The sequence below is a fragment of the Arachis stenosperma genome, chromosome 5 (genome assembly GCF_014773155.1).
Source record: "Arachis stenosperma cultivar V10309 chromosome 5, arast.V10309.gnm1.PFL2, whole genome shotgun sequence".
Taxonomy (NCBI): Eukaryota; Viridiplantae; Streptophyta; class Magnoliopsida; order Fabales; family Fabaceae; genus Arachis; species Arachis stenosperma.
The window spans coordinates 78,188,353-78,260,441 of record NC_080381.1 but is presented as its reverse complement, the minus strand read 5'-3'; the positions used below and the strand labels follow the sequence as shown (position 1 = coordinate 78,260,441).

The 72,089-nt window shown below is 39.3% G+C and overlaps 1 protein-coding gene and 1 non-coding gene across 2 annotated transcripts; both read right to left on the bottom strand.

The window, feature by feature from the left end:
- Positions 1–4,531: 4,531 nt before the first annotated feature.
- On the bottom strand, positions 4,532–4,930 carry LOC130980919 (uncharacterized). Its single transcript, XM_057904561.1, has one exon. The coding sequence runs from the start codon at positions 4,928–4,930 to the stop codon at positions 4,532–4,534; it is 399 nt and encodes a 132-aa protein (XP_057760544.1).
- Positions 4,931–56,948: 52,018 nt separating this feature from the next.
- Positions 56,949–57,056, bottom strand: LOC130984250 (small nucleolar RNA R71). The gene has a single exon (XR_009088196.1). It is a non-coding gene; the product is annotated as a small nucleolar RNA R71 (small nucleolar RNA).
- Between the last annotated feature and the right edge of the window lie 15,033 nt (positions 57,057–72,089).

Below are 72,089 nucleotides of genomic sequence, written 5' to 3'. Positions count from 1 at the left end.
GTGCGGCCGTGTCAGGCACGCGGGCGCGTCACTTTGATTTCTTCCATCTCACGCGGTCGCGTCAACCATGCGACCGCGTGACTTCTCGCTGGTCATCTCCTCAACTCCTTCAGTTCCTTATATTTTTGCATGCTTCATCCTCTTTCCTTACGCCATTCCTGCTCTATGAAGCCTGAAAAACTTAACACACATATCACGGCATCGAATGGTACGAAGGAAGATAAAAATATACAACAAAGAGGTCTAAGGAAGCAAGTTTTTAATCCTAGAATATTTTCAGGAAGGAATTGTAAATACATACAAATCATATGAATAAGTGGGTGAAGACTTGATAAAACCACACAATTAAACACAATATGAATCATAAAATAGTGGTTCATCAACCTCCCCACACTTAAACATTAGCATGTCCTCATGCTAAGTTGAAGGAGATAAATATGAATGAATAGGAACATGTAAGACTCATGTTATGCAATGAAACCTATACACATATGAATACAACTATATGAGTTTTGTCTACATGATGAAAAAAATAGATAAGTTCCCTAAGACAAAACATGGGGCAGATTTCACTAATTCAAATCACATAGTAAAAGCAGATAAATTTGTAAGAATATAGCTTGTGAAAGTAGGGAATATAAGACTGAGCATTGAATCCTTACTGTTGGTGCGTGTGCACTCTAATCGACTCTAGTATATGGGGTAGTCACTCTATCCTTCTCTAATCATGCTTTCAAAAATTTTGTTTTTCACCTAATCAATCAACAATTTTAAAATGCCAATGGAAACATCATGAGGTCTTTTCATGGTTGTAATGGGACTAAGGTAAGGGTGAGGATACACATATTGCTAAGTGAGCTTATACATTGAATCTTTAATTAACATAAGCTCTCACCTAACATACATATATTCTTTATAAATTTAATATTCATCTTAGCTACCCAAAATCTCCTTTTCACATTCCATATTCATGTATCAACCTTTATTGTAAATTTTATCACATGTGCATTGATTATTAACTTTGATTTATCATTGGGGTGATTTTGTCCCCTTATTCACTAAAGTAAAGGAGAATTAAATTTTTTTTTTGATGCACATAGGTTTGTAATTTTTCTTCTATGGTTTCACATGAATAGGTACCCAAATTCCCTTTATTTTATCATGACACATTTTCCTATTACTCTTTATTCCCACAATTTTCCCATACTTAGCTAACATACAAATTCTATCTTAAGCTAACCAAAGATTCAATTAGGATTTTTCATTGTTTTTTTTTTTTTTTGCTTAAGGCTAGTAATGTGGTAAAATATAGAACGAATGGGATTAAAATGGCTCAAAGTGGTTAACAAAGGTAATTAAAAGGTAGGCTTATTTGGGATATGTGAGCTAAACAAAAAATGGCCTCAATCATATGCATGCATATAACACATTAATATTGGACATATAGGATAAAACAAACTTCAGATTACAATCATAGAGAAGTAAACACACAAGAAACAAAAATGTTTATGGTTAAATAGTGTAACCATGTATTTAGGCTCAAAGTCTCATGGGTTGTGTGTTCTTTTAGCTCAAAAATCCTATTCCAATTTCAACTTCAAACAAATTTAACATAAATATTTTGATTTAAATTAGTGAAATTTTCAAAAAATATATGGTCTTAAAATAAACTTATTGTCTTTTTAATCATGTAGAGCATGCATGCAAATAACTTACTAATATGCAATATATCCTATACTAAAGAAGAAGAAATTGGTGTTAGGGGAAAAGAATTACCTCCAGAAGTCAGGTACTGACCGACCTCCCCACACTTAAGGCTTTGCACCGTCCTCAGTGCCATCTGTCAGGAACAATGGTGGGCTAGTGGCAGTATCTCCACAGTCGGGATTGTTATGGCTCCCTGTGCTGGTAAGGGAAGTGAAGTCCGGAGTGCCTAGGTCCTCTTCAGGTCTATGGTTGCCTATGAGTAGCTCCTTGAGGTATTTGAATCAGCGGTGGTTGTGGCGCTCTCGGAGCTTTGCTTTCTGGTCTTGTTGGTCCAACCTCTTCATTATTTGATGCAGCAGCTGACTCGTAGATGGTGGAGAAACTGCAGCATCTTCTTTGGACTGGCTGGTAGTGGCGAGTGGTGGCCTGAGATATCTCCCGTTAGGGACGTACTGATCATCCCGTGGAAATATGGCTTTGGTGTCCCCAGCTCTGTAGGATACTCTGGCTGCTGAGACAAGATCTGAGACCAATGCGGGGAAAGAAAGGTTGCCCGTGATTTGCACGTGTCCCATAGCATTCCGGATGTGTCTCGATAAATTCAGAGGCTGGTTTGTGAGGATGCACCATAGTAGAACAGCCATGTCTGCGGTGAAGGAGGATTCATGAGTGTTCGGGAAGACTTAATGGAACATAATCTGTGCCCTTAGGATGGGAACGATGGTATCCGAAGATCCATTTACTGCCAGGTTGTGCGATAACTCTGAGAACAGCATCCCAGTCAAATTTGTACGCCTGGCGCTTGAGGGCGGCCTCTTAAAATGCGTCCAATCCTTCTGGAGCAGGGGGAAGATCGAAGGCATGCTGAATGGCCTCTTCTGTAATGGGGACTTACTTCTGACGGATGTAAACAGACTACAGGGTCTGCAGGTGGAAGTTGGAGTAGAACTCAACTACCCAAGAAAGATTAACCTGTCGTGGCTGTCTCTGTAGGAATCCCCAATGTCTTTGTGCAATTTGCAGCTCAACAAATTCAGTAATACACGGTGGAAGGATAAGAAGGTGTTCATTATTGTAATTCTGAGCTGCCAGAATGGGGAACATCTGCTCAAAGTAACGATTGGGAAATCGTACAGTGTCCTTTGATAGGAAGGCTCTCTCCTTTTCATCAACCTTTATAATCCTTTTAATTCTTCTTGTTGAGGGCTTGACTGCAGTTGAAGAAGGATCTGCCACTAATGCTCTTTTTGTTTCTTTCCTTGCTGTGGATTTGGGGGTAGCTTTCTCTTTGCCTTTCTTGGTGGCCATCCTGAAATGAAATGAGGAAAGACATTAGTATTTCAAGGGTTATAGCAAGGAAAAGAATAGGAAAGGTGGTAATCAAAGCACAGGAATGGATAATGATGTGAACACATGGCCATGACTACATGTGGCAGATCAACAATGGAAATATAGCAAGTGCATGTGGTGACAATTAAATGCAAGGTGTTTATTGGCATGCCGGCAAGGGCATGAGTAGCAAAGATCAAGCATTCAATGTCCAATTTAGATTACCAAGTCTTTCAAACTAATAATATGTTTGTAATAACAATTATATATAATTAATAAAATATAAAAAGGGTTTTGTGAAAAGCAGGTATTTAGAGTAGTAGATTTAAAAGGAATCTAAAATTAGTGCAAAATGCCATATGGGTGTTTTCACAAACACATAGCATGCATGTTAAATAAGGTATGGTAAATATTAAGTTGAACATGCAAGTAACCCTTAGAAAATAATATATAATTGTTAAACAAGTCCTAAACAATCCATAAGCAACATTAAAAAAAATAATGACCCAAATAAAATTCCAACACCAATAGAAGGGAAAAGAAAAGAAACATAGATAGGGAAAGTAAAAGAGAAAGAAAAAGAAAACATGAAAATAAAAAGAAGAATGAAAAAGTAAAGAGGGAAGAAGAGATAAGAAAAACCTTGATAATGGTGGTAGGAAAGAGGGGGTAGAGGAGAGAATGAAGGGGGGAAGAAGGAAGGGGGAATTAAAATAGGAATGGGATAAGAAAAGAAAAGATAATCTGGCAGATTTGAATAGGTTGGGCGGCGCAATCGACACGGACGCGTGGGGCACGCGGTCACGTGGAAAACCCTTAAGTGAGGTGACGCGGACGCGTCGATCACACGGACGCGTGACATAATTTGTGCTAGGGGCGCGAGGGCAGCTTCACGCTCACACAACTCTCTGTTTAATTTATGTTTTGCCAAAATTTAGGGTGACATGATCGCGTGGTCGATGCGATCGCGTGAATGGCCAGCTTGAGAAAATTGTGCGGACGCGTAGGGGACGCGGTCGCATGGAAAGGCTAGTGCGATTAGCACAAGTGCAGCCCAGCTCCAGCTCAACTTTCGGCCATACACCCTAATGACGTCAAATTATAGGGCACGCGTTTGCGTGGGTGACGCGGACGCGAGGGAGGCCTATTTTCTACTTGACGCAGACGCGTCAGCAACGCGGTTGCGTGGATTGATTTGTGCCAAAGGCACGCCTCCAGCCACACTTTCGCGTGACTCTCTGTTTCTTTTCTTTTCGTACCCAAGCACCATGACGCGGATGCGTCATCGACGCTGTCGTGTCGGGTGCTCTCTCTTCTTTTTTTAAAGAAAAATGCAAATGTAGTATGCAGATGAGATGCAAGATATAGGTAGTAGTACGGAGAAGAGTTATAGCTGAGGGAAGATAAGGAGAGGAAGAGGAACGATCATACCATGGTGGGTTGTCTCCCACCTAGCACTTTGCTTTAACGTCCTTAAGTTGGACGCTCCATTAGCTCAGTTTTCTGCTGTGAGTGGATCCTCCAAGAGGAAGATATCTAACTCCTTATTTTTCGTCACCTTCTTGCCATAGTAGAGCTTCAAACGATGTCCATTAACCTTGATAAGTTTAGAGCTTGAAGGGTGACTTAGGTGAAAAACTCCGTACGGCTCAACCTTCTTGACTCTATATGGACCTTCCCACCTAGATCGCAGCTTGCCTAGCATGAGTCTCAGTCTAGAGTTGTAAAGGAGGACTAAATCCCCAGGTTGGAACTCTTTCCTCTTGATGTGCTGATCATGTACAGCCTTCACCTTTTCCTTGTACAACCTTGAGTTCTCATAAGCATCGAGGCAAAGGCTCCCCAATTCTTGCAATTGCAACTTCCTTTCAGCTCTGGCTTGCTCAAATCCCATGTTGCACTCCTTTACTACCCAAAAGGCTTTGTGCTCTACTTCAACTGGAAGATGACAGGATTTTCCATAAACTAAGCAAAAAGGACTCATCCCAACAGGTGTCTTGTATGCTGTTTTGTATGCCCATAGTGTATCTTGTATCCTGGTGCTCCAGTCTCTTCTATGGGGTTTGACTATCTTCTGCAATATGCGTTTTATCTCTCTGTTAGACACCTCGGCTTGCCCATTAGTCTGAGGATGGTAGGCTATTGCTACTTTATGAACGATCTCATGCTTCTTCAGTAATTCTGTTAGTATCCTGTTACAAAAATGGGTGCCTTGATCACTCATGATTGCTCGTGGTGATCCAAAGCGACAAATAATGTGGTTTATAACAAAGGAAACAACGGTGTTAGCATCATCAGTGCAGGCAGGAATTGCTTCCACCCATTTGAAAACATAGTCTACAGCTAACAGTATATAAAGATGGCCATTAGAATTTGGAAATGGACCCATGAAGTCAATGCCCCAAAGATAAAAAATTTCAGAGAAAAGCATAATTTGTTGAGGCATTTCGTCCTTCTGGGATATATTACCAAACCTTTGGCATGGGGGAAAAGATTTACAAAATTCAGTAGTGTCTTTAAAAAGAGTAAGCCACCAAAATCCACAGTCTAAGATTTTTCTAGCTGTTCTTTGAGGGCCAAAATGTCCTCCACTCTCAGATGAGTGACAGGCCTCTAAAATAGATTAGAATTCTGATTGAGGCACACACCTTCTAATTACCTGGTCAGTGCCACATCTCGATAAATATGGGTCATCCCATATATAATATTTAGACTCTCTTTTCAACTTGTCTCTTTGATGCTTAGTAAAGTTTGGAGGAAAAGTGCGGCTAACTAGATAATTAGCGACAAGTGTATACCAAGGGACTACCTCAGATACTGCTTGTAGGTTATCAACCGGGAAATTATCAGCTATAGGAATGGAATCATCTTTAATGTGCTCAAGGCGACTCAAGTGGTCTGCCACTAGATTCTGGTTACCACTCCTATTCTTTATTTCTAAATCATATTCTTGTAGTAGCAGTATCTAACGTATAAGCCTTGGTTTGGATTCCTTTTTAGCTAATAAATACTTTAGAGCTGTGTGGTATGAATACACTACTACTTTAGTGCCAAGTAAATAGGCTTGAAATTTATCCAGAGCAAAAACAATAGCAAGAAGCTCTTTTTCAGTAGTGGTGTAGTTAGACTGAGCAGTGTCTAAAGTCTTAGACGCATAAGGAATAACAAAAGGATCTTTACCTTCATGTTGAGCCAGCGCTGCTCCTACTGCATGGCTGGAAGCATCGCACATGATTTCGAATGGCTGGCTCCAGTCAGGTCCTCTCACAATTGGAGCATGAGTCAGGGCGGTCTTCAGCTTATCAAACGCTTGTTTGCAATCTTCACTGAACTCAAACTTGATATCTTTCTGTAGTAACCTGGATAGGGGAAGTGCTACCTTACTAAAGTCCTTAATGAATCTCGGGTAAAAACCTTCACGGCCAAGGAATGAACGGACTTCCCTCACAGAGGAGGGGTAAGGCAAACTAAAAATAACATCCACCTTTGCTGGATCTACAGAAATACCAGTATTAGATACAACATATCCTAGTACAATCCCTTGTCTTACCATAAGGTGACATTTTTCAAAATTCAATACGAGGTTTGTACTGACACATCTATCTAGTACTCTAGATAAACTATCCAAGCAAAGGCTAAAGGTATCACCATAAATGCTAAAATCATCCATAAAAACCTCCATACAATCCTCAAGAAGGTCAAAGAAAAGACTCATCATGCACCTTTGGAAAGTAGCTGGTGCATTGCACAAGCCAAAGGGCATTCACTTATAGGCATAAGTCCCAAAAGGACATGTAAAAGTAGACTTTTCCTCATTTTCAGGGGCTATATGAATCTGGAAATAGCCTGTGTAACCATCTAAAAAGCAATAATGTGATTTACCTGACAGGCGATCCAGCATTTGATCAATGAATGGAAGAGGGTAGTGATCCTTACGAGTGGCTTGGTTGAGACGCCTGTAATCAATGCAGACCCTCCAGGCATTCTGTACTCTGGTTGCTATGAGTTCTCCATGCTCACTCTTCACTGTAGTGACTCTAGACTTCTTGGGCACCACTTGTACTGGGCTCACCCATTCACTGTCTGAGATAGGGTAGATGATATCTGCCTCTAGTAGTCTGGTCACTTCCTTCTTGACAACCTCCAAGATAGTGGGGTTTAGTCTTCTTTGGGGTTGACAAACGGGTCTTGCTCCTTCTTCTAAAAATATTCTGTACTCAGAAACTTGAGGGTTGATGCCTACTATGTCTGCCAAACTCCACCCAATTGCCTTCTTGTGCCTCCTCAGCACAATAAGTAACTGCTCTTCCTGTTGAGAAGTGAGGTCCCGTGCAATGATAACTGGAATCTTCTGCTCGTCCTCCAGGTAAGCATATTTAAGGTATGGAGGGAGGGGTTTCAATTCTAATTTCTGCTGATGGTCAGACTCTGGATTGTCTAGAGCTGGTGGTAGTGGTAAAGTACTTTCATTGTCCTCAGAAAGTGTCTCCACACTCGGACCTTGTCCTATGTACTTCTCTTCAAACTCTTCCTGGTGAACTTCAGCTACGGTTTCATTTATGATGTCACACTGGAGGAAGAATGATCTTCTGGAGGGTGCTTCATAACTCCATTCATATTGAAGCTTACTACTCGGCCGTCTATTTCAAAAGAGTATGTTCCTGAAAAAGTATCCAATTTGAACTTCGAGGTCTTCAAGAAAGATCTTCCGAGTAGGATTGATGATGGCTTCTCTGAGTCATTCTGGGGCATCTCCAGGATGTAAAAATCAATGGGGAATGTGAGCCCTTTAATACCCACTAATACATCTTCAGCAACTCCAGCCACTGTAATAATGCTTTTATCTGCTAACACAAAATGAGCTGCCAACCTTTTGAAGGGAGGGAGCCTCAAAACGTCATATATAGACAAAGGCATTATACTAACACATGCTCCTAAATCACACATGTAGTCAGAAAATATCACACCTCCAATGGTACAGTTAACCATGCATGGGCCTGGGTCACTACATTTTTCAGGTATATTTCCCATTAAAGCAGATATAGAACTACCTAAAGGAATAGTTTCTAATTTATTAATTTTGTCTTTATGTATGCATAAGTCCTTTAAAAACTTTGTGTATTTAGGTACCTGTTGAATAACATCAAAAAGGGGAATAATTACCTCAACCTTTTTGAATATTTCTACCATTTTGGGATCAGGTTCCAACTGCTTCCTGGGCTTCCTTGCAAGTTGTGGAAATGGAATAGGAATGGTGTTTTCTACAGTGTCTGCGCCCTTTGGTGCTTCTTCCTGTGATTTAGCGTCTTCTTCCTCAGCCATGTCCTGTATATCATTTTCCTCTTCAACATCTTCTATTTCCACTACCTCTTCAGCTGAGGCGTGTTCTGGTAGGTTTGGCTCTTCCTGATTCCTCTCTTGCAATGTGGTTCCGGACCTTAGGGTGATGGCATTAATGCTACCCTTTGGATTGGGTAATGATTGAGAGGGGAGTCCACCAGAGCTTGAAGACTGGTTGTTAGAGTTGGTCAGTGATCCAATCTGTGAGACAAGGGCTTGCATAGTAGAGTTTAGACCATTTAGAGTAGCAGTAAGGTTGTTTTCCATGGCTTGTTGTCTCCGATCAATAGATTGCAGTAACTCATCATTAGGAGATGAAGAGGGATAAGTGATTTGAGAGGTTTGCTGAGATGCTTGAGGCTGTCTTAGATGAGGTGCTCTGTAGGCCTGATTCTGATTCTGCTGCCTGAAGTTGTTATTGTTATTCCACATCTGGTTTCCATTGTTTTCTCTGCCTCCTCTGTTATGATTGTCCCTCCAACCTTGGTTGGAGTTATCCTGCCATCCATGGTTGTAGCTACCACCTTGATTGTACCCTTGGTTGGGGCGGTCATAGAAGTTGTGAGTGGCTACCACAGTGTGGTCTTCCGGTTAGAGTTGCGGACACTCATCAGCATAATGACTGTAATCTGCACAGGTTCTGCATACTCTTTGTAGAACCAACTGTTGGCTGTGCTGTGATGGAGAAGGCTGAATTTGCTGAGCTTGTTGTTGACTTAGTTGCATCTGCTTCAGTAAGTTGGTCATTTCACATAAGCTCTGAGTTATAGCAGCAGTCTCTTTGCTAGTGGATACCTCTGTAATGGCTCTTGACCGACTTTGTTTCTGCCTGTGATTCCTAGTAGATTCAGCTAAGTCGCTGATCAATTGCCATGCTTCTTCCGTAGTCTTGTACTTTTTCATAGACCCATTAATAGCACCTTCCAATGTGGTCCTATCTTGAGATTTCATGTCCTGTGTAAAGTAGCCGAGCAACACTATCTTGTCAATCATATGGTGGGGACATACTTCTAGAAGATTATTGAAGCATTCCAAGTATTCATAGAGAGCCTCAGATTCATCTTGAACGATCATGGACATGTCTTTCCTCAGTTTATCGGCAACCTCAGCTAGAAAGAATTTCTCCAAAAATTCTATTATAAGCATATCCCAGTTGGAAACAGTTGTTTCGGGTCGAGTGTAGTACCATTCTCTTGCCTTCCCCTTAAGAGAGAATGGGAAAGCTTTTAGCAGAATAGAAGTTTCGTCAGTACCATCACGCTTAACAGTAGAGCAAGCTGTCTGCAAATTCCTAAGGTGCTTGATAGGCTCTTGAGCAGGTAAGCCATGAAACTTGGGCATCAAATTGAGTAGTGAAGACTTTATTTCAAAATCCACAGCCACTGCTGAGTGGTGTGCCTGGAATGGTTGTAGTGTAAAATTAGGGGCTCCTTCCTCCTGGATAGTGACTCTCCTAGGTGCTGCCATGTCACCTACACGTAAATCAACTAGATCAGTAGAGGGGGAGCTTGTTTCTTTTTTTGATGACGTTTTAGGTTTGTCCTCAGAGTGGACTTTCCGACGCCGAGCTTGCCTTATACGTGAAATAGTTCTTTCAATCTCAGAGTCAAATACTGGCAAGCTTGTTTTAGGAAGTGAATGCGTCATTTAACGAAAGAAACATGCAGCTCATGGTAACAAAATAAAAAGAAAAAATTGCAATTAAATAAATTCCAATCAATAAATTAGCATACTATTGCAACTCCTTGGCAACGGCGCCAAAAATTAACGTGGCGGAAATTGGCGAGTTATGAAATTATTATAAGAGATACGTTGCAAGTACAGTCCTTAACCAGCCAAAAATCCACTTATCAATTTAGAAGGGTTGTCACAATATTGAAATCAAAATACTGGGAGTATGAATCCCAGGTCGTCTCCCAACGAGTTGCAGAAAGATGTGCTATTTTATTAATCAGGTGTTTTCAAAAATGATTTAGTTGATAAACAGGAAATTAAATCAGAGAAGTTAGATAATTTAAATAAAAGCCTTGACTGGGAGTAGATTAGTTGGAAGCCCTATTCTTGTTGAAACATTCTCAAGATTAATTGATAATTGAAGGTTGCTCTGCTTAGTTATCCCTTACTAGGTAAAGGAAAGTCAAGCAAGTTGGAAAGCTATTTCTAGTCACAAGTCCTGATCCTCTCCTTGAGAAGCACTAGTGTCAATGACAGGAAGGTGATCCAACAATAAACCCAATTATAATTTTTCTCTTGAGTAATCCAACTCAAGGTTTCCTTTCAATCATCTCCCAATCAAGTTATGGAACTACTCACTCATCATGTTTGTAAAATACATGAAATAAGAAAAAGAAATATTGGAGAACATGATAAATAATAATCAAAGGAACCAATTAAAAATAAAAATAGTTCTTGTATTAATAAATTCTAAAAGTAATCCAATGTCAACTTCTGGAAAAATCAGGGATATGGAAGAGTAAAATGAAAAATAAATAACAAGCTATAATGACTAGTACCGGAGGTAGACTCTTCTCAAAAGCTGAAGCCAAAAGTCTTCAAATCCTAATTTATGAATGTAGAAAAGAAAAACCTAGGGGATAAGTAAATTCAGATCTAAAAAACTAAAAATTATGCGGGATGAATTATTGTTGTTGTCTCTGCATGTTCCCTGGTTCTAATATGTGTTTCTGGGCCGAAAACTGGGTTGAAATCCGGCCCAGAAACTCTGCCATCGACTTTTGTAATTCTATAGATCGCGCTCGTCACGCGGCCGCGTCATCCATGTGATCGCGTCACTCAGCGTTTCTCGTACCATGCGTGCACGTCATCCACGCATTCGCGTCGTCGTGCAGCTTCCAATCTGTGCGGCCGCGTCAGGCACTGGTGCACGAAATTGTGATCATCAATGGCGCCATCAACATGGTACGCTCAATTGCAATCTCAACTCTTTATCATAACTTCGCACAACTAACCAGCAAGTGCACTGGGTCGTCCAAGTAATAAACCTTACGCGAGTAAGGGTCGATCCCACGGAGATTGTTGGTATGAAGAAAACTATGGTCATCTTGTAAATCTCAGTCAGGCGGATTCAAATGGTTATGGAGGATTGATAATTAAAACATAAAATAAAGATAGAGATACTTATGTAATTCATTGGTGAGAATTTCAGATAAGCGTATGGAGATGCTTTGTCCCTTCTGTCTCTCTGTTTTCCTACTATCTTCATCCAATCCTTCTTACTCCTTTCCATGGCAAGCTGTATGTTGGGCATCACCATTGTCAATGGCTACAGTCCCGTCCTCTCAGTGAAATTGTTCAACGTGCTCTGTCACAGCACGACAATTCAGCTGTCGATTCTCGATCATATCGGAATAGAATCTAGTGGTTCTTTTGCGTCTGTCACTAACGCCCCACAATCGCGAGTTTGAAGCTCGTCACAGTCATTCAATCCTTGAATCCTACTCAGAATACCACAGACAAGGTTTAGACCTTCCGGATTCTCTTGAATGCCGCCATCAATTCTAGCTTATACCACGAAGATTCTGATTAAGGAATCCAAGAGATAAACATTCAAGCCTTGTTTGCTTGTAGAACGGAAGTGGTTGTCAGGCACGCGTTCATAAGTGAGAATGATGATGAGCGTCACATAATCATCACATTCATCATGTTCTTGGGTGCGAATGAATATCTTAGAACAAGAATAATCTGAATTGAATAGAAGAACAATAGTAATTGCATTAATACTCGAGGTACAGCAGAGCTCCACACCTTAATCTATGGTGTGTAGAAACTCCACCGTTAAAAATACATAAAAATAAGGTCTAGGCATGGCCGAATGGCCAGCCTCCCAAAGAGGGTTCAATCATAAAAACATGATCAAAAGATCCTACCATACAATAGCAAAAAGGTCCTATTTGTAGAGAACTAGTAGCTTAGGGTTTACAAAGATGAGTAAATGTCATAAAAATCTACTTCCGGGCCCACATGGTGTGTGCTTGGGTTGAGCATTGAAGCTTTCATGTGTAGAGACTTTTCTTGGAGTTAAACGCCAGCTTTTGTGCCAGTTTGGGCGTTTAACTCCCATTCTTGTGCCAGTTCCGGCGTTTAATGCCAGAATTCTTGAGCTGACTTGGAACGCCTATTTGGGCCATCAAATCTCGGGCAAAGTATGGACTATTATACATTGCTGGAAAGCCCAGGATGTCTAATTTCCAACGAAATTGAGGGCGCGCCGATTGGGCTTCTGCAGCTCCATAAAATCTACTTCGAGTGCAGGGAGGTCAGAATCCAACAGCATCTGCAGTCCTTTTCAGCCTCTGAATCAGATTTTTGCTCAGGTCCCTCAATTTCAGCCAGAAAATACCTGAAATCACAAAAAAACACACAAACTCATAGTAAAGTCCAGAAAAGTGAATTTTAACTAAAAACTAATAAAAATATAATAAAACTAACTAAAACATACTAAAAACAATGCCAAAAAGCGTATAAATTATCCGCTCATCACAACACCAAACTTAAATTGTTGCTTATCCCCAAGCAACTGAAAATCAAATAGGATAAAAAGAAGAGAATATACTATAAACTCCAAAAACATCTATGAAGATCAGTATTAATTAGATGAGCGGGGCTTTTAGCTTTTTGCCTCTGAACAGTTTTGGCATCTCACTCAATCCTTTGAAATTCAAAATGATTGGCTTCTATAGGAACTCATAATCCAGATAGTGTTATTGATTCTCCTAGTTAAGTATGATGATTCTTGAACACATCTACTTTATGAGTCTTGGCTGTGGCCCAAAGCACTCTGTCTTCCAGTATTACCACCGGATACATACATGCCACAGACACATAACTGGGTGAACCTTTTCAGATTGTGACTCAGCTTTGCTAGAGTCCCCAATTAGAGGTGTCCAGGGTTCTTAAGCACACTCTCTTTTTTTTTTGTATTCACTGCTTTTTTCTTGCTTCAAGAATCATTTCTATGATTTTTCAGGTAACATGTCTCCTTTTTTCATCATTCTTTCAAGAGCCAACATTCATGAACAACAAATTCAAAAGACATATGCACTGTTCAAGCATACATTCAGAAGTCAAAGTATTGCCACCACATCAAAATAATTAATCTGTTATAAAATTCAAAATTCATGCAATTCTTCTCTCTTTTAATTAAGAACATTTTTCATTTAAGAAAGGTGATGGATTCATAGGACATTCATAACTTTAAGGCATAGACACTAAGACACTAATGATCATAAGACACAAACATAAATAAAACATAAAGCATAATTTTCGAAAAACAAAAAAATAAAGAACAAGGATATTCAAGAACGGGTCCACCTTAGTGATGGCGGCTTGTTCTTCCTCTTGAAGATCTTATGGAGTGCTTGAGCTCCATAATGTCTCTTCCTTGCCTTTGTTGCTCCTCTCTCATGATTCTTTGATCTTTTCTAATCTCATGGAGGAGGATGGAATGTTCTTGGTACTCCACCCTTAATTGTCCCATGTTGGAACTCAATTCTCCTAGGGAGGTGTTGATTTGCTCCGAATAGTTTTGTGGAGGAAAGTGCATCCCTTGAGGCATCTCAAGGATTTCATGATGAGGAATTTCCTCATGTCCATGAGTGGGATCTCTTGTTTGCTCCATCCTCTTCTTAGTGATGGGCTTGTCCTCATTAATGAGGATGTCTCCCTCTATGTTAATTCCAATTGAATTACAGAGGTGACAAATGAGATGAGGGAAGGCTAACCTTGCCAAGGTAGAGGACTTGTTCGCCACCTTATAAAGTTCATGGGATATAACCTCATGAACTTCTACTTCCTCTCCAATCATGATGCTATGAATCATGATAGCCCGGTCTATAGTAACTTTGGACCGGTTGCTAGTGGGAATGATTGAGCGTTGGATAAACTCCAACTATCCCCTAGCCTTGAGGTCATGCCTTCTCAATTGAATCGGCTTCCCTCTTGAATCTCTCTTCCATTGAGCGCCCTCTTCACAAATGTCTATGAGGACTTGGTCCAACCTTTTATCAAAGTTGACCCTTTTTGAGTTTGAAAGGGACCTCAGGGATCACCTTCTTCATGGCCACAACTTCATAGAAGTGGTCTTGATGCACCCTTGAGATGAATCTCTCCATCTCCCATGACTCAGAGGTGGAAGCTTTTGCCTTCCCTTTCCTCTTTCTAGAGGTTTCTCCGGCCTTAGATGCCATAAATGGTTATGGAAAAACAAAAAGCAATGCTTTTACCACACCAAACTTAGAAGGTTTGCTCGTCCTTGAGCAAAAGAAGAAAGAAGAGAGTAGAAGAAGAAGAAATAGAGGAGATGGAGGTGGCTTTATTTTTCGGCCAAGGGGGAGAAGTAGTGTGTAGGTTGTGTGAAAATGAAGGAGTGAAGATGGGTTTATATAGGGGAGGAGAGAGGGGTAAGGTTCGGCCATTATGGGTGGGTTTGGGAGGAAAAGTGGTTTGAATTTGAATGGTGAGGTAGGTGGGGTTTTATGAAGGATGAATGTGAGTGGTAAAGAGAATGGTGGGATTTGATAGGTGAGGGGTTTTTGGGAAAGAGGTCGAGGTGATTGGTGAATGGGTGAAGAAGAGAGAGAGTGGTGGGGTAGGAAGGGATCCTGTGGGGTCCACAGATCTTGAGGTGTCAAGGATAATTCATCCCTGCACCAAGTGGTGAGCAAAAATGCTCCTTCTGCCAATCCTGGCGTTAAACGCCGGGCTGGTGCCCATTTCTGGCGTTTAACGCCAGCTCCTTGCCCATTCCTGGCATTAAACACCAGTCTGGTGCCCTTTTCTGGCGTTAACCGCCCAGAATTGTGCCAGACTGGGCGTTAAACGCCCATTTGCTGCCCTTACTGGCGTTTAAACGCCAGCAAGATTTTCCTCCAGGGTGTGCTATTTTTTTTTCTGTTTTTAATTCTATTTTTGCTTTTTCAATTATTTTTGTGACTTCCCATGATCATCAACCTACAGAAAACATAAAATAACAAGGAAAAATAGATAAATATAACATTGGGTTGCCTCCCAACAAGCGCTTCTTTAATGTCAGTAGCTTCACTGTGGGCCCTCATGGAGTCTCACAGATATTCAGAGCAATGTTGGAACCTCCCAACACCAAACTTAGAGTTTGAATGTGGGGGTTCAACACCAAACTTAGAAGTTGGTTGTGGCCTGGTGCACGAAATTGCAATCACACTTTGCAATCCCGCACAACTAACCAGCAAGTGCACTGGGTCGTCCAAGTAATACCTTACGTGAGTAAGGGTCGATCCCACAGAGATTGTCGGCTTGAAGCAAGCTATGGTTACCTTGTAACTCTTAGTCAGGATATCAAAGATTATCAGAATTGATTGTAAAAAGCAAAAGAACATAAAACAGGTACTTGAATTGCAGTGATGGAGAATGGGTTGAGGTTTTGGAGATGCTCTGTCTTCTGAACCTCTGCTTTCCTACTGTCTTCTTCTTCAAACACGCAAGGCTCCTTCCATGGCAAGCTGTATGTAGGGTTTCACCGTTGTCAATGGCTACCTCCCATCCTCTCAGTGGAAATGTTCAACGCACCCTGTCACGGCATGGCTATCCAGCTGTCGGTTCTCGATCATGTCGGAATAGAATCCAGTGATTCTTTTGCGTCTGTCAATAACGCCCCACAATCGCGAGTTTGAAGCTCGTCACTGTCATTCAATCATTGAATCCTACTCAGAATACCACAGACAAGGTTTAGACCTTCCGGATTCTCTTGAATGCCGCCATCAATTCTAGCTTATACCACGAAGATTCTGAGTAAGGAATCCAAGAGATATCTACTCAATCTAAGGTAGAACAGAGGTGGTTGTCAGGCACGCGTTCATAGTTGAGAATATGATGAGTGTCACGGGTCATCACATTCATCCGGGTTAAGAACAAGTGCTATCTTAGAACGGAAGCAAGCATGATTGAATAAGAAACAGTAGTAATTGCATTAATCCATCAAGACACAGCAGAGCTCCTCACCCCCAACCATGGAGTTTAGAGACTCATGTTGTAGAAGATACAATGAGAAACGTGTAAAGTGTCATGAGATACAGATACAATTTCAAAAGATCCTATTAATAGTGAACTAGTAACCTAGGGTTTACAGAAATGAGTAAATGACAGAAAAATCTACTTCCGGGCCCACTTGGTGTGTGCTTGGGCTGAGCATTGAAGCATTTTCGTGTAGAGGCTCTTTCTGGAGTTAAACGCCAGCTTTTATGCCAGTTTGGGCGTTTAACTCCAATTTTTATGCCAGTTCCAGCGTTAAACGCTGGGAATTCTGAAGCTGATTTGCAACGCCAGTTTGGGTCATCAAATCTCGGGCAAAGTATGGACTATTATACATTGCTGGAAAGCCCAGGATGTCTACTTTCCAACGCCGTTGAGAGCGCGCCAATTGGGCTTCTGTAGCTCCAGAAAATCTACTTCGAATGCAGGGAGGTCAGAATCCAACAGCATCTGCAGTCCTTTTCAGCCTCTAAATCAGATTTTTGCTCAGGACCCTCAATTTCAGCCAGAAAATATCTGAAATCATAGAAAAACACACAAACTCATAGTAAAGTCCAGAAAAGTGAATTTTAACTAAAAACTAATAAAAATATACTAAAAACTAACTAAATCATACTAAAAACATACTAAAAACAATGCCAAAAAGCGTATAAATTATCCGCTCATCACAACACCAAACTTAAATTGTTGCTTGTCCCCAAGCAACTGAAAATCAAAATAGAATAAAAAGAAGAGAATATACTATAGACTCCAAAATATCAAAGAAACTTAATTCCAATTAGATGAGCGGGACTAGTAGCTTTTTGCTTCCGAACAGTTTTGGCATCTCGCTTTATCCTTTGAGGTTCAGAATGATTGGCATCTAAAGGAACTCAGAATTCAGATAGTGTTATTGATTCTCCTAGTTAGGTATGATGATTCTTGAACACAGATACTTTATGAGTCTTGGCCGTGGCCCAAAGCACTCTGTCTTCCAGTATTACCACCGGATACATACATGCCACAGACACATGAATGGGTGAACCTTTTCAGATTGTGACTCAGCTTTGCTAGAGTCCCCAATTAGAGGTGTCCAGGGTTCTTAAGCACACTCTTTTGCCTTGGATCACAACTTTATTTCTACCCTTGCCTTTTGGTTTAAAGGGCTATTGGCTTTTTCTGCTTGCTTTTTTCTTTTTTTTTTCTCTTCTATTTTTTTGTTTTTTTCTTTTTCTTTTCTTTTTTTTTGAATCACTGCTTTTTCTTGCTTCAAGAATCAATTGATGATTTTTCAGATCCTCAATAACAGTTCTCCTTTTCCATCATTCTTTCAAGAGCCAACAATTTTAACATTCTTAAAACAACAAATTCAAAAGACATATGCACTGTTCAAGCATTCATTCAGAAAATAAAAAGTATTGTCACCACATCAAACTAATTCAACTAGTTTCAGAGATAAATTCGAAATCCTGTACTTCTTGTTCTTTTGTAATTAAAGCATTTTTCATTTAAGAGAGGTGATGGATTCATAGGACATTCATAACTTTAAGGCATAGACACTAAGACACTAATGATCACAAGACACAAACATGGATAAACATAAGCATGAAATTCGAAAAACAAGAAAATAAAGAACAAGGAAATTAAAGAACGGGTCCACCTTAATGATGGCGGCTTGTTCTTCCTCTTGAAGATCTTATGGAGTGCTTGAGCTCCTCAATGTCTCTTCCTTGCTTTTGTTGCTCCTCTCTCATGATTCTATGATCTTCTTTAATTTCACGGAGGGGGATGGAATGTTCTTGGTTCTCCACCTTTAGTTGTCCCATGTTGGAACTCAATTCTCCTAGGGAGGTGTTAATTTGCTCCCAATAGTTTTGTGGATGAAAGTGCATCCCTTGAGATGAATTTCTCCCTCTCCCATGGCTCGGAGGTGGAAGCTTTTGGCTTCCCTTTCCTCTTTCTAGAGGTTTCTCCGGCCTTAGGTGCCATAAATGGTTATGGAGAAACAAAAAGCAACGCTTTTACCACACCAAACTTAGAAGGTTTGCTCGTCCTCGAGCAAAAGAGGAATGAAGAGAGAGAGTGGTGGGGTAGGTGGGGATCCTGTGGGATCCACAGATCCTGAGGTGTCAAGGATAATTCATCCCTGCACCAAGTGGCGAGCAAAAATGCTCTTTCTGCCAATTCTGGCATTAAACGCAGGGCTGGTGCCCATTTCTGGCGTTTAACGCCAGCTTGGTGCCCATTCCTGGTGTTTAACGCCAGTCTGGTGCCCCTTTCTGGCGTTAAACGCCCAGAATGGTGCCAGACTGGGCGTTAAACGCCCATTTGCTGTCCTTACTGGCGTTTAAACGCCAGCAAGTTTTCCTCCAGGGTGTGCTATTTTTCTTTTTGTTTTTCATTCTGTTTCTGCTTTTTCAATTGAATTTGTGACTTCCCATGATCATCAACCTATAGAAAACATAAAATAACAAAGGAAAATAATAAATATAACATTGGGTTGCCTCCCAACAAGCGCTTCTTTAATGTCAGTAGCTTGACAGTGGGCTCTCATGGAGCCTCACAGATGTTCAGAGCAATGTTGGAACCTCCCAACATCAAACTTAGAGTTTGAATGTGGGGGTTCAACACCAAACTTAGAAGTTGGTGGTGGCCTCCCAACACCAAACTTAGAGTTTGACTGTGGGGGCTCTGTTTGACTCTGATTTGAGAGAAGTTCTTCATGCTTCCTCTCCCTGGTTACAGAAGGAGAACCTTGAGTCTTATAGTTTGCACTGTCTGCAAGCCACGGAGCTTCCTGAATAGCAAACAATTGCTCATCCGGAAAGGTTTCAGAGATCTCAGTAGGAGGGAAGGATGCTCCTTCTACTGGTTCTGTCCGGGACAGGTGATCAGCCACTTGATTCTCTGTCCCTTTTCTGTCTCTTATTTCTATATCAAACTCTTGCAGAAGTAACACCCATCTTATGAGCCTGGGTTTTGAATCCTGCTTTGTGAGTAGATATTTAAGAGCAGCATGGTCAGTGTACACAATCACTTTTGATCCTACTAAATAAGATCTGAACTTGTCAATGGCATAAACCACTGCAAGTAACTCCTTTTCTGTGGTTGTGTAGTTCTTCTGTGCATCATTTAGAATACGGCTGCCATAATAAATGACGTGCAGAAGCTTACCATGCCTTTGTCCCAGTACTGCACCAATGGCATGGTCACTGGCATCACACATTAGTTCAAATGGTAATGTCCAGTCTGGTGCAGAGATGACTGGTGCTGTGACCAGCTTAGCTTTCAGAGTTTCAAACGCCTGCAGACACTCATTATCAAAAATAAATGGAGTGTCAGTAGCTAGCAAATTACTCAGAGGTTTGGCAATTTTTGAAAAATCCTTTATAAACCTTCTGTAGAATCCTGCATGCCTAAGAAAGCTTCTGATTGCCTTAACATTGGCAGGTGGTGGTAATTTTTCAATTACCTCCACCTTAGCTTGATCCACCTCTATTCCTTTGTTTGAAATTTTATGCCCAAGGACAATTCCTTCAGTCACCATGAAGTGACATTTTTCCCAGTTTAAAACTAGGTTGGTCTCTTGGCATCTTTTCAGCACAAGTGCTAGATGGTTAAGGCAGGAGCTGAATGAGTCTCCAAATACTGAAAAGTCATCCATGAAGACTTCCAGGAACTTCTCTACCATATCAGAGAAGATAGAGAGCATGCACCTCTGAAAGGTTGCAGGTGCATTGCACAGACCAAAAGGCATCCTTCTATAGGCAAATACTCCAGAAGGACATGTAAATGCTGTTTTCTCTTGGTCCTGAAGATCTACTGCAATTTGGTTGTAACCTGAGTAGCCGTCCAAAAAGCAGTAGTATTCATGACCTGCTAGTCTCTCTAGCATCTGGTCTATGAATGGTAAAGGAAAATGATCCTTTCTGGTGACTGTATTGAGCCTTCTGTAGTCAATACACATGCGCCACCCTGTAACTGTTCTTGTAGGAACTAGTTCATTTTTTTCATTATGAACCACTGTCATGCCTCCCTTCTTAGGGACAATGTGGACAGGACTCACCCAGGGGCTATCAGAAATAGGATAAATAATCCCAGCCTCTAGTAACTTAGTGACCTCTTTCTGCACCACCTCCTTCATGGCTGGATTTAGCCGCCTTTGTGGTTGAACCACTGGCTTAGCATCATCCTCGAGTAGGATCTTGTGCATGCATCTTGCTGGGCTAATGCCCTTAAGATCACTTATGGACCACCCAAGAGCTGTCTTGTGTGTCCTTAGCACTTGAATTAGTGCTTCCTCTTCCTGTGGATTTAGAGCAGAGCTTATGATCACTGGAAAAGTGTCACCTTCTCCCAGAAATACATATTTCAGGGATGGTGGTAGTGGCTTGAGCTCTGGTTTAGGAGGCTTATCTTCTTCCTGAGGAATTTTCAGAATTTCTTTTATTTCCTTTAGTTCCTCCAGATCAGGCTGAACATCTTTAAAGATGTCACCTAGCTCTGATTCAAGACTTTCAGTCATATTGACCTCCTTCACCAAAGAGTCAATAATATCAGTGCTCATGCAGTCATTTGATGTGTCTGGATGCTACATAGCTTTGACAACATTCAACCTGAACTCATCCTCATTGACTCTCAGGGTTATTTCCCCTTTTTGTACATCAATGAGAGTTCGTCCAGTTGCTAGGAAAGGTCTTCCTAGAATAAGAGTTGCACTCTTGTGCTCCTCCATTTCCAGCACTACAAAGTCAGTTGGAAAGGCAAATGGCCCAACCTTGACAATCATGTCCTCAATTATGCTTGATGGATATTTAATGGAGCCATCAGCAAGTTGGAGGCATATCCGGGTTGGTTTGACTTCTTCAGTCAACCCAAGCTTTCTGATAGTGGATGCAGGTATTAGATTGATGCTTGCTCCAAGGTCACACAGGGCTGTCTTGGTGCAAGCAACTTCTAATGTGCATGGTATCATAAAGCTTCCTGGATCTTGAAGCTTTTCTGGTAAGCTTTTCAGAATGACTGCACTGCATTCTTCAGTGAGAAACACTTTTTCAGTTTCTCTCCAATCCTTCTTATGACTTAAGATCTCTTTCATGAACTTAGCATAAGAAGGTATTTGCTCAAGTGCCTCTGCAAACGGAATCTTGATTTCAAGAGTCCTTAGATAGTCTGCAAAGCGGGCAAATTGCTTATCCTGTTCCGCTTGGCGGAGTTTCTGAGGATAAGGCATCCTGGCTTTATATTCTTCAACCTTAGTTGCTGCAGGTTTATTCCTTACAGAGGTGGTTGGAGAAGCCTTTTTAGAGGGGTTACTATCAGCACTCTCAGGTGTCTGGTTCCCCTTTGGCGTTTGAACGCCAGAATTGGGTGGGAAATGGGCGTTTAACGCCAATTTTTCCCCCTTTTCTGGCGTTTGAACGCCAGAACTGGGCAGGGAATGGGCGTTTAATGCCAGCTTCCCCCCCTTTTCTGGCGTTTGAACGCCAATAGTATTCCTCTCTGTGCTCTTACTGTCCTCAGAGGGATTTTGGATAGTGGTTTGGCTATCCTCTGTCAATTGTTCCTTTATTGGCTTTTTGCTACTTTGAGCAGTGTTATTCAATGTCTTCCCACTCCTCAGTTGAACTGCTTGGCATTCTTCTGTTATCTGTTTAGATAGCTGTTGTTTTGTCTGATTCAACTGTGATTCTATGTTCTTGTTAGCAATTTTAGTTTCTTGGAGCATCTCTTTAAATTCTGCTAACTGTTTTGTCATCAGGTGTAGTTGCTGATTAAGCTCAACCATCTGTTCTTGAGGATTAGGATCAGTGGCTACTGCCATAACTTCTTCTTTTATAGAGAACTCATTGCTAGAGTACAAATGTTGATTTCTAGCAACAGTATCTATAAGCTCTTGAGCCTCCTCAATCGTCTTCTTCATATGTATAGATCCACCAGCTGAGTGGTCTAGAGACATTTGAGCTTTTTCTGTAAGCCCATAGTAGAAGATGTCTAACTGTACCCACTCTGAAAACATTTCAGAGGGGCATTTTCTTAGCATACCTCTATACCTCTCCCAGGCATTATAAAGGGATTCATTATCCTCTTGTTTAAAGCCTTGGATGTCCAGCCTTAGCTGTGTCATCCTTTTTGGAGGGTAAAAGTGATTCAGGAATTTGTCTGACAACTGTTTCCATGTCTTTATGCTTGCTGCAGGTTGGTTATTCAACCACTTCTTAGCTTGATCTTTTACAACAAATGGAAACAGTAATAATCTGTAGACATCCTGATCCACCTCTTTATCACGTACTGTGTCAGCAATTTGTAAGAATTCTGCCAGAAACTCAGTAGGTTCTTCCTGTGGAAGACCGGAATACTGGCAATTTTGCTGCACCATGATAATGAGTTGAGGGTTTAGCTCAAAGCTGCTTGCTTTGATGGGAGGTATACAGATGCTACTCCCATATGCAGCTGTAATGGGGTTAGCATATGACCCCAAAGTCCTTCTGGACTGCTCAATTCCACTTAGGTCCATGATGGAGAAAGGGAAATGATATGGATTGCAAGTAGATTATTTATTTATTTATTTATTTATTATTATTTTTTTTAAATGACCGAAAAAAAATATAAAATAAAATAAATAGAAAATAAAATAAAATTTTGAAAATTAAAAAAAAATAAGATCAAAGCAAATTGAAAACTGAATCAATTAGTTAATTAGAAAGATTTTGAAATCAGCAATTGAAAAGATATGATTGAAAATTATTTTGAAAAAGATTTGATTTTTTTGAAATAAGGAAAGAGAAAAACAACAAAATGACACCAAACTTAAAATTTTTAGAAAACCAAACACAAATTTTCGAAAATTTTAAAGGAAAAACACAAGGAGGACACCAAACTTAGAATTTTTAAAGAACAAGAAAGGACTAAAAACATGCAAATTCGAAAAATTAAAAGAAAACAAAGGCATGCAATTGACACCAAACTTAAAATATGAAACTAGACTCAAATAAAATACTCTAAACCAACAAAAATAAAACAGTCCTAATCTAAGCAACAAGATAAGCCGTCAGTTGTCCAAACTCGAACAATCCCCGGCAACGGCGCCAAAAACTTGGTGCACGAAATTGCAATCACACTTTGCAATCCCGCACAACTAACCAGCAAGTGCACTGGGTCGTCCAAGTAATACCTTACGTGAGTAAGGGTCGATCCCACGGAGATTGTCGGCTTGAAGCAAGCTATGGTTACCTTGTAACTCTTAGTCAGGATATCAAAGATTATCAGGATTGATTGTAAAAAGCAAAAGAACATAAAACAGGTACTTGAATTGCAGTGATGGAGAATAGGTTGAGGTTTTGGAGATGCTCTGTCTTCTGAACCTCTGCTTTTCTACTGTCTTCTTCTTCAAACACGCAAGGCTCCTTCCATGGCAAGCTGTATGTAGGGTTTCACTGTTGTCAATGGCTACCTCCCATCCTCTCAGTGGAAATGTTCAACGCACCCTGTCATGGCACGGCTATCCAGCTGTCGGTTCTCGATCATGTCGGAATAGAAACCAGTGATTCTTTTGCGTCTGTCACTAACGCCCCACAATCGCAAGTTTGAAGCTCATCACAGTCATTCAATCATTGAATCCTACTCAGAATACCACAGACAAGGTTTAGACCTTCCGGATTCTCTTGAATGCCGCCATCAATTCTAGCTTATACCACAAAGATTCTGAGTAAGGAATCCAAGAGATATCTACTCAATCTAAGGTAGAACAGAGGTGGTTGTCAGGCACGCGTTCATAGTTGAGAATATGATGAGTGTCACGGGTCATCACATTCATCCGGGTTAAGAACAAGTGATATCTTAGAACGGAAGCAAGCATGATTGAATAAGAAACAGTAGTAATTGCATTAATCCATCAAGACACAGCAGAGCTCCTCACCCCCAACCATGGAGTTTAGAGACTCATGCTGTAGAAGATACAATGAGAAACGTGTAAAGTGTCATGAGGTACAGATACAATGTCAAAAGATCCTATTAATAGTGAACTAGTAACCTAGGGTTTACAGAAATGAGTAAATGACAGAAAAATCCACTCCCGGGCCCACTTGGTGTGTGCTTGGGCTGAGCATTGAAGCATTTTCGTGTAGAGGCTCTTTCTGGAGTTAAACGCCAGCTTTTATGCCAGTTTGGGCGTTTAACTCCAATTTTTATGCCAGTTCCAGCGTTAAACGCTGGGAATTCTGAAGCTGATTTGCAACGCCAGTTTGGGTCATCAAATCTCGGGCAAAGTATGAACTATTATACATTGCTGGAAAGCCCAGGATGTCTACTTTCCAACACCGTTGAGAGCGCGCCAATTGGGCTTCTGTAGCTCCAGAAAATCCACTTCGAATGCAGGGAGGTCAGAATCCAACAGCATCTGCAGTCCTTTTCAGCCTCTAAATCAGATTTTTGCTCAGGACCCTCAATTTCAGCCAGAAAATACCTGAAATCACAGAAAAACACACAAACTCATAGTAAAGTCCAGAAAAGTGAATTTTAACTAAAAACTAATAAAAATATACTAAAAACTAACTAAATCATACTAAAAACATACTAAAAACAATGCCAAAAAGCGTATAAATTATCCGCTCATCATGGCCTCCAACACCAAACTTAGAGTTTGACTGTGGGGGCTCTGTTTGACTCCGTCTTGAGGGAAGCTCTTCATGCTTCCTTTCCATGGTTGCAGAGGGGTATCCTTGAGTCTTAAACACAAAGGATTCTTCATTCACTTGAATGATCAATTCTCCTATGTCAACATCAATCACAGCCTTTACTGTGGCTAGGAAGGGTCTGCCAAGGATGATGGATTCATCCATGCACTTCCCAGTCTCTAAGACTATGAAATCAGCAGGGATGTAATGGTCTTCAACCTTTACCAGAACATCCTCTACAAGTCCATAAGCTTGTTTTCTTGAATTGTCTACCATCTCTAGTGAGATTCTTGCAGCTTGCACCTCAAAGATCCCTAGCTTCTCCATTACAGAGAGAGGCGTGAGGTTTATGCTTGACCCTAGGTCACACAGAGCTTTCTCAAAGGTCATGGTGCCTATGGTACAAGGTATTGAGAACTTCCCAGGATCCTCTCTCTTTTGAGGTAATCTCTGCCTAGTCAAGTCATCCAGTTCTTTGGTGAGAAAAGGGGGTTCATCCTCCCAAGTCTCATTACCAAATAACTTGTCATTTAGCTTCATGATTGCTCCAAGGTACATAGCAACTTGCTCTTCAGTGACATCTTCGTCCTCTTCAGAGGAAGAATACTCATCAGAGCTCATGAATGGCAGAAGTAAATCCAATGAAATCTCTATGGTCTCAGTGTGAGCCTCAGATTCCCATGGTTCCTCATTAGGGAACTCATTGGAGGCCAGTGGACGTCCATTGAGGTCTTCCTCAGTGGCGCTCACTGCCTCTTTCTCCTCTCTAAATTCGTCCATGTTGATGGCCTTGCACTCTACTTTTGGATTCTCTTCTGTATTGCTTGGAAGAGAACTAGGAGGGAGTTCATTAACTTTCTTACTCAGCTGACCCACTTGTGCCTCCAAGTTTCTAATAGAGGACCTTGTTTCAGTCATGAAACTTTGTGTGGTTTTGATTAGATTAGAGACCATGGTTGCTAAGTCAGAGTGGCTCTGCTTAAAATTCTCTGTCTGTTGCTGAGAAGATGATGGAAAATGCTTGCCATTGCCAAACCTGTTTCTTCCACAATTATTGTTGTTGAAACCTTGTTGAGGTCTCTGTTGATCCTTCCCTGAGAGATTTAGATGATTTCTCCATGAAGGATTATAGGTGTTTCCATAGGGTTCTCCCATGTAATTCACCTCTTCCATTGAAAGGTTCTCAGGATCATAAGCTTCTTCTTCAGATGAAGCGTCCTTAGTACTGCCTGGTGCAGCTTGCATTCTAAACAGACTTTGAGAAATCATATTGACTTGCTGAGTCAATATTTTGTTCTAAGCCAATATGGCATTCAGAGTATCAATCTCAAGAACTCCTTTCTTCTGATTCGTCCCATTGTTCACAGGATTCCTTTCAGAAGTGTACATGAATTGGTTATTTGCAACCATTTCAATGAGTTCTTGAACTTCTGCAGGCGTCTTCTTCAGATGAAGAGATCCTCCAGCAGAGCTGTCCAATGACATCTCGGACAGTTCAGACAGACCATCATAGAAGATACCTATGATGCTCCATTCAGAAAGCATGTCAGAAGGACACTTTCTGATCAATTGTTTGTATCTTTCCCAAGCTTCGTAGAGGGATTCACCTTCCTTCTGTCTGAAGGTTTGGAATTCCACTCTAAGCTTACTCAATTTTTGAGGTGGAAAGAACTTTGTCAAGAAGGCATTGACTAGCTTTTCCCAAGAGTTCAGGCTTTCTTTAGGTTGTGAGTCCAACCATATCCTAGCTCTGTTTCTTACAGCAAAAGGGAATAGCATGAGTTTGTAGACTTCAGGGTCAACCCCATTGGTCTTGACAGTGTCACATATTTGTAAGAATTCAACTAAAAACAGATGAGGATCTTCCAATGGAAGTCCATGGAACTTGCAATTCTGTTGCATTAGAGAAACTAATTGAGGCTTAAGCTCAAAGTTGTTTGCTCCAATGGTAGGGATAGAGATGCTTCTCACATAGAAGTCAGGAGTAGGTGCAGTAAAGTCACCCAGCACCTTCCTTGCATTGTTGGCATTGTTGTTGTTTTCGGCTGCCATGTCTTCTTCTTGTTTAAAGATTTCTATTAGGTCCTCTACAGAGAATAGTTCTTTAGCTTCTCTTAGCTTTCGCTTCAAGGTCCTTTCAGGTTCAGGGTCAGCCTCAACAAGAATGCTTTTGTCTTTGCTCTTTCTCATATGAAAGAGAAGAGAACAAGAAAGTATGGAATCCTCAATGTCACAGTATAGAGATTCCTTGAGGTGTCAGAGGAAAAGAAGAATAGAAGAAGAGGGTAGAAGAAGAATTCGAACTTATCTAGGAAGATAGAATTCGAATTATTGATAATGGAGGAGTGTTAGTCCTTAAATAGAGGGATGTGAGAAGAGGGGAAGAATTTTCGAAAATAATGTAAGAGATTTTTGAAATAATTAAAAGAAATTTTGAAAAATTGATTTGTGATTTTCGAAAACTAAGATTGAGAAAGTAATTAAGTGATTTTTGAAAAAAATTTTGAAATTAGAAATCAAAAAGATATGATTGAAGACTATTTTGAAAAAGATGTGATAAAAAGATATGATTGAAAAGATATAGTTTTAAAATGATATGATTGAGAAGATATGATTTGAAAAACAAGATTTGATTTTGAAAATTAATGACTTGGCTAACAAGAAATTTAAAAGATATGATTCAGACATTAAACCTTTCTCAACAGAAAAGGCAACATACTTGAAATGTTGAATCAAATCATAAATTGTTAGCAAGTATTTTTGAAAAATGGAAAGAAATCGATTTTGAAAATATATGATTGAAAAGATATGATTTGAAAAAGATTTGATTTTGAAAAATTATGAAAACTTGAAAAAAATTTGAATTAAAAACAAAATCTTCCCTCTTGTGCCATCCTGGCGTTAAACGCCCAGAATGGTATACATTCTGGCGTTTAACGCCCAAAATGCTACCCTTTTGGGTGTTAAACGCCCAGCTGGCTGGCGTTTAAACGCCAGTTTTCCTTCTTCATTGGGCGTTTTGAACACCCAGCTTTTTCTGTGTAATTCCTCTGCTGTATGGTCTGAATCTTCAATTCTCTGTATTATTGACTTGAAAAGACACAAATTAAAAAAAAAATTTTTGAATTTTTAATGATGAGGAATAATCAAAATGCCACTAAGATCAAATAAACCATGCATGCAAGACACCAAACTTAGAAGTTTGTATACTACTGACACTAACAAATTGAGAATGCATATGAGAAACAACAAAACACTCAAGACAAGAGAATTTAAAGATCAGAACAAGGAAATCATCAAGAACAACTTGAAGATCAATGAAGTACATAATGCATGTAATTTTGGAAAATTAAGACATGCAATTGACACCAAACTTAAAATTAGACACTAGACTCAAACAAGAAACATAAAATATTTTTTATTTTAAGATTTTATAAACTTTTTTTGTGCTTTTTCGAAAATTATATGGAAAAGAAAATAAAGAGATTCAAAGTTTTTAATGAGAATTCCAGGAATCATTGCAATGTTAGTCTAAAACTCCAGTCCAGGAATTAGACATGGCTTACTAGCCAGCCAAGCTTTCAGTGAAAGCTCCAGTCCAAAACACTAGACATGGCCAATGGCCAGCCAAGTTTTAGCAGATCATTACTTTCAATAGCAAAATTGATAGAAATCAACAAGCTCTTGTGATGATAAGTTGAAACCTCGGTCCAAAAGATTAGACATGGTTTCACAACCAGCCAGACTTCAACAAATCATCATGAAGAACAAATAATTTTTTTTGAAATTTTTCAAAAATAAAAAGTAAAAAGGCTTAAACATAAAATAAAATTACCTAATCTGAGCAACAAGATGAACCGTCAGTTGTCCAAACTCGAACAATCCCCGGCAACGGCGCCAAAAACTTGGTGCTGTTGCCGGATCAAAACTTGGCACTGTTATTACAGGGAACAAATGCGAAATTGTAGTTAGGACATTTAATTCCCCGGCAACGGCGCCAAAAACTTGATGCACAAAATTGTGATCATCAATGGCGCCATCAACATGGTACGCTCAATTGCAATCTCAACTCTTTATCACAACTTCGCACAACTAACCAGCAAGTGCACTGGGTCGTCCAAGTAATAAACCTTACGCAAGTAAGGGTCGATCCCACGGAGATTGCTGGTATGAAGCAAGCTATGGTCATCTTGTAAATCTCAGTCAGGCGGATTCAAATGGTTATGGAGGATTGATAATTAAAACATAAAATAAAGATAGAGATACTTATGTAATTCATTCGTGAGAATTTTAGATAAGCGTATGGAGATGCTTTGTCCCTTCCGTCTCTCTGCTTTCCTACTGTCTTCATCCAATCCTTCTTACTCCTTTCCATGGCAAGCTGTATGTTGGGCATCACCGTTGTCAATGGCTACAGTCCCGTCCTCTAAGTGAAATTGTTCAACGTGCTCTGTCACAGCACGGCTATTCAGCTGTCGGTTCTCGATCATGTCAGAATAGAATCCAGTGATTCTTTTGGGTCTGTCACTAACGCCCCACAATCGCGAGTTTGAAGCTGTCACAGTCATTCAATCCTTGAATCCTACTCAGAATACCACAGACAAGGTTTAGACCTTCCGGATTCTCTTGAATGCCGCCATCAATTCTAGCTTATACCATGAAGATTCTGATTAAAGAATCCAAGAGATAAACATTCAAGCCTTGTTTGCTTGTAGAACGGAAGTGGTTGTCAGGCACGCGTTCATAAGTGAAAATGATGATGAGTGTCACATAATCATCACATTCATCATGTTCTTGGGTGCGAATGAATATCTTAGAACAAGAATAATCTGAATTGAATAGAAGAACAATAGTAATTGCATTAATACTCGAGGTACAGCAGAGCTCTACACCTTAATCTTTGGTGTGTAGAAACTCCACCGTTGAAAATACATAAGAACAAGGTCTAGGCATGGCCGAATGGCCAGTCTCCCAAAGAGGGTTCAATCATAAAAACATGATCAAAAGATCCTACCATACAATAGCAAAAAGGTCCTATTTGTAGAGAACTAGTAGCTTAGGGTTTACAAAGATGAGTAAATGTCATAAAAATCCAATTCCAGGCCCACTTGGTGTGTGCTTGGGCTGAGCATTGAAGCTTTCATGTGTAGAGACTTTTCTTGGAGTTAAACACCTGCTTTTGTGCCAGTTTGGGCGTTTAACTCCCATTCTTGTGCCAGTTCCGGCGTTTAACGCCAGAATTCTTGAGCTGACTTGGAACGCCTGTTTGGGCCATCAAATCTCGGGCGACTATTATACATTGCTAGAAAGCCCAGGATGTCTACTTTTCAACGCAATTGAGAGCGCGCCAATTTGGCTTCTGTAGCTCCAGAAAATCCACTTCGAGTGCAGGGAGGTCAGAATCCAACAACATCTGTAGTCCTTTTCAGCCTCTGAATCAGATTTTTGCTCAGGTCCCTCAATTTCAGCCAGAAAATACCTGAAATCATAGAAAAACACACAAACTCATAGTAAAGTCCAGAAAAGTGAATTTTAACTAAAAACTAATAAAAATATAATAAAAACTAACTAAAACATACTAAAAACATACTAAAAACAATGCCAAAAAGCGTATAAATTATCCGCTCATCAGTCACGCAGGCGCGTCACTTTGATTTCTTCCATCTCGCGCGGTCGCGTCAGCCATGCGACCACGTGACTTCTCGCTGGTCATCTCCTCAACTCCTTGAGTTCCTTCCATTTTTGCATGCCTCATCCTCTTTCCTTACGCCATTCCTGCTCTATGAAGCCTGAAACACTTAACACACATATCATGGCATTGAATGGTACGAAGGAAGATAAAAATATACAACAAAGAGGTCTAAGGAAGCAAGTTTTTAATCATAGAATATTTTCAGAGAGGAATTCTAAATACATACAAATCATATGAATAAGTGGGTGAAGACTTGATAAAACCACACAATTAAACACAATATGAATCACAAAATAGTGGTTCATCAAGAAGCGACGCGGATGCGCACTTGGTGCGCACGCGCACATTACCGCACTTACACATTGACGCGCACGCGCACTTGGCGCATACGCGCAACAGGCAAAGAGGACAATCGACACGCCCGCGCACCTAGTTCGCACGCGTGACATGCACGACGTACAGCAGTTGCAGAAAAATGCTGGGGGCGATTTCGGGCCGAGTTTGGTCCCAGTTTTCGGCCCAGAAACACAGACTAGAGCCAGGGAACAGTAGAGACTCAGGACACATTCTCATTATGTATAGTTTTAGTTCTAGTTTTGAATCTTAGAGAGAATTCTACTACTTCCTCTATGTTTTCTTCACATTCATAGTCTTTGGAGTTTTGTTGCTTTTGCTTTCGCTTTGGATATTGAGAAGAGTCATTACCTCCACTGAAGCTTCATTATTCTAGTTTGTTTCCCTATTCCTTTACTCTTTTATTTGCCCATTAACCCTGTTTGGACATGTATGTTTTTTATTTTGGAATTTATTAATGCAAAGAACCAATTTTACTTTTAGTTAATTTTCAATTATTGTTTATTCACTACAAGAAAATAAGCTTTTTGCCACGCTTTTAAAACGTGCCGAAAAGGGCGAAAAAACGTACCGATAGCTTTTCGCCACGCTTTTTGAGCTATCGGCACGCTTTTAAAAGGGTCACATCTGCGAGCGTGCCGATAGCTCTATCGCCACGCTTTTTTCGATCTACTAGCACGCTTTGTTTTTTGCCACGCTTTGATCTATTGGCACGCTTAAAAGCGTGGCGATATGTATAACCCTGTAGCCACGCTTTTAAAGTGTGCCTAAAATAGACATACAGCCACGTTTTTAAAGCGTGCCTAAAAATAGACATACAGCCACGCTTTTAAAACGTGCCAAAAAATAGATATACAGCCACACATTAAAAGCGTGCCAGAAAATGAAAACTTATCGTTACACTTTCAAAGCGTGGCCTAATCCTTTTCAAATAAAAAAAAAAGAAAAAATAGAAAATAAAATAAAAATATTAATAAGTTAATCTTTAAAATAAAATAAAATACTAAAAAATTAATCTTCCATTGATTTATATGAATTATGTACATAATAAGATATAAATGAAACAATTAAGAAAAAATAAATTCAACTTCCAAAATAAACATTTAAAAGAATTAACAACTTTATACTAAAAAAAATCTAATCTAACTCCTAAACAACATCCAGCCTTTTCAGCAATCTTCGACGCTGACACCAGGGCTAAGGAACTTCGCACTTGGCAAGAATCTGAAGAGAGAAAAGCAAGTATGTGAACTGAATTGAAAGCCAAAGTAACCAGTGACTTAATGCACGTTGATCAGCACTTTCAGCATATAGATAAATGCATAAATCAATTAAAGTTATATATACTTACAGCAATAACAAAATCTCTAGCGGCAACAGCAAGAATATCAGCACAAAAACACAACACCAGGGCACAAGCTCTCTACTTGGGATTTTATGGTATCTATGACTTCAAAACCTCTAATAGAATTAGCATTAGGACCTGCTGTCATTTCTCCGGTAAAAGTTGATGTATCATCTAATAGCACTGATGCATCACATCCCCAAAACAAGAAATTATTAACAAAGAACTAAAATTAATTATTTCCTAAAACTAAGATTGAAATATTGTACGTATGGAATTCATTTATTTGCTACCTAAGAAATATAAGCTTCACTGTCAAGTTCTTCTTAAGTAAATTTAACATGGTTTTAAACTAGACTTGGTTTTAGTTTGTTATTAAGCAATTGAATCAAATGTTTGTTAGTGAAAATTAAAAGTCCTCTGCCTTTTGTCAGTTTATTATTTGATTACATAATAAGCTACTAATAACAGACATTTCAGTTTACTGTCTTGAGAAGCTCCAAATGCTGTGCCATTTGTCATTGTTTAACCGAATCAAGAAAACACAAAAACCAAACTAGTTTAGAGAAATCAATGTATCTAACTGCAAACAAATAGAAGGAATAAGTAATAAACTAAACTAGTATTAGAGAAATCAATCATGCAAGACATGAAAATTAACACCTACCATCATGTTTCTAAAGGACAGTTTAGAAAGCGACTTTCACCTCGAAGTTGGCGTCTCTGGACTTGGCGGCCTTCTTTTCTCAGCAGCAATGGCAAGAGTTGATCAGCACTTTAATATGTAGATAAATGCATAAATCGAACGACATAAGATGCACAACACAAATTAATAGCAAAAGCAAATCTTATTCTATATTAATCAATACTTCAGCAGAAGAACAAAAGTACAATCTTAATTACACGTAGCAGATTCACAAGAATCAATATATTTAAGAGGAAATCACAGGAATGTTCAGCAATCTTTATGGAATATCCAACGTGCAGGTGGGAACAAAACATATCAATATATTTAAGAGTTTTCCCCTTGAATAACAATAAGATCAAGTAGAAAGGGTTCTGGTAATAACAATAAGATCAAGTAACTATAAGATACCGTGAACGTCATTAATTGTGACATACCTTGAATACCATATCAAAGTGTTGCTGCTGCCCAACATCTGTGACATATATAATCCATTCAGCTTTCTCTTCATTCGGCTACTGATTTAGTACACTTTAGAAAAACAGCAAGCAGTAACAAATTTAGAAAAATCATATAAAATCCATCTTTGGTTGGATTTTCCTGAATTTTGGTGTGGTTGAACTAGACTTAAACATCTTTCACCCAGTTCAAATCCCAGAGCATTTTCACTTCTCTAGAAAAAGTTATGCCTCTCGAAATATGGTTTTGTTTTAAGAAAAGGGAGCTGTCACAGCAGTGAACAGCCCTGCTTCCAGAAGGCACAACTTTCTCTACAAAATTTGAATTGTCCTAAATTTTGGACATAAAATACTAGACATCATAATATTTCACCTCTTTTTGGTTTCACCTCCAAAGAGTTTCAGAGTATTGAGATATGTGGTTTTGAAGTTGCTGTTCCAGAATTCAGACAGCATTCTTTCTGCAGAAAATGACCATTTTCTAAAAATCATATCTCCCAAACCACACATCAGAAAATTCTGAAATTTTAGGACAACAATCTAGACATCTTAAGGTTTCATAGAAAAATAATTTTACTCATTTTGAGTGGCTAGATTGCTCCCAGTTTTGTTCACAAAGTGCTGCCCGAAACTGCACAATTCTGCAACATGTAACCTTGGGTTTTGAGAGGTCAAAAATTGATTCCTAGCTTTTCACTCACTCTAACCTTGCATTCTAACTTTATTTTACCTATTGTGACTTGTTAGAAAGATTAAATCAGCCCCATGTGCTCAATAAGATCATCAACCAGCTCAAGGTTTTCAAAACTGAAATAACTTGTACTATATATATATATATATATATATATATATATATATACAATGGATCCTCATTCATTTTTCAGCAATCTATTTAACTCTGACCAAGTAAGGAGGATCTGCCACTACTATTTTGAAGGAATGCTTCAACTCCAGCGGCAACTCCTCAGGCCTCAGGGTGATTGTTGTTATAAAATGTGTAATCACATCCGTACTGCTCAAAACGTTTATCATACTCAAAAAGTTGTGCAGGAACATTAGAATCCATGTTCTGAAGATTCAAGAAAGGAAATTTTAAATATCTTACAAAGCAAAAATAGGAACTCAGAAATGGCATCAAACAAATTAAAACAACTCAACAAACCACATCAACATATATTTTATCATTATTACAACTGAGGCATTGCTAATTAATTTCTTCACTCAAAAGGGGTTTAAAGTTGTAACTATCATCTTCAATTCTTCACCAAGAGAATCAATCCTCTAAACTACACTTACACTAATATTAATATTGAGGATAAAACAATGCAGAACTTGAAGCTTAACACATCGCATATTTCCAAACTATTTCCCAATGAAAGTAACTAATAATAATAAACATCTATATTCACCGAAAGTATTAAACATTTGATTAAAAACATTAGCCTTGCACTTTTATCACAAATCAGTAACATTTGAACCCAATTGAACATTGAGAAAAAAATTAATTGAAATTCCAAAATTCAAAATAAAAAAGGATAACAAGAGGAATAATGAATTACCTTGAGATAAGCATATAGGTTAGGGCAAGCAATGCAGGCAATGGGAGAAATGACGCTGCCATTGCAGAGCTTGAGGACCTCTTCAGCTACGGTCACCCTTTCTGCAAATAACAAAGCAAAAACAATGAAATAACTCAGATTCAACTTTGTTCATATACTTTTTAGTCATATATGTAGCCACTATCAATACCTGAAGTTCAAAGAGAAACTACTTTTTATCCCTGCCATCAAGTGTGTGCGCTACACAAATCAGTTGCAAGTTGTAACACTCTTTTTAATAAAATCCTATGTTTAAATTTTAACAGAATTTGCACTTTATCTTTAATTTGCTACACTATATGTTTAATTTGCAGAACAATATAACATATTTTGGAGTTACCATCGGCAGGGTTGCTAACAGAATTGGAGGAGCTCAGTTTACATTAAATGGAATACACTACAAATTGATTGCTAATGAAGGAAACTGCATCTATCAAACAGTTCTAAGTTCTACTGCAACCAGTTCACTTGTATTGACCATACTTTAAGTTGTACTGCAACCAGTTCAAATAGTTATGGCTATCCACTATTGTCATTGAGGCTATTGAAACAAAGTTACTCTGATACCATAAACAAAATACAATTTCAAACACAAAGCAGTGAAAAACGTTAAGAAGGTAATAAACCTGAAATTCTCAGCGGTCCAAAATAGAGGAACAGAGTAACAGAAAATCAGAGGAAAGAAAGACTTACAATGAGTGTTTGTGAGAAAGAGCGCGCGCTGCGCTGAGGGAGTAGGAGGGCCAACGAGGGTTAGATAGAGTGAAGCAGAGGATGCTCCACGAAATAGCGAGGGTGAAGCAGAAGATGCTCCGCCAAACAGTGTCGTCGCAGCAGAGGGTTTTGCCCCAAACGGTGTCGTGGCAGATGAAGTTCCACCAAAAGACGGTGTGGAGAACAAGGAGGAGCCTGAACTCGCGGCACCGAAAATGGAAGAACCCGAACTCGAAGCTGCCGCAGTGGAAGCCAAAGAAGCAGATCCGAACAGAGACGGAGCTGGAGCAGGAGCCAAGCAGATGCGGTCGCGGACCCAAAACCGAAGGAAAATGACGGCGCACAGGCTGCAGAGGAGGAAGGTAGTAGTGGCGCCGCCGCTTCCTCCTGCGGTGGAGGATGAAGAAGCGAATGAAAAAGAGAATGGACGAGAAGAAGCAGCGGAGCTAGGGTTTGCGGTGGCAGTAGTGGACGAGAAGAGGGAAGAGGGTTGCGTTCATGGGTACCAGGGTTAGATGAAGGCGATGAACGGTCTCGGACGATGAAGGCATGAGGAAAAGGCATGGCTGCGAAGAACGATGAACAATGAAGATGGAGGCGCGGGCAACTTGGGGTTTTCTTTGGTGGCTGGGTCTAAAACTAGTGTTCTGTTGTTTGAGGGTTAATTAAAATTGAAAACTAAGGGAAAAAAGCTTAAGTGTTGAAAAAAATTGGGTGGGAAAATAAATTTGGGGGGAGGGAACTCTATGGGTACATTTTTTTGTGGGGTGCCAAAATAAATAGAATATGGGCACGCTTTTCAAGCGTGCCAGTTAAAGCGTGCCAAAAAAAAAGGGTGGTCAAATTTTTAATAAGTGGCCACCCTCGTAAAAGCGTGGCAATTTTCCTCTATCGCCACGCTTTTCAAGCGTGGCAGTAAAAAAGCGTGGCCAAATTTGAAGTAAGTGGGCACCCTCGTAAAAGCGTGCCGATTTCTCTCTATGGCCACGCTTTTCAAGCGTGGCAAAAAAAAGCGTGGCCAAATCACAAATAAGTGGCCACTCTCGCAAAAGCGTGCCCATAGACCACTTTTGGGCACGCTTTTAAAGCGTGGCAAGAAAAAAGGGTGCCGACAGGCCTTTTTTCTTGTAGTGATTATGTTTTCCTTCTATTCCCTTTTTAATTCTGTGAAAGTTATATTCATGTTAATAGAGTAGTTTCCTAACTTGATTGGGAGTTGATTAAGAGGAGAACCTTGAGTTGAGATAATCAAGTGTTAATTTTAATTGGGAGTTGTTGGCTGACTCTCTAGTCTCTGACTCTAATCCTTTCTTAGGAAAGGATTAGGACGCGAGCGATAGGGTTAGTTGGTTATTTACTTGACTTTCCCTTATTTTATAAGGGATGACCAAGTAGAACAACAACATTTTATTATTACACTTGGGAAAATTCAACAAGGATAGAACTTCAAATTAATCTCCTCCCGATCAAGGCTTTTATTTGAATTATATAAATTCTCTCGTTAATTTCCGTTACTTAATTTCGCTATTATTTATTTTTCTGTTCTCAACTCAAAAATTTCTCGGAAAACTTCTGATTAATAAATTAGCACTCTTTTGTCAACTCGTTGGGAGACGACATGGGACTCATACTCCCAGTATTTTAATTCTTAATTTTGTGACAACTCTTTTCTAAATTGATAAGCAGATTTTAGTCGGTTAAGAACTGTACTTGCAATGCTGTTTTCTCAATAAATTCTTAATCGACCAATTTAGGTTAATTAAGGATTCAGATTTTAGTCCACTTGACCAAATACAATCTTACCTTGACCCTAACCCGATTACAACCCTTGAAAGACCACTTGATATGTGTATTTATGCGTTAATTCTTTGTTGATTGGTAGAAGAATAGCAAGCCTTAGAAAATAATATTTGTAGAGATTTGAGAGAATCGAACCTTAAACACTTGAGCGAATAGAGTGTATACATTTCCAGTGAGGGTTTGATGCTCGATTCTTTGTTCCCAGCTTTCATGAGCTATCTTCTTCTTGCAAGTTATTTGTACTTTATTTTTATGATTTGAATTAGTGGAATCCAGTTAATTTTAGTTCCTGAAGATTTATTTACTTTTAATCAAGTAGGTAGAAGCATTTCACATTTAGTTGCATTCATATAGATAGGTTGCATTTCATACATTCTACCATTTCTCTTCACTCTCTTATAGTCTCTCTTGAGCTTAGCATGAGGACATGCTAATGTTTAAGTGTGGGGAGATTTGATGCACCACTATTTCGTGGCACATCTTGTGCTTAATTGAGTGGATTTTATCCACGAATCTCACACTTATTCATTGAATTTGCATGTTTTACATTTTCCTTCCTGATTTTGTGCTATGATTGAAAACATGTTTCTTTGGCATTAATTAAGCTAATTTTAATCCTCTCTCATTACCATTCGATGCCTTGATATGTGTGTTAAGTGTTTTCAGAGATTACAAGGCAGGAATGGCGTAGAGGATGGAAAGAAAGCATGCAAAAGTGGAAGTAATACAATAAGCTGAAGGAACTGCAAAGCTGTCAGCTGATGTGTGGAAAGCGATTCAACACGAAACTCACCGGCAAGTGTACCGGGTCACATCAAGTAATAATAACTCACATGAGTGAGGTCGATCCCACAAGGATTGAAGGATTGAGCAATTTTAGTTTAGTGGTTGATTTAGTCAAGCGAATCAAGTATTGGTTGAGTGATTTGTAGCAGACAGAAGGTAAATTGCAAGAAATGTAAAGGGAGAGGGATGAATTGTAGAAATTAAAGAGAACTGAAAGTAAAGGTGCTGAATCTTAAAGAACAAGAAATTAAATGACTGAAACTTAAAGTGCAAGAAATGTAAATTGCGGTAACTTAGAGTGCAAGAAATATAAATTGCTTGAATGATAAAGGGATTGAGGGACTGGGATTGCAGAATTTAAACAAGCAGAAGTAAATTGCATTAAACAGAAGAGTAGAGGATGAATTGAATTGAAGTAGATCTCAAATAGTAAAGGTAGAATTCTTTGAAATGTAAAAACAGAAAATGACTTGTGCTTAATTACAGCAAAATAAAAGATGATTAAAGATCTCAGGAGTGGAAGAGACTAGAAAACAAGTCTAGATCTCAAATCCTTCCTTGATCCAACAAGAACAATTGCAAAAGAAATAAAGAAAAGTAAATTGCAGAAGAATAGAAGATGAAGCAGTAAACAGAAATTTAAATTCAATCATGCAGAAAGAGTAAACAAGAGATCTCAAGGTGAGATTGAAACAGAAGTTCTTCAATTCTCCACCCAAGATCCAAAGCAAGAAAAATAAAAAGTGCCCAAGCAAGAACAAGGAAGAAGAGAGATCAATTCTCCTTCCCAATTCTCTAAGATCTAGATTCAAAAGTAAAAGCTCCCAATGAAAGTTTGTGAAAGAAAATTCTTAAGTAAAGTCTAGAGGTGTCTAAAGAGAAGGCCCCCCTCCTAACTAAATCAAACTAGCCTATGTTTATACACTTTCTATTCTTGGATTTTAGAATTTGGATGGGCTTTCAATTTGGTGAAGATTTTAATTTAATTGGATTTTTGATTGAATTTCAGCCCAAGTTGCTCCCAGGAGGATGCTCTGCTCTTGTGGAGAGCGGAGCAGTGGCTTATGATGGAGATCCTTGTTGCGTGCCAAGGCTTGGAGAGGCATCAGGATAATGCTTCGCTCTTGTGGAGAGCGGAGCAGTGTGTGTTTTGTGCACTCCTTGCTTCCCTGGACCGTGTCATGATCATGCTTGTGTGTGCCAAGGAGTAGCGCTCTCTCCTCCTTTCCTTGAGGTGCTTGGTTCGAACCTTGGAGGATGCTTTTGGCCAATTTTTGGCTTATTTTCCTTGTGAGTAGCGCTCCCCACTCCCCCTTAGGTGCTTGGTTCGATCCTTGGGGAAGGCATTTGGCAAACAATTTCCCTTGATTTATTTTGATGGAAGCCCGATAATGCTCTCAAGGAGAGCAGAGCAATGTTTTTGCTCTTCCTTGTTTCTTGGCTTAAATTTGTGCTCCGTGATGAGCGGATAATTTATACGCTTTTTGGCATTATTTTTTAGTATATTTTTAGTATGTTTTAGTTAGTTTTTATTATATTTTTATTAGTTTTTAGTTAAAATTCACTTTTCTGGACTTTACTATGAGTTTGTGTGTTTTTCTGTGATTTCAGGTATTTTCTGGCTGAAATTGAGGGACCTGAGCAAAAATCTGATTCAGAGGCTGAAAAGGACTGCAGATGCTGTTGGATTCTGACCTCCCTACACTCAAAGTGGATTTTCTGGAGCTACAGAAGCCCAATTGGCGCGCTCTCAAATGGGTTTGAAAGTAGACATTCTGGGCTTTCCAGCAATGTATAATAGTCCATACTTTGCCTGAGATTTAATGGCCCAAACAGGCGTTCCAAGTCAGCTCAAGAATTCTGGCGTTTAACGCCGGAACTGGCACAAGAATGGGAGTTAAACGCCCAAACTGGCACAAAAGCTCGCGTTTAACTCCAAGAAAAGTCTCTACACATGAAAGCTTCAATGCTCAGCCCAAGCACACACCAAGTGGGCCCGGAAGTGGATTTTTATGTAATTTACTCATATTTGTAAACCCTAAGCTACTAGTTATCTACAAATAGGACCTTTTGCTATTGTATTAGAGAGCCTTTTGATCATGTTTTTATGATTGAACCCTCTTTGGAAGGCTGGCCATTCGGCCATGCCTAGACCTTGTACTTATATATTTTCAACAGTGGAGTTTCTACACACCATAGATTAAGGTGTGGAGCTCTGCTGTACCTCGAGTATTAATGCAATTACTATTGTTCTTCTATTCAATTCGGCTTATTCTTGTTCTAAGATATCACTTGTTCCTCAACTTGATGAATGTGATGATCCGTGACACTCATCATCATTCTCACCTATGAACGTGTGCCTGACAACCACCTCCGTTCTACCTTAGATTGAGTGGATATCTCTTGGATCCCTTAATCGGAATCTTCGTGGTATAAGCTAGAATTGATGGCGGCATTCAAGAGAATCCGGAAGGTCTAAACCTTGTCTGTGGTATTCTGAGTAGGATTCAAGGATTGAATGACTGTGACGAGCTTCAAACTAACGATTGTGGGGCGTTAGTGACAGACGCAAAAGAATCACTGGATTCTATTCCGACATGATCGAGAACTGACAACTGATTAGCCGTGCTGTGACAGAGCACGTTGAACATTTTCACTGAGAGGACGGGACTGTAGCCATTGACAACGGTGATGCCTAACATACAGCTTGCCATGGAAAGGAGTAAGAAGGATTGGATGAAGACAGTACGAAAGCAGAGAGACGGAAGGGACAAAGCATCTCCATACGCTTATCTGAAATTCTAACCAATGAATTACATAAGTATCTCTATCTTTATTTTATGTTTTATTTATCTTTTAATCATTAATCCTCCATAACCATTTGAATCTGCCTGACTGAGATTTACAAGATGACCATAGCTTGCTTCATACCAACAATCTCCGTGGGATCGACCCTTACTCGCGTAAGGTTTATTACTTGGACAACCCAGTGCACTTGCTGGTTAGTTGTGCGAAGTTGTGATAAAGAGTTGAGATTCCAATTGAGCATACCATGTTGATGGCACCATTGATGATCACAATTTCGCTCACCACTCTGCTCTCAAGGGGGGGCAGAGCATTGAAGCTTTGTATGCTTAGTTCATTGTTGTGCTCCCTTGGAGAGCATTGTGCTCTTGGGGAGAGCAGTATGGCTTTCCTTTATTGTTGCGCCACACTCTCTTCTTCTTTTGCCACACTATTTTCTTCCTTGGGCCACACTTCTTAAGCCACGCTTTCTTGTTTTCTTCTTTTCTTCACCTACAAATAATCAAAACAACCAATCAAAGTATCACCAAATTCACAAGGTTTATAAATCATTAAAAATCAACTGAATTTAGCTTTAAACTTCATGATTTAGCATCAATTAAATGGTGGTTGTTTGATTCAAAGAAACCATGCATTTCCACTCTAAATTACTTACTTATAATGCAAGAAAGTACATAAAAACAAGTGAAACAAGTGAAATTAGTTTGAAAAATAGGTACATGATGACTTGTCACCACAACACCAAACTTAAATCTTGCTTGTTCCCAAGCAAGCATCAAACATAAGAGGGAATGAAATGAAAAAGAGAAGGATGCATATCCTTATTAAGCATATAGTTGAACTTGGTTTATGGAGTTTTTATGCAAACAATGAAAGCTCACTTATTGTTTGCTGTTACATAATCGGTATTCCCTTAAAGGCTTACTAAATTCACTGCTACAAGGCTTCATTTATGCTTGTTCCCTTGCTAACTTTTCTTTCTTTGTTTTGCTTAAAAGCTTATTATTCATTGAAGGCTTGGTGGCAAATGTTGCAGCAGCCTTTGGCTTTATTTTTGCCCAACATTTCTTCACCACAGACACATGGCTCACCTTTTTTCTCCTAGGACCATTGATGCCCAGCATCTCTTTGGATAACTAAATGCTTTGTAACTAGGTTGCTCTTTATTATGGGCTTTCAGTTGGCAATCCTAAATCAGTTGATCTAAGTGGCCAAGTTTTGAAATACTCCTCAGAACCTACTTGCCCAAGCATATCCTAGCACAAAAGCACCACAAGCAGGTGTCCTAGGGTCCAAGCTATTGGTGCCTAGCCTTATTTTTTTCTTTTTCTTTGCCACTTTTGGCTTTTTCTTCTTCCTTTTCTTTCTGTTTTATTTTGTTCTCAAGGGATCATGACTTATATAAGCCTTTATGACAGCAAGCTAGCTCACACTTCAATAAAAATGACATTATGCAGCATTTATTTCATGAGCTATGCATTTAATCAAACACATACCACCACTAACTTCCATTCTAACTTATGCAACATTGGATATTTACTTTCTAATTCAAACATTTCTCTTTTATTCCGGCATATGGGAAACAAAACAAAATTTAAAGCTAAGTAATGAATGACAAACATTATGTAGATCAGCATACTTAATCAAACAACTTCACTTGCAACTAGATGAACACTTTAGCAAGACATACATGAATTCCTAAATTAAAACATTTCACAATGATGAGCGGATAATTTATACGCTTTTTGGCATTGTTTTTAGGTAGTTTTTAGTAAGTTCAAGCTACTTTTAGGGATGTTTTCATTAGTTTTTATGTTAAATTCACATTTCTGGACTTTACTATGAGTTTGTGTATTTTTCTGTGATTTCAGGTAATTTCTGGCTGAAATTGAGGGACTTGAGCAAAACTCTGAAAGAGGCTGACAAAAGGACTGCTGATGCTGTTGGAATCTGACCTCCCTGCACTCGAAATGGATTTTCTGGAGGTACAGAACTCCAAATGGTGCGCTCTCAACGGCATTAGAAAGTAGACAACCAGAGCTTTCCAGAAATATATAATAGTCCATACTTTATTCGGAAATTGACGATGTAACTTGGCGTTGAACGCCAAGTACATGCTGCTGTCTGCAGTTAAACGCCAGAAAAACGTCATGATCCGGAGTTGAACGCCCAAAACACGTTATAACTCGGCGTTCAACTCCAAGAAAAGCCTCAGCTCGTGGATAGATCAAGCTCAGCCCAAGCATACACCAAGTGGGCCCCGGAAGTGGATTTATGCATCAATTACTTACTCATATAAACCCTAGTAGCTAGTCAAGTATAAATAGGATGATTTACTATTGTATTAGACATCTTTTGACAGTTTAATCTTTTGACTGTTTAGCCTTTGATTATTCGGTCTCTTGATCATTCAGGGGGCTGGCCATTCGGCCATGCCTGAACCTTTCACTTATGTATTTTCAACGGTGGAGTTTCTGCACACCATAGATTAAGGGTGTGGAGCTCTGCTGTACCTCAAGTTTCAATACAATTATTATTACTTTCTATTCAATTTTCTTTTATTCTTATTCCAAGATATACGTTGCACAAAACTTGATGAATGTGATGATCAGTGACACTCATCATCATTCTCACCAATGAACGCGCGTGATTGACAACCACTTCCGTTCTACTTTAGGCCGGGTGCATATCTCTTAGATTCTCCAACAGAATCTTCGTGGTATAAGCTAGATAGATGGCGGCATTCATGGGAATCCGGAAAGTCTAACCTTGTCTGTGGTATTCCGAGTAGGATTTTGGGATTGAATGACTGTGACGAGCTTCAAACTCCTGAAGGCTGGGCGTGATGACAAACGAAAAAGAATCAAGGGATTCTATTCCAACCTGATTGAGAACCGACAGATGATTAGCCGTGCTGTGACAGAGCATAGGAACGTTTTCACTGAGAGGATGGGATGTAGCCATTGACAACGGTAATGCCCTACATACAGCTTGCCATGGAAAGGAGTAAGAAGGATTGGATGAAAGCAATAAGAAAGTAGAGATTCGAAAGGATTCTAGCATCTCCACACGCCTATCTGAAATTCCCACTATTGATTTACATAAGTATTTCTATCCCTTTTTATTTTCTTTTTATTATTAATTTTCGAAACCCATAACCATTTAATCTGCCTAACTGAGATTTACAAGGTGACCATAGCTTGCTTCATACCAACAATCTCTGTGGGATCGACCCTTACTCACGTAAGGTATTACTTGGATGACCCAGTACACTTGCTGGTTAAGTTGAACGGAGTTGTGTCCACACATAGCCAATAGCCATTAAATAAATCTCATGCAAATACAAAGAGGATCACAATTTCGTCCACCAAGTTTTTGGCGCCGTTGCCGGGGATTGTTCAAGTATGGACAACTGACGGTTCATCTTGTTGCTCAGATTAGGTAATTTTATTTTCAAAAATCTTTTTCAAAATTTTTCTTTTCTTTTTTGTTTTTTCCAAAAATATTTTCGAAAAAATCAATAAAAATCCAAAAAAAATTAGAAAATCATAAAAACCAAAAATATTTTGTGTTTCTTGTTTGAGTCTTGAATCAATTTTTAAGTTTGGTGTCAAGTGCATGCTTTAAAAAATTTTTCTTGCATTTTTCGAAAATTCCATGCATTCATAGTGTTCTTCATGATCTTCAAGTTGTTCTTGATAAGTCCTCTTGTTTGATTTTGATGTTTTCTTGTTTTGTGTTGTTTGTTGTTTTTCATATGCATTTTTTGTTTGTTAGAATCCATGCATTAAAGATTTCTAAGTTTGATGTCTTGCATGTTTTCTTTGCATCAAAAAATTTTTCAAAAATATGTTCTTGATGTTCATTATGATCTTCAAGGTGTTCTTGGTGTTCATCTTGACATTCATAGTGTTCTTGCATGCATTAAGTGTTTGATCCAAAATTTTCATGTTTTGGGTCATGTTTGTGTTTTTCTCTCTCATAATTAAAAAATTCAAAAATCAAAAATTATCTCTTCCTTATTTCCCTCCAAATTTTCGAAATTTTGGGTTGACTTGGTCAAAAATTTTATAAATTAGTTGTTTCTTACAAGTCAAGTCAAAATTTTAAAAAATTTTAAAAATCTTATCTTTTAAAAATCTTTTTCAAAAATCATATCTCTTCCATTTTTTCTTATTTTCGAAAATTCTAAAAATTATTTTTCAAAATCTTTTTCTTATCTTTATATCATATTTTCGAAAATATGCTAACAATTAATGTGATTGATTCAAAAATTTGAAGTTTGTTACTTTCTTGTTAAGAAAGGTTCAATCTTTAAATTCTAGAATCTTATCTTGTAGTTTCTTGTTAGTTAAGTCATTTTTAAAAATTAAATCTTTTTCAAAATATCTTTTTCTTAAAATTTTTATCTTATATTTTTATCATATCTTTTTCAAAAATTTTTATCTTTTTCAAAATTTGATTTCAAAATATCTTATCTAACTTCTTATCTTCTTATCTTTTTCAAATTTGATTTTAATATCTTTTTCAACTAACTATTTGACTTTTTGTTTGTTTCTTATCTTTTTCAAAACCACCTAACTACTTTTCCCTCTTCAATTTTCGAAAATACCTCTTTCTTTTTCAAAAATTCTTTTTAATTAATTAATTGTTTTAAATTTTAATTTCAATTTCATCTTATCTCTAATTTTCGAAAATTGCTAATCCCTTTTTCAAAATTATTTTTGAAATTCCCCCTCTCTTTTCTTATTCTATTTAATTATTTAATTACTAACACTTCTCTTCACCTCTCTTCATCTAAAAATCCGAACCATTCTCCTTTTCTTATCCCCTTTATTCTTCTACTAACATAAAAGAATCTCTATACTGTGACATAGAGGATTCCTCTTTCTTTTCTTGTTTTCTTCTCCTTCATATGAGCAGGGACAAGGATAAAGGCACTCTTGTTGAAATTGATCCAGAACCTGAAAGGACCCTGAAGAGAAAATTAAGAGAAGCTAAGTTACAACAATCTAAAGGTAACCTTTCAGAAACATTAGAACAAGAGAAGGAGATGGCAGCCGAAAATAATAATAATGCAAGGAGAATGCTTGGTGACTTCACAAAGCCAACGTCCAAGTTTGATGGAAGAAGCATCTCCATTCCTGCCATTGGAGCCAATAATTTTGAGCTTAAGCCTCAACTAGTTGCTTTAATGCAACAAAACTGCAAGTTTTATGGACTTCCATCTGAAGATCCTTATCAGTTTTTAACTGAGTTCTTGCAGATCTGTGAGACTGTAAAGACGAATGGAGTTGATCCTGAAGTCTACAGACTCATGCTTTTCCCTTTTGCTGTAAGAGACAGAGCTAGAATATGGTTGGATTCATAACATAAGGATAGCCTGGACTCCTGGGATAAGCTAGTCACAGCCTTCTTGGATAAATTCTTTCCTCCTCAAAAGCTGAGCAAGCTGAGAGTGGATGTTCAAACCTTCACGCAAAAAGATGGTGAATCCCTCTATGAAGCTTGGGAAAGATACAAGCAGCTGACCAAAAGGTGTCCATCTGACATGTTTTCAGAATGGACCATATTAGATATATTCTATTATGGTCTATTTGAGTTTTCAAAAATGTCATTGGACCATTCTGTAGGTGGATCTATTCACCTAAAGAAAACACCTGCAGAAGCTCAAGAACTCATTGACATTGTTGCAAATAACCAATTCATGTACACTTCTGAGAGGAATTTCGTGAATAATGGGATACCTCAGAAGAAGGGAGTTCTTGAAATTGATGCTCTGAATGCCATATTGGCTCAGAACAAAGTGCTGACTCAGCAAGTCAACATGATCTCTCAAAGTCTGAATGGATGGCAAAATGCATCCAACAGTACTAAAGAGGCAGCTTCTGAAGAAGCTTATGATCCTGAGAATCCTGCAATGGCAGAGGTTAATTACATGGGTGAACCTTATGGAAACACCTATAATTCATCATGGAGAAATCATCCAAATTTCTCATGGAAGGATGAACAAAAGCCTCAACAAGGCTTTAATAATGGTGGACGCAATAGGCTGAGAAATAGCAAGCCTTTTCCATCATCTTCTCAGCAACAGATAGAGAATTCAGAACAAAACACTTCTAATTTAGCCAATCTAGTCTCTGATTTGTCAAAGGCCACTTTCAGTTTCATGAGTGAAACAAGATCCTCCATCAGAAATCTGGAGGCACAAGTGGGCCAGCTAAGTAAGAAAGTCATTGACACTCCTCCCAGTATTCTCCCAAGCAATACAGAAGAGAATCCAAAAGGAGAGTGCAAGGCCATTGATTTAATCAATATGGCCGAATGCACAAGAGAGGAGGAGGACGAAAATCCTAGTGAGGAAGACCTCCTGGGATGTCCTTCAAGCAAGAAGGAGTTTCCTATTAAGGATCCAAAAGAATCTGAGGCTCATATAGAGACCATAGAGATTCCATTAAATCTCCTTCTGCCATTCATGAGCTCTGAAGACTATTCTTCCTCTGAAGAGGATGAAGATGTGACTGGAGAGCAAGTTGCTCAATATTTAGGAGCTATCATGAAGCTGAATGCCAAGTTGTTTGGTAATGAGACTTGAGAAAGTGAACCTCCCTTGCTCATTAGTGAACTGGATACCTGGATTCAGCAAATTTTACCTCAAAAGAGACAAGATCCTGGCAAGTTCTTAATACCTTGTACCATAGGCACCATGACCTTTGAAAAAGCTATGTGTGATCTGGGGTCAGGGATAAATCTTATGCCACTCTCTGTAATGGAGAAGCTGGGGATCATTGAGGTACAACCTGCCTTGTTCTCATTACAATTGGCAGACAAGTCATTGAGACAAGCTTATGGAATAGTAGAGGACGTGTTAGTAAAGGTTGAAGGCCTTTACATCCCTGCTGATTTCATAATCTTAGACACTAGGAAGGAAGAGGATGATTGCATCATCCTTGGAAGACCTTTCCTAGCCACAGCAGGAGCTGTGATAGATGTCAACAGAGGTGAATTAGTCCTTCAATTGAATGGGGACTACCTTGTGTTTAAGGCACATGGCCATCCCTCTGTGACAAAAGAGAGTAAGCATGAAGAGCTTCTCTCAGTTCAGAGTCAGGAAGAGCCCCCACAGTCAAACTCTAAGTTTGGTGTTGGGAGGCCACAACCAAACTCTAAGTTTCGTGTTAAGATCCCATATCCAAACTCTAAGTTTGGTGTTGGGACTATACAACATTGACCTGATCACCTTTGTGGCTCCATGAGAGCCACTGTCAAGCTATTGACATTAAAGAAGCGCTTGTTAGGAGGCAACCCAATTTTATTTATCTAATTTCTATTTATTTTATTTTGTTGTTATTTTGTGTTTTATTAGGTACATGATCATGAGGAGTCACGAAAAAAATATAAAAATTAAAAACAGAATCAAAAACAGCAGAAGAAAAATCACACCCTGGAGGAAGCACAGGCTGGCATTCAACGCCAGTAAGAAGCATCTGGCTGGCGTTCAACGCCAGAACAGAGCATCAACCTGGCGCTGAACGCCAGAAACAAGACATTTTGGCGCTGAACGCCAGGAATGTGCCTAAGAGGAAAAGCTGGCGCTGAACGCCAGTAACAAGCATGAAACTGGCGTTCAACGCCAGAAACATGTTACATGTGGGCGTTGAACGCTCAAAACGTGCACCAATGGGCGTTTAAACGCCAGAATGGTGTGCAAAGGCATTTTACATGCCTATTTGGTGTAGGGATGGAATTCCTTGACACCTCAGGATCTGTGGACCCCATAGGATCACCTCAGGATCTGTGGACCCCACAGGATCCCCACCTACTACATTCCCACCTTACCTCCTAATCCTATTTTTGTGATTACTCTTTCCCATGTCACACTTCCCAACACCCTTCACCAAGCACATCCATCCACTCTTCCCCATAAACCCCACCCACCTTCAAAAATTCAAAACCATTTTCCCACCCATTCCCACCCTAAATGGCCGAACATATACTCTCCCTTCTCCCTATATATACCCTTCCATTCTACTTCATTTTCACACAACACAACCCCTCTTCCATACCTTGGCCGAACCTACATCTCTCCTTCTCCTCCATATTTTCTTCTTCTTCTTCTTCTCTTCTTTCTTCTCTTGCTCGAGGGCGAGCAATATTTTAAGTTTGGTGTGGTAAAAGCATAAGCTTTTTGTTTTTCCATTACCATCAATGGCACCTAAGGCCGGAGAATCCTCTAGAAAAGGAAAAGGGAAGACAAAAGCTTCCACCTCCGAGTCACGGGAGATGGAAAGATTCATCTCCAAGAGCCATCAAGACCACTTCTATGATGTTGTGGCAAAGAAGAAGGTGATCCCTGAGGTCCCTTTCAAGCTCAAGAAAAATGAGTATCCGAAAATCCGACATGAAATCCGAAGAAGAGGTTGGGAAGTCCTAACCAATCTCATACAACAAGTCAGAATCTTAATGGTTCAAGAGTTCTATGCCAATGCATGGATCACTAGGAACCATGATCAAAGTATGAACCCGAGTCCAAAGAATTATCCCACAATGGTTCGGGGGAAATACTTAGATTTTAGTCCGGAAAATGTGAGGTTGGCATTCCACTTGCCCATGATGCAAGGAGATGAACGCCCCTACACTAGTAGGGTCAACTTTAATCAAAGGTTGGACGAAGTCCTTATGGACATATGTGTGGAAGGAACTCAATGGAAGAGAGACTCCAAAGGCAAGCCAGTCCAACTAAGAAGACTGGACCTCAAGCCTGTAGCTAGAGGATGGTTGGAGTTCATTCAACGCTCCATCATTCCTACTAGCAACCGATCTGAAGTTACTGTGGATCGGGCCATCATGATTCATAGCATCATGATTGGAGAGGAAGTAGAAGTTCATGAGGTCATCTCCAATGAAATCTACAAAATAGCCGACAAGCCATCCACCATGGCACGGCTAGCGTTTCCTCACCTTATTTGCCATCTATGTTACTCAACTGGAGTTATCATAGAAGGAGACATCTCCATTGAAGAGGATAAGCCCATCACCAAGAAGAGGATGGAGCAAGCAAGAGAGACCCTTCACAGTTCTCAAGAGATGCATGAGGAAGCTCATCATCAAGAAATCCCTGAGATGCCTCAAGGGATGCACTTTCCTCCCAACAACTATTGGGAACAACTCAACACGTCCTTAGAAGATTTGAGCCACAATGTTGAACAATTAAGGGTGGAACATCATGAGCACTCCATCATTCTCCATGAAATAAGAGAAGATCAAAGAGCAATGAGGGAGGAGCAACAAAGGCAAGGAAGGGACATAGAAGAGCTTAAGAACATCATTGGTCCTTCAAGAAGAAGACGCCACTAAGGTGGATTCATTCCTTGTTCTTATTTTCTCTGTTTTTCGATTTTTTATGTTATGTGTTTATCTATGTTTTGTGTCTCTACTTCATGATCATTAGTATGTAGTAACCATGTCTTAAAGCTATGAATAAAATCCATTAATCCTTCACCTCTCTTAAATGAAAAATGTTTTAATTCAAAAGAACAAGAAGTACATGAATTTCGAAAATTGTCCTTGAATTTAATTTAATTATATTGATGTGGTGACAATACTTTTGTTTTCTGAATGAATGCTTGAACAGTGCATATGTCTTTTGATCTTGTTGTTTATGAATGTTAAAATTGTTGGCTCTTGAAAGAATGATGAACAAAGAGAAATGTTATTGATAATCTGAAAAATCATGAAATTGATTCTTGAAGCAAGAAAAAGCAGTGAATAACAAAAGCTTGCGAAAAAAAAATAATAGAAAGAAAAAGAATAAGCAAGCAGAAAAAGCCAATAGCCCTTAAAACTAAAAGGCAAGGGTAAAAAGGATCCAAGGCTTTGAGCATCAATAGATAGGAGGGCCCAAGGAATTAAAATCCAGGCCTAAGCGGCTAAACCAAGCTGTCCCTAACCATGTGCTTGTGTCATGCAGGTCCAAGTGAAAAGCTTGAGACTGAGTGGTTAAAGTCGTGATCCAAAGCAAAAGAGTGTGCTTAAGAGCTCTGGACACCACTAACTAGGGACTCTAGCAAAGCTGAGTCACAATCTGAAAAGGTTCACCCAGTTATGTGTCTGTGGCATTTATGTATCCGGTGGTAATACTGGAAAACAAAGTGCTTAGGGCCACGGCCAAGACTCATAAAAGTAGCTGTGTTCAAGAATCAACATACTTAACTAGGAAAATCAATAACACTATTCAAAATTCTAAGTTCCTAGAGAAGCCAATCATTCTGAACTTCAAAGGAAAAAGTGAGATGCCAAAACTGTTCAGAAGCAAAAAGCTACAAGTCCCGCTCATCTAATTATAATTAATATTCATTGATATTCTGGAATTCACAGTATATTCTCTTCTTTTTATCCTAATTGATTTTCAGTTGCTTGGGGACAAGCAACAATTTAAGTTTGGTGTTGTGATGAGCGGATAATTTATACGCTTTTTTGCATTGTTTTTAGGTAGTTTTTAGTAAGTTCAAGCTACTTTTAGGGATGTTTTCATTAGTTTTTATGTTAAATTCACATTTCTGGACTTTACTATGAGTTTTTGTATTTTTCTGTGATTTCAGGTAATTTCTGGCTGAAATTGAGGGACTTGAGCAAAACTTTGAAAAAGGCTGACAAAAGGACTGCTGATGCTGTTTGAATCTGACATCCTTGCATTCGAAATGGATTTTCTGGAGGTACAGAACTCCAAATGGCGCGCTCTCAACGGCATTAGAAAGTAGACATCCAGAGATTTCCAGAAATATATAATAGTCCATACTTTATTCGGAAATTGACGACGTAACTTGGCGTTGAACGCCAAGTACATGCTGCTCTCTGGAGTTAAACGCCAGAAAAATGTCATGATCCGGAGTTGAACGCCCAAAACACGTTATAACTTGGCGTTCAACTCTAAGAAAAGCCTTAGCTCGTGGATAGATCAAGCTCAGCCCAAGCATACACCAAGTGGGCCCCGGAAGTGGATTTATGCATCAATTACTTACTCATGTAAACCCTAGTAGCTAGTCTAGTATAAATAGGATGATTTACTATTGTATTAGACATCTTTTGACAGTTTAATCTTTTGATTGTTTAGCCTTTGATTATTCGGTCTCTTGATCATTCAGGGGGCTGGCCATTCGGCCATGCCTGAACCTTTCACTTATGTATTTTCAACGGTGGAGTTTCTGCACACCATAGATTAAGGGTGTGGAGCTCTGCTGTACCTCAAGTTTCAATACAATTATTATTACTTTCTATTCAATTCTCTTTTATTCTTATTCCAAGATATACATTGCACAACACTTGATGAATGTGATTATCCGTGACACTCATCATCATTCTCACCTATGAATGCGCGTGATTGACAACCACTTCCGTTCTACTTTAGGCCGGGCGCATATCTCTTAGATTCCCCAACAGAATCTTCGTGGTATAAGTTAGATAGATGGCGGCATTCATGAGGATCCGGAAAGTCTAAACCTTGTCTATGGTATTCCAAGTAGGATTCTGGGATTGAATGACTGTGACGAGCTTCAAACTCCTGAAGGCTGGGCGTGATGACAAACGCAAAAGAATCAAGGGATTCTATTCCAACCTGATTGAGAACCGACAGATGATTAGCCGTGCTGTGATAGAGCATAGGAACATTTTCACTGAGAGGACGGGATGTAGCCATTGACAACGGTGATGCCCTACTGATGAGCGGATAATTTATATACTTTTTGGCATTGTTTTTAGTATGTTTTTGGTATGATCTAGTTAGTTTTTAGTATATTTTTTATTAGTTTTTAGTTAAAATTCACTTTTCTGGACTTTACTGTGAGTTTGTGTGTTTTTCTGTGGTTTCAGGTATTTTCTGGCTGAAATTGAGGGACCTGAGCAAAAATCTGATTCAGAGACCAAAAAGGACTGCAGATGCTGTTGGATTCTGACCTCCCTGCACTCGAAGTGGATTTTCTGGAGCTACAGAAGCCCAATTGGCGCGCTCTCAACGGCGTTAGAAAGTAGACATCCTGGGCTTTCCAGCAATATATGATAGTCCATACTTTGCCCAAGATTTGATGGCCCAAACCGGCGTTCAAAGTCACCTCAAGAAATTCCAGCGTTAAACGCCGGAACTGGCACCTAAATGGGAGTTAAACGCCCAAACTGGCATAAAAGCTGGCGTTTAACTCCAAGAAGAGTCTCTGCACGAAAATGCTTCATTGCTCAGCCCAAGCACACACCAAGTGGGCCCGAAAGTGGATTTTTATGTCATTTACTCATTTCTGTACACCTTAGGCTACTAGTTTTCTATAAGTAGGACCTTTTACTATTGTATTAAGAATCTTCGGATCTTTGGAACCTTTTTCTTTAGATCTTTTGATCACTTTGGGAGGCTGGCCATTCGGCCATGCCTAGACCTTGTTCTTATGTATTTTCAACGGTGGAGTTTCTACACACCATAGATTAAGGTGTGGAGCTCTGCTGTACCTCGAGTATTAATGCAATTACTATTGTTCTTCTATTCAATTCCGCTTGTTCTTTGTCCAAGATATCACTTGTTCTTCAACTTGATGAAGGTGATGATTGACACTCATCATCATTCTCACTCATGAACAAGGTGACTGACAACCATTCTTGTTCTACAAGCATCTGAGGCTTAGTGAATATCTCTTGGATTCCTGATTGCACGATGCATGGTTGATCGCCTGACAACCGAGTGCTCGCCTGACAAACGAGCCAACCATTCCGTGAGATCAGAGTCTTCGTGGTATAGGCGAGAACTGATGGCAGCATTCAAGAGAATCCGGAAGGTCTGACCTTGTCTGTGGTATTCTGAGTAGGATTCAATGACTGAATGACTGTGACGTGCTTCAAACTCCTAGCAGGCGGGGCGTTAGTGACAGACGCAAAAGTATCAATGGATATTATTCCGGCCTGACCGAGAACCGACAGCTGAATTCCGCTATGCCGTGACAGGACATATGCAATCGCTTTCACTGAGAGGATGGGAGGTAGCCATTGACAACGGTGAAACCCTACACGAGCTTGCCATGGAAAGGAGTAAGAAGGATTGGATGAAGGCAGTAGGAAGCAGAGAGACGGAAGGGAAGGCATCTTCATGCGCTTATCTGAAGTTCCTACCAATGAATTACATAAGTATCACTATCTTTATCTTTTATGTTATTTTCGTTCATCATCATATACATTTGAGTTTACCTGACTAAGATTTACAAGATGACCATAGCTTGCTTCAATGCTAACAATCTCCGTGGGATCGACCCTTACTCACGTAAGGTATTACTTGGACGACCCAGTGCACTTGCTGGTTAGTTGTGCGAAGTTGTGTAATGCCATGGAATTGAACCACCAAGTTTTTGGAGTTCATGACCAGGGATTATGAGAGTTGTGAAAAGTATTGTTCACAATTTCGCGCACCAAGTTTTTGGCGCCGTTGCCGGGGACTGTTCAAGTTTTGAGCAAGCTTTTGGTAACAATGCCTGGGATTGTTCAGTTTGGACAACTGACGGTTCATCTTGTTGCTTAGATTAGGTATTTATTTTTTTCGAAATTCTTGAAGATGAATTCTAGAGTTTCATGATGATTTGTTGAAATCTGGCTGGCTGAGAAGCCATGTCTAATCTGATTGGACCGAGGTTTCAACTTATCACCACAAGAGCTTGTTGATTTTCATCAATTTTGCTTTTGGAGCAGTGATCTGCTAAGGCTTGGCTGACCTTTGGTCATGTCTAGTGTTTTGGACCGAAGCTTTCTTTGAAAGCTTGGCTGGCTGTGAAGCCATGTCTAATTCCTGGACCGGAGTCTTAGACTAGCATTGCACTGATTCCTGGAATTCTCATTAAGAATTTTGATACCTTTTCCCACTTAATTTTCGAAAAACACAAAAAAAATCACAAAATCATAAAAAACCAAAAATATTTGATGTCTAGTGTCTCATCTTAAGTTTGGTGTCAATTGCATGCATTCATTCATGTGTCTTAAGGATCTTCAAGTAATTCTTGATGATTTCTTACTCTGATCTTTGAATTCTTTTGGCTTGAGTGTTTATGCGTCTCATATAGTGTCAGTAGTATACAAACTGCTAAGTTTGGTGTCTTGCATGCATTGTTATTTGATTCTTGTTGCATTTTGATTATTAAAAATCCAAAAAATATTTTTAATTTGTGTCTTTTCAAGTCAATGATACAAAGAATTGAAAATTCAGAACATACTGCAGAGGAAATTATACAGAAAAAGCTGAGCATTCAAAAATGCCCAGTGAAGAAGACAGACTGGCGTTTAAACGCCAGCCAAGGTACCTGGTTGGGCGTTTAATGCCCAAAGAGGTAGCATTTTGGGCGTTAAACGCCAGAATGTATACCATTCTGGGCGTTTAACGCCAGGATGGTGCTAGGGGGAAGATTTTGTTTTCAAAATCAATTTTTTTCAAGTTTTCAAAGTTTTTCAAAATCAAATCTTTTTCAAATCATATCTTTTCAATCAAATGTTTTCAAAATCAATTTCTTTCCTTTTTCAAAGATACTTCCTAACAATTAATGATTTGATTGAACATCTCAAATTTGTTACCTTTTCTGTTGAGAAAGGTTTAATGTTTGAATCATATCTTTTCTTGTTAGGCAAGTCACTAATCTTCAAAACCAAATCTTTTAAAATAATTTTCAAAACATATCTTTTAAAATTGTTTTCAAATCATATCTTCTCAATCAAAATTTTTTTTAACCAATCATATCTTCTCAACCACATCTTTTTCAAAATAGTTTTCAATCAAATCTTTTTAACTTCTAATTTCAAAATCTTTTTCAAAAATCACTTTATTTCTTTTCCACTTTCAATTTTCGAAAATTATCAATCAATTTTTAAAATGTTTTTGACATCATTTTAATTAATTTTTGAAAATCCTCTTCCCTCCTTCTCACATCCTTCTATTTATGGAGTACTGCTCCTTCTTAATGCACAATTCGAACTCTATCTCATCAAGTTCGAATTCTTCTACCTTCTTTTTTCTATTTTTCTTTTCCTCTGACACTTCAAGGAATCTCTATACTGTGACATAGAGGATTCCACATTTCTCTTGTTCTCTTCTCTTTCATATAAGCAGGAGCAGAGACAAAGGCATTCTTGTTGAAGCTGACCCTGAACCTGAGAGAACCTTGAAGCAAAAACTAAGAGAAGCTAAAGCACAACTCTCTGTTGAGGACCTGACCGAATTCTTCAAGGAAGAAGAACCCATGGCAGCCGAAAACAACAACAATGCCAACAATGCAAGGAAGGTGCTGGGTGACTTCACTGCACCTACTCCTGATTTCTATGGGAGAAGCATCTCTATCCCTGCCATTGGAGCAAACAACTTTGAGCTTAAGCCTCAATTAGTTTCTCTAATGCAACAGAATTGCAAGTTCCATGGACTTCCAATGGAAGATCCTCATCAGTTCTTAGCTGAATTCTTGCAAATCTGTGACACAGTCAAGACTAATGGGGTTAACCCTGAGGTCTACAGACTGATGCTATTCCCTTTTGCTGTAAGAGACAGAGCTAGAATATGGTTGGATTCTCAACCTAAAGAAAGCCTGGACTCTTGGGAAAAGCTAGTCAATGCCTTTTTGGCAAAATTCTTTCCACCTCAAAGATGGAGTAAGCTTAGAGTGGAAGTCCAAACCTTCAGACAGAAGGATGGAGAATCCCTCTATGAAGCTTGGGAAAGATACAAACAATTAATCAGAAGATGTCCCTCAGACATGCTTTCTGAATGGAGCATCATAGGTATTTTCTATGATGGTCTCTCTGAACTATCCAAGATGTCTTTGGATAGCTCTGCTGGAGGATCTCTTCATCTGAAGAAGACGCCTACAGAGGCTCAGGAACTAATTGAAATGGTTGCAAATAACCAATTCATGTACACTTCTGAAAGGAATCCTGTGAACAATGGGACTAGTCAGAAGAAAGGAGTTCTTGAGATTGACACTTTGAATGCCATACTGGCTCAGAACAAGATATTGACTCAACAAGTCAATTTGATTTCTCAAAGTCTATCTGGAATGCAAAATACACCCAGCAGTACTAAGGAAGCTTCATCTGAAGAAGAAGCTTATGATCCTGAGCATCCTTCAATGGAAGAGGTGAATTACCTAGGAGAACCCTATGGAAACACCTACAATTCTTCATGGAGAAATCACCCAAATTTCTCATGGAAGAATCAAGAGAGACCTCAACAAGGTTTCAATAACAATAATGGTGGAAGAAACAGGTTTAGCAATGGCAAGCCTTTTCCATCATCTTCTCAGCAACAGACAGAGAGTTCTAAGCAGAGTACTTCTGACTTAGCAACAATGGTCTCTGATCTAATAAAGACCACTCAAAGTTTCATGACTGAAACAAGGTCCTCCATTAGGAATTTGGAAGGACAAGTGGGTCAGCTGAGTAAGAAAGTTACTGAACTCCCTCCTAGTACTCTCCCAAGTAATACAGAAGAAAATCCAAAAGGAGAGTGCAAGGCCATCAACATGGCCGAACCCTGGAAGGAAGAGGAGGCAGAGGACGCCACTGAGGAAGACCTCACTGGACGTCCACTGGCCTCTAATTTGTTCCCCAATGAGGAACCATGGGAATCTGAGGCTCAAAATGAGACCATAGAGATTCCATTGGACTTACTTCTGCCTTTCATGAGCTCTGATGAGTATTCTTCCTCTGAAGAGGATGAGTATGTCACTGAAGAGCAAGTTGCTAAATACCTTGGAGCAATCATGAAGCTAAATGACAAGTTATTTGGAAATGAGACTTGGGAAGATGAACTTCCCTTGCTCACCAAAGAACTGGATGACTTGTCTAGGCAGAAACTGCCTCAAAAGAGGCAGGATCCTGGGAAGTTTTCTATACCTTGCACCATAGGCACCATGACCTTCAAGAAGGCCTTGTGTGACTTAGGGTCAAGTGTAAACCTCATGCCCCTCTCTGTAATGGAAATTAGGGATCTTTGAGGTGCAAGCTGCAAAAATCTCACTAGAGATGGCAGACAACTCAAGAAAACAAGCCTATGGACTTGTAGAGGATGTTTTGGTAAAAGTTGAAGACCATTACATCCCTACTGATTTCGTAGTCCTAGAGACTGGGGAGTGCATGGATGAATCCATCATCCTTGGCAGACCCTTTCTAGCCACAGCAAAGGCTATGATTGATGTTGATAGAGGAGAGTTAATCATTCAAGTGAATGAAGAATCCTTGGTGTTTAAGGCCCAAGGACATCCCTCTATCATCATGGAGAGGAAGCATGAAGAGCTTCTCTCAAAATAGAGCCAAGCAGAGCCCCCACAGTCAAACTCTAAGTTTGGTGTTGGGAGGCCACAACCAAACTCTAAGTTTGGTGTTGAACCCCCACATTCAAACTCTAAGTTTGGTGTTGGGAGGTTCCAACACGGTTCTGAGTATTTCTGAGGCTCCATGAGAGTCCTCTGTCAAGCTAATGACATTAAAGAAGCGCTTGTTGGGAGGCAACCCAATGTTTTATAGTTAACTATTTTCTTTTGTTATTTTATCTTTTTTGTAGGTTGATGATCATAAGAAGTCACAAAAACAATGAAAAAAGCAAAAACATAATGAAAAACAGGAAGAAAAACAGCACACCCTGGAGGAAGAAGCTGCTGGCGTTTAAACGCCAGTAAGCCTAGCAGTTGGGCGTTTAACGCCCAGTCTGGCACCATTCTGGGCGTTTAACGCCAGAAAGGGGCACCAGACTGGCGTTAAACGCCAGAAAAGGGCTAGAACCTGGCGTTAAACGCCAGGAATGGGCACCAGCCCGGCGTTTAACGCCAGAAATGGCTCAAAACGTGGATTTTGATGCCACTTGGTGTAGGGATGACTTTTCCTTGACACCACAGGATCTGTGGACCCCACAGGACCCCACCACCACTCTCTCTCTTCTTCATTTCTTCTTCTTCTACTATCTTCTTTCTTCTTTTGCTTGAGGACGAGCAAACATTTTAAGTTTGGTGTGGTAAAAGCGTTGCTTTTTCATTTTTCCATAACCATTATGGCATCCAAGGCCGGAGAAACCTCTAGAAAGAGGAAAGGGAAGGCAAAAGCTTCCACCTCCGAGTCATGGGAGATGGATAGATTCCTCTCAAGGGTGCATCAAGTCCACTTCTATGAAATTGCGGCCTTGAAGAAGGTGATCCCCGAGGTCCCCTTTTCACTCAAAAAGGGTGAATATCCGGAGATCCGCCATGAGATCCGAAGAAGAGGTTGGGAAGTACTCACCAACCCCATTCAACAAGTCGGAATCTTGATGGTTCAAGAGTTCTATGCCAATGCATGGATCACAAAGAACCATGACCAAAGTGTGAACCCGAATCCAAAGAATTATCTCACTATGGTTCGGGGGAAATACTTGGATTTTAGTCCGGAGAGTGTAAGGGTGGCATTCAACTTGCCTATGATGCAAGGAGATGAGCATCCTTATACAAGAAGGGTCAACTTTGATCAAAGGTTGGACCAAGTCCTCACAATCATATGTGAAGAGGGCGCACAATGGAAGCAAGATTCAAGAGGAAAGCCGGTTCAATTGAGAAGGCATGACCTCAAGCCCGTGGCTAGAGGATGGTTAGAGTTCATACAACGCTCAATCATTCCCACTAGCAACCGGTCCGAAGTTACTCTAGACCGAGCCATCATGATTCATAGCATCATGATTGGAGAAGAAGTGGAAGTTCATGAGGTTATAGCCCAAGAACTCTATAAAGTGGCGGACAAGTCTTCCACCTTGGCAAGGCTAGCCTTCCCTCATCTCATTTGTCACCTCTGTTATTCAGTAGGAGTTGACATAGAAGGAGATACCCCCATTGATGAGGACAAGCCCATCACCAAGAAAAGGATGGAGCACACAAGAGACCCCTCTCATCATGAGATCCCTGAGATGCCTCAAGGGATGCACTTTCCTCCACAAAATTATTGGGAGCAACTAAACACCTCCCTAGGAGAGTTGAGTTCCAACATGGGACAACTAAGGGTGGAGCATCAAGAACACTCCATCATCCTTCATGAAATTAGAGAAGACCAAAGAATCATGAGGGAGGAGCAACAAAGACAAGGAAGAGACATTGAGGAGCTCAAGCACTCCATAGGATCTTCAAGAGGAAGAAAGAGCCGCCATCACTAAGGTGGACCCGTTCTTTGATTTCCTTGTTCTTTATTCTTCTGTTTTTCGAATTTTATGCTTATGTTTATCCATGTTTGTGTCTTGTGATCATTAGTGTCTTAGTGTTTATGCCTTAAAGTTATGAATGTCCTATGAATCCATCACCTCTCTTAAACAAAAACGTACTTAATTGAAAAGGAGAAGAATTGCATGAATTTTGAATTTTATAACAGTTTAATTATTTTGATGTGGTGGCAACACTTTTGGTCTCTGAATGTATGCTTGAACAGTGCATATGTCTTTTGAATTTGTGGTTCATGAATGTTGGCTCTTGAAAGAATGATGAAAAAGGAGACATGTTACTGAGGATCTGAAAAATCATAAAAATGATTCTTGAAGCAAGAAAAAGCAGTGAATACAAAAAAAAAAAGAGAAAGAAGCAAACGAAAAAAAAAACGAAAAAAAAATAAAAAAAAAAAGAGAGAAAGAAAGTTGTGATCCAAGGCAATAAGAGTGTGCTTAAGAACCCTGGACACCTCTAATTGGGGACTTTAGCAAAGCTGAGTCACAATCTGAAAAGGTTCACCCAATTATGTGTCTGTGGCATGTATGTATCCGGTGGTAATACTGGAAGACAGAGTGCTTTGGGCCACGGCCAAGACTCAATAAGTAGCTGTGTTCAAGAATCATCATACTTAACTAGGAGAATCAATAACACTATCTGGATTCTGAGTTCCTAAAGAAGCCAATCATTCTGAATTCCAAAGGATAGAGTGAGATGCCAAAACTATTCAGAGGCAAAAAGTTAAAAGCCCCGCTCATCTGATTAATACTGATCTTCATAGATGTTTTTGGAATTCATTGCATATTCTCTTCTTTTTATCTTATTTGATCTTCAGCCCCAAGCAACAATTTAAGTTTGGTGTTGTGATGAGCGGATAATTTATATACTTTTTGGCATTGTTTTTAGTATGTTTTTTGTATGATCTAGTTAGTTTTTAGTATATTTTTTATTAGTTTTTAGTTAAAATTCACTTTTCTGGACTTTACTATGAGTTTGTGTGTTTTTCTGTGGTTTCAGGTATTTTCTGGCTGAAATTGAGGGACCTGAGCAAAAATCTGATTCAGAGACCAAAAAGGACTGCAGATGCTGTTGGATTCTGACCTCCCTGCACTCGAAGTGGATTTTCTGGAGCTACAGAAGCCCAATTGGCGCGCTCTCAACGGCGTTGGAAAGTAGACATCCTGGGCTTTCCAGCAATATATGATAGTCCATACTTTGCCCAAGATTTGATGGCCCAAACCGGCGTTCAAAGTCACCTCAAGAAATTCCAGCGTTAAACGCCGGAACTGGCACCTAAATGGGAGTTAAACGCCCAAACTGGCATAAAAGCTGGCGTTTAACTCCAAGAAGAGTCTCTGCACGAAAAATGCTTCATTGCTCAGCCCAAGCACACACCAAGTGGGCCCGAAAGTGGATTTTTATGTCATTTACTCATTTCTGTACACCTTAGGCTACTAGTTTTCTATAAGTAGGACCTTTTACTATTGTATTAAGAATCTTCGGATCTTTGGAACCTTTTTCTTTAGATCTTTTGATCACTTTGGGAGGCTGGCCATTCGGCCATGCCTAGACCTTGTTCTTATGTATTTTCAACGGTGGAGTTTCTACACACCATAGATTAAGGTGTGGAGCTCTGCTGTACCTCGAGTATTAATGCAATTACTATTGTTCTTCTATTCAATTCCGCTTGTTCTTTGTCCAAGATATCACTTGTTCTTCAACTTGATGAAGGTGATGATTGACACTCATCATCATTCTCACTCATGAACAAGGTGACTGACAACCATTCTTGTTCTACAAGCATCTGAGGCTTAGTGAATATCTCTTGGATTCCTGATTGCACGATGCATGGTTGATCGCCTGACAACCGAGTGCTCGCCTGACAAACGAGCCAACCATTCCGTGAGATCAGAGTCTTCGTGGTATAGGCGAGAACTGATGGCAGCATTCAAGAGAATCCGGAAGGTCTGACCTTGTCTGTGGTATTCTGAGTAGGATTCAATGACTGAATGACTGTGACGTGCTTCAAACTCCTAGCAGGCGGGGCGTTAGTGACAGACGCAAAAGTATCAATGGATATTATTCCGGCCTGACCGAGAACCGACAGCTGAATTCCGCTATGCCGTGACAGGACATATGCAATCGCTTTCACTGAGAGGATGGGAGGTAGCCATTGACAACGGTGAAACCCTACACGAGCTTGCCATGGAAAGGAGTAAGAAGGATTGGATGAAGGCAGTAGGAAAGCAGAGAGACGGAAGGGAAGGCATCTTCATGCGCTTATCTGAAGTTCCTACCAATGAATTACATAAGTATCACTATCTTTATCTTTTATGTTATTTTCGTTCATCATCATATACATTTGAGTTTACCTGACTAAGATTTACAAGATGACCATAGCTTGCTTCAATGCTAACAATCTCCGTGGGATCGACCCTTACTCACGTAAGGTATTACTTGGACGACCCAGTGCACTTGCTGGTTAGTTGTGCGAAGTTGTGTAATGCCATGGAATTGAACCACCAAGTTTTTGGAGTTCATGACCAGGGATTATGAGAGTTGTGAAAAGTATTGTTCACAATTTCGCGCACCACCTACATACAGCTTGCCATGGAAAGGAGTAAGAAGGATTGGATGAAAGCAATAAGAAAGTAGAGATTCGAAAGGATTCTAGCATCTCCACACGCCTATCTGAAATTCCCACTATTGATTTACATAAGTATTTCTATCCCTTTTTATTTTCTTTTTATTATTAATTTTTGAAACCCATAACCATTTAATCTGCCTAACTGAGATTTACAAGGTGACCATAGCTTGCTTCATACCAACAATCTCTGTGGGATCGACCCTTACTCACGTAAGGTATTACTTGGATGACCCAGTACACTTGCTGGTTAAGTTGAACGGAGTTGTGTCCACACATAGCCAATAGCCATTAAATAAATCTCATGCAAATACAAAGAGGATCACAATTTCGTCCACCACACAACAACAAGGATTAACTGTAAATACAATCTTTTGAGTTGCAGCTTTTCATTCTTCCTCCTGTTGCCTCCCTTTTGAGTCATAATGCAAATTGTCTTCAAATGTTGGCTAGTTTCCTGCATAATTCTCAAAAGTTGCTTGCTTCTCAAGCCCTTAAGTGAATGGTTAGTATGCATGAGTTGAGTGTGTCTTTTGGATTTATTTTGGTGTGGGAACACCAAACTTAATCCCTTGTCACTGCCTCTGATGGAACAAGTTAACCATATGTGAAATCCTTGTGTCTTTGCTAAAGGCAGTAAAACTAGAAACAAACAAATAAATGGTTGAATGATTTGTCTGATTGCTTGGAGCCAGCATTATACAAAAAGTGAGAACGTATTTTTTAGATCCAATTTTTTTGGTGGAACACCAAACTTAAAATGCTTCATTCTCTCTTAATTTGTTTTGGTGTGGAACACCAAACTTAGCTCCTTGCAATACACCAATCATTCAACCTTTTTATTGAAAAAGCTATGAAAAGAAAACTACCTCGGGTTGGGTTGCCTCCCAACAAGCACTTCTTTATTGTCATTAGCTTGACATCCTTCAATCTTTGATCATGGAGGCTGAAAATCATAGTGCCTCAATTTTTCTCCTCTTACTGTAAACTTCCTTCCGGTCTCCTCTTTGATGATCTCTAAGTGTTCAAGTGAAAGGACCCGATTCACAGTGTAGTATTCAGATAATTGTGGAGACACCTTCATTGGTTGGGTGTTTAACACTACTTTATCCCCTGGTGAAAAGCCTTCATTAGGGATTTTCTTGTTTCTCCACCCTCTTGGCCCCTTCTTCTTTTCTTTCTCAAAAGATACTCCCTGCCTTGGTTGTTCTTTATCTGGGATGTTGAATTTCTCATTTGGGGATTTTGGATCTAGTTCCTCCTTGATTTCTTTGGTTTGTTGCACAATCTTTACTGCTTTCAAGCATGGATTTAGAAATCTTGGAGTTAACTCATTGATTGCCTCCTTCAAACTTTGATCTCTGGTCTTATCCTTCATAAAATCTTTTTCTTGAATGGGCTCATGCAAGGTTTTAAAAACATGGAATGCTAGGTGCTCATTATGCACTCTCAGCAATAATTCCCCTTTTTAAACATCTATCAATGCTCTGCCCGTAGCTAGGAAAGGCCTCCCCAGGATGATGGGAGTGTTAGGGTCCTCTTATATATCTGAGATAACAAAGTCAGCAGGAAGAAAGAATTTTCCCACTTTTACCAACACATTCTCCACAACTCCTAGTGCTTGCTTAATGGATTTGTCAGCCATTTGGAGAATTATTCGTGTGGACTTCAGCTCAGAAATTTGAAGTTTCCTCATTAGAGACAAAGGCATCAAGTTTATACTTGCACCGAGGTCACAGAATGGCTTCTCAATTGTTATGTTTTCTATGGTGTAAGGTATGTAAAAAGTCCTAGGATCATTTTTCTTCTTTGGAAACTCTCTTTAGAGGATAGCACTACATTCCTTTGTCATCTCAACAATCTGTCCTTCCTTTAGGGATCTTTTCTTTATGAGTACTTCTTTCATAAATTTGGCATATAATGGCATCTGTTCAAGTGCTTCTAAGAAAGGAATAAAGAAGCTGAGTGTCTTGAATATGTCCAGAAATTTCGAGAATTGCTTATCCTCGTTTTCTTTTTTGAACCTCTGAGGGTATGGAAGGTTGGGGACATATGGCTTCACCCCTTCCTTCTTCTCTTGTAGTTGTGATTCAAGGATGTTCTTGTCTCCCTTTAAAATTTGTGCCTTCTTGGTTGTCTGATCTTTTTCACTTTTCTCCTCTATTTCTACTTGTGGAACTTCTCTGTTGTGTTGTTCCTGATTGATGGCTTCCTTCTTCATAGTCTTCTCACTTCCCACTGTGATTGCCTTGTACTCCTCCCACTTTGTAGCTTTTCCTTTGCCCCTTGGATGTTCTTCAGTAACATTGGGGAAGGTATTTGCTCTCTTCTCACCTATTTCTGAAATTTGCTTAGCCATTTGCTCCATGTGTTTCTCAAGGTTTCTGATTGAGGCCTCTTGGTTTTTGAATGCCAAGGCCTGATCTTTCCTTGCAACTTCCTGATCTTGCCTTGCTATCTCTTGATTTTTCATGAGTTTCTCCATCATTTTCTCTAGACTTGAGATTCTTTGAGAGTCTGGATTTGGTTGTGGTTGTGTGAAATGAGATGGTTGTTGCTGGAAGTCATTTGAATTAATTGTGGGGGTACTTTGAGGGTGGGATGTGGATGTAGAAAAGTTATTCTGGTGGTTTTGTGAGTTGTTATGGGATTGGTGGTATGTGTTTTGTGGGTTTTTGAATTGGTTAGTATTATTGGATGAATGGTTTTGGTTGTTTGTGTTGCTAATGCTACTATAGTTGAAGTCACTTTGTCCTTGGTTTTGGTGCTCACCCCACCTTGAATTAGAATGAGTCTTCCAGGGTGTCTTGTGTGCATCACCATGAAAATTGTGTTGTAATGAACTTGAAGTGTTATTCATGCATTGCACCTTCTCAGAGCTTTGTTGCTCATAATTGAATGTCCCAAAACTTTCTTCAGATTGATTCCACCCATGTGAGGTTTGAGATTGGCGTTGTGTGTTTACTGCAACACCTTGCAGTCCATCAATTTTCTTGGCCATCATTTCTATTTGTTGCTGAAGCTGTTGATGCATCTGTTTGTTTTGTGCCAAGAGAACGTCAACACCTTCAAGCTCCAACATATCCCTTCTCTAGGCTGGTTGGCGTTGTCTTTGATGAGCAAAGAAATATTGATTGTTTGCCACTATCTATATGAGGTTTTGGGCTTCCTCTGCTGTCTTTATTAGCTGCAATAAGCCTCCTGTTGAATGATCTAATGCTTCTTGAGCTTTCTGGCTCAACCCTTCATAGAAGTTTTGGAGTCTATCCCACTCAGTAAACATTTCTGGGGGACATTTCCTGATTAAGGCCTTGTATCTCTCCCAGGCATCATACAGTGACTCTCCATCTATTTGAATGAATGTTTGCACCTCTGTTTTCAGCTTGATGACCCTCTGAGGTGGATAGAACTTGGCTAGGTATTTGCTCACCAATTCATCCCAATTGTTGATGCTCTCTTTGGGAAAGGTTTCCAGCCATTGAGTAGCAATGCCCCTCAAAGAAAATGGGAACAAAAGTAATTTGTAAATGTCAGGTTGTCTTGACCGTTTCACAAATCCTTAAGAAAACAGACAAATGTTGGTTGGGGTCTTCAAGAGGGCCACCTCCATAAGCACAATTATTCTGCACCAAGGTGATTAGTTGAGGCTTCAACTCAAAGTCATTTTCCTAAATATTTGGGGTGAGTATGCTGCTCCCATAATGTCTTGGATTGGGGATAGTGTAAGAGGCCAACACCCTTCTTGCAGGCTGGGTATTGTTGCTCACTCCCTCTTCACGCACCTCAACCTCCATGACTTGCAAAAATCACAAACAAACCAAATGAAACATGGACATTCTAATGCTAGAATGTGGTTAGAGGCTTAGGTGACACAATGTGTCAAACAGTTAATGTGCTTAGTAAAAATAAAGAAAAATAAAGAAAAAGTGCTTAATCTAGACCACCACCTTACTTAATCATTGTCAATCTATTTCAATCCCTGGCAACGGCGCCAAAAACTTGATGTGTGGAAAGCGATCCAACACGAAACTCACCGGCAAGTGTAACGGGTCGCATCAAGTAATAATAACTCACATGAGTGAGGTCGATCCCACAAGGATTGAAGGATTGAGCAATTTTAGTTTAGTGGTTGATTTAGTCAAGCGAATCAAGTATTGGTTGAGTGATTTGTAGCAGACAGAAGGTAAATTGCAAAAAATGTAAAGGGAGAGGGATGAATTACAGAAATTAAAGAGAACTGAAAGTAAAGGTGCTGAATCTTAAAGAACAAAAAATTAAATGATTGAAACTTAAAGTGCAAGAAATGTAAATTGCGGTAACTTAGAGTGCAAGAAATATAAATTACTTGAATGATAAAGGGATTGAGGGACTGGGATTGCAGAATTTAAACAAGCAGAAGTAAATTGCATTAAACAGAAGAGTAGAGGATGAATTGAATTGAAGTAGATCTCAAATAGTAAAGGTAGAATGCTTTGAAACGTAAAAACAGAAAATGACTTGTGCTTAATTGCAGCAAAATAAAAGATGATTAAAGATCTCGGGAGTGGAAGAGACTAGAAAACAAGTCTAGATCTCAAATCCTTCCTTGATCCAACAAGAACAATTGCAAAAGAAATAAAGAAAAGAAAATTGCAGAAGAATAGAAGATGAAGCAGTAAACAGAAATTTAAATTCAATTATGCAGAAAGAGTAAACAAGAGATCTCAAGGTGAGATTGAAATAGAAGTTCTTCAATTCTCCACCCAAGATCCAAAGCAAGAAAAATAAAAGTTCTCAAGCAAGAACAAGGAAGAAGAGAGATCAATTATCCTTCCCAATTCTCTAAGATCTAGATTCAAAAGTAAAAGCTCCCAATGAAAGTTTGTGAAAGAAAATTCTTAAGTAAAGTCTAGAGGTGTCTAAAGAGAAGGTCCCCCCTCCTAACTAAATCAAACTAGCCTATATTTATACACTTTCTATTCTTGGATTTTAGAATTTGGATGGGCTTTTAATTTGGTGAAGATTTGAATTTAATTGGATTTTTTATTGAATTTCAGCCCAAGTTGCTCCCAGGAGGATGCTCTGCTCTTGTGGAGAGCGGAGCAGTGGCTTATGATGGAGATCCTTGTTGCGTGCCAAGGCTTGGAGAGGCATCAGGATAATGCTCCGCTCTTTTGGAGAGCGGAGCAGTATGTGTCATGTGCGCTCCTTGCTTCCCTGGACCATGTCATGATCATGCTTGTGTGTGCCAAGGAGTAGCGCTCCCCACTCCCCCTTAGGTGCTTGGTTCAATCCTTGGGGAAGGCATTTGGCAAACAATTTCCCTTGATTTATTTTGGTGGAAGCCCGATAATGCTCTCAAGGAGAGCAGAGCAATGTTTTTGCTCTTCCTTATTTCTTGGCTTAAATTTGTACTCCGCTCTCAAGGGGGGCAGAGCATTGAAGCTTTGTATGCTTGGTTCATTGTTGTGCTCCCTTGGAGAGCATTGTGCTCTTGGGGTGAGCAGTATGGCTTTCCTTCATTGCTGCGCCACACTCTCTTCTTCTTTTGCCACACTATTTTCTTCCTTGGGCCACACTTCTTAAGCCACGCTTTCTTGTTTTCTTCTTTTCTTCACCTACAAATAATCAAAACAACCAATCAAAGTATCACCAAATTCACAAGGTTTATAAATCACTAAAAATCAACTGAATTTAGCTTTAAACTTCATGATTTAGCATCATTTAAATGGTGGTTGTTTGATTCAAAGAAATCATGCATTTCCACTCTAAATTACGTACTTATAATGCAAGAAAGTGCATAAAAACTAGTGAAACAAGTGAAATTAGTTTGAAAAATAGGTACATGATGACTTGTCATCACAAGCCCTGACCTCTTTGCACTCAATCGATCATAACTTGAGCTATAGAGGTCCAAATGAGGCGGTTTTAGTTGTGTTGGAAAGCTAACGTTCAGAGCGTCGCAATGATATACAATTTTCCATAGTTGATCTGGCGTTGAGGGACGCACATGCGCAAAGCACGCATACGCGTGGATAGTGCACACACAAGCGATGCGTACGCGCGCATGAGCCACGTGCTGTACATATAGTTCTGGGCTATTTTTGACCCAGTTCTCGACGCAAAAAACACAGATTAGAGGCTGCAGAGTGGAGGAATCCTAGAGACACTTCTCATTCACATAATTTTAGGTTTTAGATATAGTTTTCTAGAGATACAGAGGCTCTCTCCTTTCTCTAAGTTTTAGGATTCCTAATTTTATGCTTTTGAGTTGGATGTTACAAAGAGTTACTACCTCCATGAGATTTTTATCAACCTAGTTTGTTTTCAATTTCCTTACTCTTTTATTTCCTATTTGATTCCATTATTTCTTGATTATTTTCAATTGAGTTTAATTGCCATGTCTTCTTTCTACTCCCTTCACATGAATGCGAATTTGGCATCCATGTTAATGGAGTAAGCTTTAACTTGACTTTGGAGTTGATTAATATTTGAGACCCTTGATTGGAATACTCAAGAGTTATTTGGTAATTGGAAGTTGTTGGATAGCTCTCTAGTTACTAACACTAATCCTTCCCAAAGAAGAAGATTAGGACTTGTGAATAGAAATTAGCTCCCAACTTACTTGACCTTCTTTTATTCAGTAAAGGATAACTAAGTAGAACAATAACCTATTACTAATTAATCTTGGGAAATCCAATAAGGATAGAACTTCAGATTAATCTTCTCCTAGTCAAGGCTTCCTATTTCAATTACATAAAACCTCTTGTTAATTTTCATTGTCTTAATTTATAATCTTTTATTTTTCCACTCTCTAACTCTAAAATCTCAACAGAAAACTCATAACCAATAATAAGAACACTTCCCTGCAATTCCTTGAGAGATGACCCGAGGTTTAAATACTTCGGTTATCAATTTTACTAGGGGTTTGTGACTTGTGACAACTAAACTTTTGTACGAAAGGGTTCTTTGTCGGTCAAGAAGCTATACTTTTAACGAGAACTTATTTGTGAATTTCTTTATCAGCAAAAATCCATTCATCAATCACTGTTTCTCCTTGTATGAATATTATGGGGTCGGGCTTTGCGCTGACTGCCGGAAGTCACGAAGGAGTGGTATTCTTACCACCAACATGTATGCACTAAGAACACAACGGAAAACCATATTGGGACTTGTTCCGAGGTAATGTCGGGCTGTAGGGTGTAAACCGACACGTGAGCTCATGGTCTGCTGATGAGAGAACTTTTGCGATGTCTAGAATTCAGAATAAATTCCCGTTGCAAGTATAGCTTCTAAACCAACAAAAGTCCTTTCATACAAACATTTTGTTTGTCACTTAAGCAAACCCAATAAAATTGATAACCGAGTATTTAAACCTCGGGTCGTCTTCTCAAGGAATTGCAGGGAGGTGTTCTTATTTTTGGTTATGAGTTTTGTAAATTGGGGGTTTTGGAGTTTGGGCAATGGGCACAAGCATATTTAAATGACAAGTAAAATAAATTAACAATAATAAAATCTCTTAGCAATGTATGAAGAACTGGAAGTCATATCCTAGTTATCCTTATCAATTATGATGAGAATTGGATTTTTCTCCCACTTTGTTAACCTCTAACTATGAAGGTAAGTTAAGTGAATGAATTGATTCGAATCCTCAAGTTCCAGTCTTTTCTTGGGAAAAGTTAGAGTTATTGGATCTCGAATTAATTCTTGAAGGATTCCAATTTTCAGTCAACAATGAGTTTGATAACTCAAGAGTTACCAATTAATCAACCAAAGCCAAAAGGGAATAAAATCTACTTGAACGAAAATAATTTGGATAGACACCAAGCATCAGTGACATATAAGTCTGAAATATCTCAATTATATTAATAAAATAAAATCAATCCAAATATGAAACATTGAAAACAAATAAATACAAAGAACATTGTACCTGAGATACAGAAGAAATATTCATAATCCTAATAAAAATCCTAATCCTAATCCTAAGAGAGAGGAGAGAACCTCTCTCACTAAAAACTACATCTAAAAACTGTAAAAAGTGAATTATGAAAGCATGATTATGAATGAATGGATTCCTCCACTTTATAGCCTCTAATATGTATTTTCTGGGCCATAAACTGGGTCAAAAACAGCCCAGAAATCGCTGGAGAAGAAATCTGCCACGCTGATTTTTGCAGATGCGACGCGTCCGCGTGGATGACGCATCCGCGTCATTTATCTGTATGGCCACTATAATAAATTATATATCAAATCGAAGCCCCGGACGTTAGCTTTCCAACGCAAGTGAAATCGCGTCATTTGGACCCCTGTAGCTCATGTTATAGTCGTTTTAGTGCGAGAGGGTCAGGTTGACAGCTTTGCAGTTTCTTCAACTTCTTGTATTCCTTCCACTTTTGCATGCTTCCTTTCCATCCTCTATGCCATTCTTGCCATGTAATCCCTGAAATCACTTAACACACGTATCAAGGCATCTAATGGTAATAAGAGAGGATTAAATAAAAGAAAATAAAAGCCAAAGAAGCATGTTTTCAATCATAGAACAAATTCTGGGAAGGAGTTGTAAAACATGCAAATCGTATGAATAAATGCATGAAAGATTGATAAAATCCACTCAATTAAGCACAAGATAAACCATAAAATAGTGGTTTATCAACCTCCCCACACTTAAACATTAGCATGTCCTCATGCTAAGCTCAAGAGAAGCTATAAAGAAGTGAAGATGAATGATAGAATGTATGAAATGCAACCTATCTATATGAATGTAACCACATGCAAAATGTTTCTACATACTTGGTTAAAAGTAAATCAAGTTCTCCAAGACAAAAATAATTCAAATTCCACTAATTCAAATCATATAAAATAAAGACAAGTAAACTTGTAAGAAGATAGCTCATGAAAGTAGGGAACATAGAATCAAGCATTGAACCCTCACAGGAAGTGTATATCACTCTAATCTCTCA

Coding starts and splice junctions, on each gene's coding strand:
- LOC130980919 (XM_057904561.1), bottom strand. CDS start 4,930: ATGGGATTTGAGCAAGCCAGAGCTGAAAGGAAGTTGCAATTGCAAGAA.